Genomic DNA, 72,089 nt, shown 5'->3' on the forward strand with positions numbered 1-72,089 from the left:
GAGGTCGCATGCTGCCTCGTTGATTTGTGTTCCCTGAAAGAATGTTGAATTTGTTGATGCGACACAATGCGCATAATGTTTAAATGCTAAAGAGTCAAAGCCTGGAATTTGCAAGATCTGCACAAGCTTTCTCATGTTGGTGGTAAAGTTATACACTCACTGTGATTTTCAGTGCCTCAGTACTGTTCCCCAGTTTGTCATCGCTGGAGTAGAACGTAAATGTCTGCATGACATTAGATCCTGCCCTCAGGAACTCCCTGTGCAGCTGTCGCACTGAAGAAAACACACTTTTCCGTATTAAAGGTAAAACCTTGTTTAGGTTGGTGCATCCTACGTATTGACTTTGTGAGGGTTCATTTTCAAAATATGTGAGTGCTGTCTGTCTCACCGGCCTCAGGATGTGTGACAGAGGCCTCAGGAGTCCATGGCCCAGCTTTCACGTATCCCCTTTTCTCCAGCGCAATCACAAAGCCCCCATCGCCAATCACCACCTCCCTGGCATTGAGACGTTCAAGGATACCCTGTGGGAGCAGAGGAATCCATGGACACACTTAACCTTTGCACTACACTGAATGGGTTATAGGCTTATGGATATTTTGTTGCTCATTTCATATTCTTAAAAATAATACGTGTGAAGGGAGGGCCACAAATGATAAGCACGAAAGTAAGGTATAATTTGAGAGCACAGGAAGGTGATGAAATTCATGTTGTGGCTGAAAAATGGACAAATATCTGCTGTATACTATGCAATCACAATTTGAAGATTCAATGTGTGTTTACGTGAGAGAAGCTGCGGTTCAGGTTCAAAGGTGCAAAGATAAAAAGTAGTTTTTAGTTGGAGATTCTCCGGCAACGGCTGCTTTAGGCTGGCTGTTTCACAAACCACACTCACGCGCACACATAGAACCTGCACTGACAATGTTTTATTACAACATCACAGTCCATCGACTAACAGGACCACGGTGCCCCACAGTTACATTGCAAAATCTCTGTTCTCTTCAGATGTTCATACAAATAATAACATGTGGTAATATGTGCAGAAAGTTAATTTTACCTTCTTAATAGTTGCCATTTCTTCATCAACCCCTTTTTGTGGTGGAAGAGTGCCGAGTTCTGTTCATCAGCAGTTTATATTGTTGCATGACTATGGGAGGATTTGATGTTGATGCCAAGTTCATGTCTAATTACCCCGTTTCTGTTTTGACTGTTTTGACATTATGCAACACAGTTTGGCTCACTGGTCGGGGAAGATGACCTTGGAACGGTCAGCTGAGGTGAGATTGAGTCAGGAAGAGATCCATCTGTGTAATGATTATATTTCCAATCCGGCCAACATTTTGTTTAACCTTGACGTACTCCCAAGCAATTTGTGCTTTGTCATGAACTACTTTTTGGAAAACTGTGGATCAAAGTGAAATGTGACCCAAAAAGGGAACGCACCGGAGTTTATTAAACAGACCACAGCATCTTTAAAATGTAATCAGAGTACACAACTATGGTTCTGGTTTTGATTCTCCTCACAATTTAACTTGTCCATTTGTGAAGACTCCTGTTAGTATTAACACACAAATCAAAAGATGGTGCCTGCAACTGAAGCTACAGAGCAATATGTATCAATCGGAGCAAATATTCTTATAATCCGTAATTTTTCAAGCAAAAATGTACAAAATGTAATTATTATAGCTTCTCCATTGTTTTTACTTGTCTTCTATTATGGCATTTGTTTCTTTAGGACCTACAACATAGCCATGAAATTTCAGATTGTCCAACCTTCCCATTCTAGTGCATGTAAAATGTCAGGGAACGCCTGGAGGGAATTTCTTCAGATTTAGCACTTATTCACTTGGTCCCAAAGATGAACTGATTCGATTTCGGTGATCCAGGGTCAGTGGTGAAGAGTACTGTGATCCCACGTCTGTCCATCCAATTCTCATGAATGCAATATCTAAGAAACTGATCATAATGTTCTAGCCAAAGGTCACAAAACACGTTAACTCAAGAATCCATATGCTAATTATGACAAAATTCCTGATAGAATAAATTAGTGAAATGATGACATTTTATATCCAAAGGGTCAAAGGCCAGCTTCACTGTGACATCAAAATACAAAAACACTTTTCTGGTCATTATTCAACACCATAACTCAGAACAGAAGGGGAGATGGGTCTATGTTTCACATCTGGTCAGACACTGAATTGATGACACTAATCTTTGGTGTCCACCTTGAAACCGTGCTGATTATTTAGATGTGAAGTATCTACGCCCGACCACGTTGTCTTGTATCAGAAAGCTCTATTACACCGGACTTTAAACCACTGGTGCTTGTAGATTATTGCATGTATGTAAGTCAACTATTAACACCTTCTTTTCTTCCCACAGACTTCTTTGCTGTCCTTATTTTTTTTACATGTGCTGCCACACATTAAAGTACACACACACACACACACACACACACACACACACACACACACACACACACACACACACACACACACACACACACACACACACACACACACACACACACACACACACACACACACACACACACACACACACACACACACACACACACACACACACAGTGGGGATATTGACCTCCAGCAGTGTGGTGGTGTGTAGTTCTGTCGGCGCTGGGTCGATCCAGTTTCAGGGGGAACGTTACAGATAGGCCTTTCTACTCTGTTTATCAACAGAGTCAAAGTTCAGAAAACCGCCTCTATTCTATAGTTCACCATTTCATCAGCTTGCATTGAAGCAGTGCTGCATTACATAAAAGTTTTAACCGAAAATGAATTCTGACACTCGTCTGCAAACATGCTCAGAATTAATTTGGACAAATGTTGCAGTGTAATTACATTTCATGAACTATAATACAGCCATAATATGACTTCTTGGGTTTTGATATGTCACTCAGTGTAAACATCAAGATGCTTTACTCTAAACTTGAAGCTGCTAAAATAAAATAAAAGTTAAAAAGTTAAATATACACACAGTAGGTATATATCCAAAAGTACTGTATTTCAATAGTAGATTGACATTTCAGAATTTCATGATTTATGTAACATAATCAATGAACCAAAGAAGCTTGGCGTGATAAGAGGTCTCTTTTGTTCATTGATCACCTACTTTTGGACACAAGATTTACACCTTTGTCTAATTTTTCTTTCCACCTTTTCTTTATTAATGAACTCACTTTGTGCCTCCTCCTCTTTTCACTTTCTCCTTTTCTTGTCTTTTCCAAGAAGTTACATTAAGCTCTACATGTGAAGTCTTGTCAGGTTACGCCATATATTCTGTTCTATGAAATCTATTTACATCGTGTATATCTACCATATCCAATTTCTTCTGAGTTATTCCAACTATTCCAGTTGGAGAATCAGACACTGACCAACAGCTGTACTCAGTGACATTTTCCTCCAGTAGCCACAACTAGTTTTCGCAGGCTGATGCTGGAACTGCGGCCATTTGTGCAGCTCCCATGACCAAAAGCTGAAGCAGGGGGTGAAAGGAAAAGGACTAATGGGGGATTGGAGGGGGGGAAGGAACTCTTCACAGTGGGCCGGAGCTGGAGTGGTTTGAGGGGTGAGGAGTGGGAGTGGGGCAGGCTGGGAAAAAGGCCAGGTTTGAGGCATGAAGGTGGAGAAAGAGCACAGAAAATGACATGTTTGCAAGCTTGCTGTGGGGAACACATTTGTAAGCTGAATGACCTGGGCTGACACTGATAAGTTGTGGTTAACTATTGACTTCTAACACAGATAAAAGATTGGACTTGTCTAATGGTCTTTTGGCCAGGTGGCCACAGAAATATAACAAAAATGTTGGTGTAACACTGGAAATTGTTACTTTAAAACAACAGGTTTCATTATAAACTGCACTGCAATTAACCATAATGCTGTTTTTATATGTTAATCATTGCTGATCTTTTCAGTCTGCATCTAGATGCCATTGCACGTTCATGTTTCTGGCCGTTTGGGTAACTACTAAAGCATTAAAATTTCCCTTTGTGATAAATGTCATGAACACTAAGCCAGTGAATGAGAATGCTGTGCACCGGAGCCTGCAGAGCCGCCACTAATCTTGATGTCTTTTCTCCCTACAATCTTCACACATGTTCTGTTTTCTGTGTTGCTTCACTCCCAGTGCCACTGCTGCAGCCCCCTGTTTACCTCCACCCCTTCCTCTGGTCCAATCAGGACTCACGCTGAGAGAGACATTCTGCTGAAATCGTCCATTCTTTGTGGATTTGCAGGCCACAGAGACACAGTTAGGAAGAGAGAGACACGGAGTGAGTGAGACAGAGCAGACCAGCACTTTGTGACCTGATAAACTCGCTGCAGTCTTTGTAGGCTTGTTTCTTATCTTGCTTATGTTGCACAGATATAAGAAATAGCAGCTGGTCAGCTATTCCTATAGGTTTAAAACGTAAAAATGTACAGAACAAAAATAAGGTGATCATAATAATACAATGTAATACTTCTTTGAGACACAAGGGGGCAAGATAGTACACTTTCTTTAGTGTCAGCAGTGGCCCTTACGTCCTACATGCAGAAAAGAACCCTGACACCTGAGTAACAAACCAATAAAAAGAGATCACTCAATATTTTAAAAATGTGAATGATATTTTGAAATTCCTATGGGACATTTTGGACTGAGGTGTCAGTGCTCTCCACCTCTATCATCAATTAGCCTAAAGGAGGAAGATCTAATCGGCCTTCCAGAATGCTTCAGTGATATCAGGTTTGGGGTGTTAGTGCAGTGGCTCAATGCAGAGAATGAAACTTTAATATGTTGAGTTTTATGCAAAGGTTCAGGCACTAAAAGACAAAAGGAGAGCATAAAGGCCTGGACAGGCAGCTTCTTGGATTTGCAGTTACTCGTAATCTTGGCACTCTCCCTTAGATGCCAAACTCGTGCGTTGGTGCACAAAGTAAATTAAAAATTTGTTAACAGCTTGTCTATTTAGTGTCCTTTAATTTTTCCCCCTCCTAAATGTATTTATGTAAACTTAAATTTGAGAACTTTTCAGTGCCTCGGCTTTGTGCTGAGCAGACAGACTGATTCTGTGTTGTTTCACAACAGGTGACCATAAATTCTGCGACACTAAAACTAAAGAGAGGGCTGGTTTGAACCAACCTATTTGTAGTTCACTGTAATAAAGCAGCTGCACAGCTTCTCATTACCTTCTTCTTTTTTATCACTACTCAGTGAGAAGACACTGTAAATGTGAAGTCTATAGAGAATTTACAGTAACTTATTTTTTAACTGCTCCTTCTAATCTCACCGTGAAGTCTCATAGAATGACTTGGCAGAAAACCGAACAGCTACGGCCTGTCAGTACTTGAATGTACATGAAATTTAAGTACAGAAGAATAAAGTATGTCATCAAATATTATCCTGGTTTTGTATATATTTTATGAATATTAAGAAACAGTGAACAACAGATCCTGTATCATAAAACAATGTCATTATTCCTTTCCTTATATCACATTAAAACAAACAGTTGCAGGATTATGAAAAACCTCTTCAAATATAAAACTGCATTAGTTGATGTCTGTTGTTTCTCCTTTGTTTGCTAGCAACCATGATGTGCTGTCCAAGTACAATTCATGAAGTCACCTGCATCCAAGACCTTATATTTATTTTGGCAAAGCAAACAGCAGTGAACCACTGTTGATGCTAGTTAGGTTTGGATACTTAATGTGGTTTCATGGGAATGTGTCAGGAGATTTTTAGTTCATTCCTCGTGTCTGCGGGTTGATTAATTTGTTGAGATTGGCAGCAGAGAAGAAGGTTTGTATGGTTAAGGTTAGCAAAGAGTAAAAAAATATTTTAAAAGTCCTCTTCAAAATTACCAAATAAAGATGATCTAGTTTATGTATGTGTCTGCTCACTTATGAGTCAGACACAGATTGAATATTTTTTTTTTTTTTTTTTTTAGATTAAATGAAAGACAACTTAATTATCCTTCATGGTGAAAATGTGCAGGCAACAGCAGAGACATGACAGCATTTTCTCTCTTACAAGCTTAACTCATCTGTCGTGTACTTTTCTGTGTTTTAGTGGTCCAAAGTCGTGTGTCACCTCGATGTCATAGTTTATTTCTGACCTCATCTCCAACATTAAACAGTGTACAGCTGGAAAATCCCCCAAAACAAAATTGGACGTGATGTATTCTCCTTTTTTCCTAGATGCCAGGTCGGTCTGTGACCACATTGTTGCCAGCTGCATGTTTATATTGACCAACCTCCACTGACGTATTGTTAACCCCTAATCAACTGAAGTCTTTCTTCAAGGTCTGGCTGAATGACAAACTGGAAGAAAATGTATCTGTTTTGTTTCTTAATATTCAAGATCTCATTGTTGTTATCAGGGTAAAGCTTTGCCTGGTGAAGAAACAATGACAGAAACAACCTTAACATGGTGTTCCCTCTTAACTTCTTCATGTATCTGTGGGTCTGAAATACGATGAAAAAAAATATTTCTCATCATCTCTTGAAACCACACAGTTCAGTACAGAGATAAAATGTTTGAAGAGGGAGATACACCATGTTACCACATCTCCTCTGAAGTGCAATGACAAGAGTAACTGGCCAAACATATCAGGTCGTTAATATATAGTCTAATGCATTGATTGTTATTATTCCTGTTGTTACCAGTCCAAGAAACACCTGTGAAATAATCCTGCTGTTTGATCACCATCTTGATGTGCCACATCTGTCAGGCGGATGGATAATCTTGCCAAAGGTGAAATGCTCACTGACAGAAGTTTTAACAAATTTGTAAACAAATTTAGAGAGAAATAAATATTTTGTGTGCACAGAAGAAGTCTTAAATCTTTTACTTCAATTCATTAAAAAAAGGGTGCAAAATAAATATGTTTGCTGACTGTAGCCGGTATCGACACAAAGGCACATTCTTATTGGAAATTTAAACACCACACTTAAATCTTAGTTTTAATATTCTGGCATGATTTATTTACTGATAGATTTAGAAACAATGTAACTATGTATTAAAAAGCCCTAACGCAGTTAAGACAAATACCAGCCCTTATTTTCACACACACACACACACACACACACACACACACACACACACACACACACACACACACACACACACACACACACACACACACACACACACACACACACACACATGCCAATGCGTTAACACAAGCAACGAGAATGGCATCATCATAGCTTCCTCCCCACAGCCACTAACCATGAAACCCAACTATCTCTCCCAGAGTCTCTCAAGCCCTGTCTGCATTTCCCATAGAGTTACCCTGCAGCTAAGAACATCTTCTTGCCTCTGAGACCAGAGCCCTGTCTCGACCACACTTCTCTATTTACAGACCTCTCTGCCTCCCACAGAGTTCTCACCAGGATGACACACAGAGACAACGCTGGTGTGGAAAGAGGAAGTCCTGCAGGCAGAGCCAACCAAATGACAGTGGCTGGGCTGCAGCGCAGAACTAAGGCACCGTGTGAGCGAGGAGACAAACTGCATAGTCGGTTTGAGGCTATGAAGAATGTCAGGAGTGAAGCGTGAAGGGATGGATTTATAAAACTCCCACAGCAGCATCCCAGAGAGGAAATTAATGCTGGTGTTAACTGGCTGGGAAGAGGAGTTGCTGGGCGTTTGTTGTTTAGGATTTTGTGTATGGCTTGTACAAAACACTAGAAGCAGTATGCAGCAGGAATGTAGTAAATACCCGTGTGGGGGAGTCACAAACACTACAAAATATAGAAAGTCAGACCCAAAAAAATGATCTTAATCACACATGTGAAACACACAAAAAGCTGCCACACCAACACTTTAAAAACGAAAAACTGCACTAAATGAGCTTCAACAACAGTTAATTAGCCTGCTGCAGGAAAAGTATTTATGTTTTTTTTTTTTTTACATCCACATATCATGTCAGAGGAAGGAACATGTCCAAATAATCATAAAACAACTTGCCTGAACTGATGGCATTTTCATTATTGCTGAAAATTCATCATAGACATTCTAAGAGTCAAGAAATATATGCGTCTGGCGCCAAGAAGCACACAAGCTGCTTTAACTCACTGTACAGCATGTTTCTCAACATCACAGCTTGCTTGTGCTGAGTGATATTTATTGGATTTGGATGTATTATCACTGTTAAAAGATCTAAACAGAGACAGAAGACAAGAAGCTGAACACGAGAAAGTCCTGGTAAAGACAAGACTTGTGATGCCTCTACTAAAGTATCCCATAGAAGACTAAAACAAAGAACCGAGCAAGTAAAACGATAATGAGTCTTCATAGATCATTCCGGGTGTCGCAAGCTTATCAGCCACGCTTTAACTTAAATCAAGGCCCGGCTAAATAGGAATACACAAAGTGAACAGGGATTTTCAGAAGGCGTTATAGACATTAAATCATCAATACGACAGCAAATACAACATACAGTATGGGCCAATTTAAGTGCTGTTCCTCCTTGTTTTTCTAAACCTGTCTGGAAATGATCCCTCTCATATTTGCCAGGTTGAGGCTCGAGTGACACTAAAAAAAATAGTGCAAAGCCTGCATGAATCCATATGGACTTCCTGAAGCTGTTTATCACTGTCACCATTTAACATTGCTTACAAGCCACACAGTCCTTTAAAACATGCTGTGGGGGGCCACCGTGTCATTCCCTGTCCCCCCACCACCGCCGTGTATTTGCCCTCCCTAAAAATGTTCATATGGTCCCAGTGTGACCGTCTTCCCTGAGTTGTCACAGTTCCACAAACCACAAGATAAAAAGTGCGGTTTATGTCTCGAGCTCAAACTGCAGGAGTAGACACAGCATGCAGAGGGACGCTTCTCATTTCAAATCTTTTCTGGAGCCCTCTTAGACAAAAACAAGGAAGGTGGTTCTGTTTCTCTCTAGTTTCCTAAAGCAGTCAAATCTCCGATACTTTATCGTTCAACATTTTGGTTGCATTTTTTCCATGACTGTTTCTTTAAGGATAAAGTCACAAATCCTCACAAGCTAATTTGTAAATCTGTCGCAAATCTGTGAGCTATCTGAATGCTGGCCATTAAAATGTCACAGCAGTGTCAACTGTTTTCTTTTCAGCATAGCTCAGACCAAATCAACCAATCTATCTATCTATCTATCTATCTATCTATCTATCTATCTATCTATCTATCTATCTATCTATCTATCTATCTATCTATCTATCTATCTATCTATCTATCTATCTATCTATCAGACAGACAGATGTATATATATATATATATATATATATATATATATATATATATATATATATATATATATGTATATATATATATATATATATATATCTGTCTGTCTATCTGTCTGTCTAAGATTTCCAAAGTGTCAAATACAGTTTTACCAAATATAAAAGCCTGTTGTGAACCAGCTAATGGAACAAGATAGCATAGTATAAAATAATAAAATAATTAGGTACAATGATTAACAGGCTATTTTTTTTGTTAAACCCAGTAGTTTGATGGATAAATAAAAAACCTTTTGGGGATGATAATCCAAATTCCACTGACGTAATTGTAGATTAAATTACCTTTTTATCCTAATTTATATTTCCATGTCTGTATGACTACTTATAGCCAAGAGGTATGAGAACATTTGTTGAACTGGTTACCCATTAATGCTGCACAAAAGAAAGCGCGATAAAGTCTGAACTGCATTACACAAGAAAAGTCTGAAAAGAAAGCGTGACTAAATCGCGCGTTCATTACAGGAGTTTACGGGAAGAGAATCCAGGAAGTGCAGTCATCATCTTCCTCATCTTCTCTGCAACTTTTCTTTCTTTTCTCTGACAAACGAGGTGGGGGATGGGAGAAGGGGGAGGGAGGAGGGAGGAGAGAGAGAGAGAGAGAGAGAGAGAAAGAGAGGGGAGCCTTTGAGGAGAAAGGACGACGTCAGATGGTGGTGGGATGGCTTTGTGGAAAGGAGAAAGGAAAAGAATAACGTCCTGAAGAAAGGAGGACTCAGTGAATGAAGCGGTTTGGAAAGCTGGGGTGCCCCCGGGAAAGACAGCAGCGTTTCAAAACTTCTGTTGCGCCTGCAAAGTCTCCACACTTTGGCGACACGTAAGTACAAGACAATCCCATAAGGAAACGTATTTTTCTTGCTGCCGAGTGTCATTAATGAAACAGTTGTTCTTGGATTGATTTACAGCTGCACACACACACAATGCAAGAAATCCTGCTGAGCCTCATGCTCCGCTCACTGTCAAACCCTTCAAACTTTTAATTGCCCAGCAGTGTTTATTGGCAGCTGTTACGTTTGCATGCTTCATTGAGTCTTCATTCATAGAGATAATGCCAGCGGAATATTTTGGCTGTTGGTAGTTTTTTTTTTTTTTTGTAGGAGCAGTGTTTATTGAAATCTCAAGGGAGCTATCTGCAGTTGCAGCTGCTCTGCACCGCTCTGTGTTCAGATACAACATTTGGTAGCAGTTGGTCATCACTGCAGAAATCACCTCCACCAATTACCACATTTTTTTTTTTTTTTTTTTTTAATGTTTTTTACTTCTTCATCCGTCCTTCACACATGTCCACCCAGCAGCCCCACACGCTCCCCTTCTCCCTCCACCACAAACCCCCCAATGTCCTTGAAGTGCATGGGAGGAGGTCCATCTCTGCTAGAGCCACCCATGGAGCTCTGCTTGATGCACACTGTGCCGAGAGGGGAAGTGGTACTACATTATAAACTAAACAAAACCAGGGACATCTGCAGTGTTTATTCAAGCTGAGTTCGAGGACAAACTTCAGGAAAAATTATGAGAGGAGTGAATCACCGCTCACTACCAGAAAGTACTTCTAATCTTCCCTTAAAACCATCTCTAATGCCCATTTATACGTGTGTCTGAAATTCCAGGGATTGTTTTATGAGATAGTTATGCTGGGGTTTACTTTATCGTGATGGCCCTAACCTGCCTCCTTCTCCCAGGATGAGTTTTGACAAGCGCAAATATGCTACCTGTCATTGGATGGAGCAGTGTGATGGCGAAAGTGAGGGGAGTTTTATTTCCTTAGTGTAAAAACATGCTTCTTGGTGAATACACAAACTATCTGGTGGCCATATGTTAAGTTGATCTGTTGAGATTTATACCAGACAGCAGCGACACTGGCTGCTCCTGACAACAGCCTCTTATGTGATTGATTTCATCCTGTGAGTTTGAGAGTGGTGAGTCTGGGAAGAGAGTCGAAGTTTTATCCTGTGAAGTCAGCTAGTAAACTGATCTAATGCTAAATCGGTGACTTGCCCCTTGAAGACAATAGTGTAAGTGTTTTTTTTGTGTGATTTAGTGCCAGTGTACCTTGTTAATTAGGTGATCATTGGCAACCGACTGTCACATCAGATTGGGGACAGCAGTGAGATGATTTCGTTCCTGTTCACATTTTACAGTTTACAAGCAAGTTTCTGCAGGAGGTCAACATTTAAATCCATCTAAACCCAATATATGAAGTCATGTAGAGCCTAAACAACTCCTTATGAAGTTAACATGCAAAACCACTCATAAGCTATTTCCCTGTAAACGGGACAGTGTAGAAAAACGTTTTTGTGTGAATCCATCATCTTTTCAGCAACAAACTGAAGAGCAGCAGTGAAGAAGGAGGAGAGTGAGGCTGTGTCATGCCTGTCTTTGTGCAAGTGAAATGTGAGGGTCACTGAGGGGCTTTGTGCGTCAGAAAACTGTGGGGCCAAAGCAGAGTCAGCACGGGGAGCGAGGGGCCGGGGTGTTGCACAGATTGAATAGGTTAGGGGCCACAGCGACCTGTCTGTGAGAATGAAGGAGTGCATTCCAGGCCAACGGTGGCATGTCTTTGAGAGCTAAAGAGTGAGTGAGGGGGTGAGTGAGTGTTGGCGTGTCTTTGTGCAGCCTTTGTTGAGTTGAATCTCACCAGATGAGGAGGACTGATTTTATTCAGTTTATTTATTTAATTTTCTTGGTACCCACACACCGACACAGAAACACATAAACACATAAACACATAAACACATAGAAGCAAGCCTAGCTGATACTCGTCTGTGGGGAAGTCATGCGTTTTGATGCGGTTACACTCTGGTTGAGTGAGCACAGGCGGGCACCTTTCACAGTTTGTGCGTGTATCTGTTTTTGTGTTTGTGCGTCACTCAAGTGGGCTCTATTGTTTTGGCGAGCTGCTGGATGGCATCTCACTGTTGACTCGTTGTTTAGATTTTTTTGGCCCTCTCAATGTCATTGAAACCTCGGGCCCTCTGGTTGTATATGAAAGTTAGAAGTGCTAGCATTTCTTCACTCTACGTGTGCAGCCTGGGAGAACCGTGTTGAACGGCTTCTCACAGCTCAGGTTGTTTTAGAGCGTTTTAATCGGGGTCTGTAAAATAAATCTAACTAGCTCTTGGAGTACTAAACATGCATTTGATGGCGGCCATCACTCACTGGCTGAAGTTTATGACACACAAGTTGTGGTGAATGCCGATCCATGGGAAACATTTTCTCCCCTTGCAGCTCTTTCAATCGCTGTTTATGGAGGGCAACAAAAACAGCGGCTCACATGGTTATGGTTAGCAAGACAGAGTTCTTGAAGAGAGCAGCTCTTGTTTCCTAAGATCTGGGACAATTGAGAAAGTTTCATGTAAACCAAAGAAACCTAATTCATCTTTGTGCTTACTCTCTTTGGTGTTTCATATGACTGACTATCTCTCCTTTGTCCTTGTATTTGATATGAAGCACTATGTGGAAGCAGGTGGATGTTTGCCACCCTGAAGCTATAGGTTTAGGTGTGGCAATCACAGGGAGCAATAATGTAGAAATCATTAGTGCTGTGTGCAAGTTCTTTCATCTCTTTTTTTCTTTGTTTGAAGGGCTTTATTGTTGCTCCACACCTGATGGTAGACTCGCTTTGGGTTTCACGTGTTCCTAAATCTACTTTTCAGACTGCTGGAGGCAAAGACAGCGTGCTGTTGTCGTGTTGAGTTGATAAGAAAAAAAGAGAACTGATGAGAGTTTACCAGTCAGCATGAGTGTGTCTGCTCTGGCTGATGTGGGTGTGTACAGAGTCTTGTTGAAATGCAGAGAAGGAAGCCTTTCTATAAGAAATGACGGGAAATTGATCAGGACATTTAGATTTGAGGGTGCAGTACTATACCAATGTTTGGGTGGTGTCTTTTCATTATTCAAGCTGAACTGCTTCACTCTCCCTCACCTCACCTCACCTCACCTCACGCTCAGCTGCTTGCATTCTTTTATGAATGAGGGATGCGTTTGGTCCTGCCCCACTCTGACTGGTGACATACTAGTTTCATATCCCTTGGATTTAAAAAAATAAAATTTCCTGAAGGAAATTTGACCCTCATTGGTGGCTCATGATTCACCCACTGTCCACATCTTGTTTGAGTAGCTGTGTAGCCCTGAAGAAACAGCCTTTTATGTGGTTTTGGTCTGAGGGCCTTCCTCCTGGCTGGTCCAGATGCATGACCAGACCGGAGCAGTAGCTTAGGGAACACGTTGCCCTGGTTTGAGGTTTCTAGTTCAGGATTTATTAGTTAACGATTAAGAAATTAGCTAATGGGATCCTCTCAGACCAGATCAACAGGAGGAGGGTGGTCTGATCTGCGTGGGTTGGAATATTCTTTCCCAAACAGGCTCATTACAAGATAAACAAAAACATGTTTGATTGATGTACATGAAAGTAATTATCTCTTGCAAACTTTAACTTTGTTTGTTACTCTGTTCAATCTCCTCTTTATAGAGCAATCTGGGTCAGCTGCGCTTTAGATCTCTCCACCACCCACCTTCAGTCCTCATTCACTTTCACCCTTCAGATTAGACTGCAGTGACCAGCACTCATTACCTCAGCACCATGGCATGCTACCAGCACTGTTGCTGATATCTCAGACCAATTACTCCAGACTTACTCCTCAGCGGCCGCCCCTAACTAACGGCCTGACTGACTGACCCACATATGCCTCGTAACTGCTGCGTTGTCTGGGGCTTTGACTCAAGCTGATGTTTCGGTTCATTAGCAGAAATTTTTATTGGGCATACAAGCTGCTCCCCAATGGGTTTCATGCCAAAGCTGCAGTCCACATGGCTAGCTGTCGGAGCGCAGACAGTATTTTTTGTAAATTCCACGAGAGAAAGTTTGTCTCGTAGCAGCTAGGAGACTGTTCATGTTGGCCTGCTGAATGAAGGATTGGAAAACTGTGTGTAAATTGGCTTTTGGCCCTCAGTGCATGCATATAATCCTGTGTGGCAGGCTTGGTTTGTGTCAGGACAGGCCAGCAGTGTGGGATAAAGCGGCTCCAGATCAGATGTAGAGCCACATTACTGTTGACCAGCTTTCATCTTGCAACGTATCTACGGTAACATCAGTCAAACTCAGCACTGTTGAGGATGCATGAAAGAAGCCCGAGACTCCATGATCTATCAGTGTTGGTGATGATAAATATCTAAGACAGTGACTCCACAGGCACACTGAGAGCTGCAGTAACAAAGATCTGACAGTTCGACGATACATATCTATCCAAAGCAACTGGGAGGCAGAGACCTCTCACCTTCAGCGCCTTGATCGCTGGGTTATGAATAAGTCATAATTCAGAGTCTCATGTGCCATGAAGTGTAAAATACTCCTCCCTCAGCACTCGCATAAAAACACAGAAAAACTTGACCTTGCTGAGGAAGTGCTGTTCAAGCACTTTTCCCAGAAGTCTGTTCAACAAGCGGCAAACAAGCGGAAAGTATTCATCAGCTTCAGGATGTAGTGACCTTTCTGCCCATTGAAAGACACGGCAGCACGCACGCACACACCCAAACACACAGTGTTTAGTATGGATATGCTTGCAACCACAAACACATGGAAATGCAGATTGATTTACCAGGTGTTGATGTGATGTGGATTATTGTAGCTCCTGGAATCTGCAATATTTTCTGTTAGCAGCTGTAAATTCTCACCTTAAATATCAATATCATTTACAAAAAAGCGGATAAAAGCCGACTCCATATTTCCTCAAATTACTCTGCTCTTAAACCCAGCAGAAAAAGTCACATGACCTTTTTATTTCCCTCTGATCGCAGTTTTTAGTGACACTATGATGGATTCCTGTAAGAGCTGAGGGCAATCACACAAGGTGCCTGGTCGCCGCATCGACAAAGTATGCTTAGGCTCCATCTCTGCTGTTTAAAGAGGCAGAGCTGCTAATTTGTGGCCATTGTAGTCTTAACAGTCTGCTCCGTAAGCCTGGGTGGTTGAAAGCAAAAACATGCATACAATATGTACTACATGCTGTATATTCATTATATATTCATTAAGGATAGACACCCATTTAAAAAGCTACATTTCTGTACTGTAATAGTTGCTATAAATAGAGTTAAAACGCTGCCTGTGTGGTCAGTTGGGCTAAGTGAGTGCTGTTGTGTGAAACCATTGTAAATGCTGCAGAATGGAAACTGTGATAACAATAAGGAGAGACGTGGCGTGTGAGGAGGCCAGGAATAAACTCAAGGACTGTAATAGAACAGGGCACTCCCCAAACTGTCCTCGACCACATAAACACACTTCAAATACCTGGTTATATTGTACTGTGTCTTTTTCTTACAGCCGCAAGTCAGTAGAAGTCGAATCACAAATGCTTCTTCAGGCATTCCTTTAATTCCTTTCTGCAGAAACTCGTGTGAGGGGCAACAGTTAAGATTAAAGGAAGATTATCCTCACAATGCATTGACAGGGTCTCAGAGGCCTCCACTCAGACACGGATGCTTCCTGTTTGCTTCCTGTTTATTTCTGCCATTTCCTTTTTGGCTGATAATAAATGGTGACATCGTTGCGGCTCCTTTATCCTGTTGCTATAACTCGACTCAGCTCGGTTGTAATTGAAATGCACCCTCCCTCCCTGTTTATCTTTCTGGGTAATTATATGTGGACAGTGTATTTTGGCGGAGGTTTCGTGTAATCTCTAATTAGGAGACAAAATTGTAGAATGAAAATAAATAAAGGAAATTTTAAGTGGAGACGTGCCCCTGAAATTCTACTCAAGCTGAGCAGAAAGAATAAAATGAACTTCACAGGGAACGTTGCAGATAGACATCAAACCTGCACACAAACAACCCTGCACACCGAAAAAAAAAAATCATTATCTCAAAACACTGCTGTACACACGACTGAATCCTCAATCACACCCGCATCTTAAGTGTTTTAAATCTCCTACCTGCTCCTCAGATGTCGCCATGCCTGTGCCTTCGTTGCTGTGACCTAGTTCTGGTGGTTTCCAGTTGACCCCAACTTCAGATGAATCAGTCAGCATTTATAGCTGCGAGAGATAATTCACTTTATTTTGTGGTCTGGGAAATATCTGAAGTGTTTTGCCTTGAAATGACTCAGATCATATCAGACAATATACAGCGTCAGTTCATTCCCTGCAGATGTGGTGGAATGATTTACCATCTTAACTCAAGGCTGGTGGGGTGTTATGTAGAAGGCACAATTATTCCCCTCGGGCCATCGGAGTGACTTGTAGCTCTTAATGAATGTTTTTGTGCTCAACTTCTCATCACCAACAAAGTCGCACTTTCAGAAAGAATTAGAGCGAGAGCATGACAGAACAGTCCACTTGTATCAGTTAGACAAGTCGCCCCCTCCCTTTTATGTGAACGTTATGACTCTACTAAAGGCTGATTTATTGATTTATAGTTCATAACTGGTACAGAGTGAAGAAGCCTACTTTTTCACTTCCAGTGGTGTCAAGCCATGCAAAAACATTTTGGTTTTATTTTCCCAGATTTTCTTTGAGATTTTTGCCTCAGTATAAAGGAGGTGAAAGAAATTTTGTTGAAAGAAATGGAGAATTACATTTAAAAGCTATAAATGCTGTGGTGTGAGGCATTGGTTTATGCTACATACTTGTTTTTATAGGCTACACGTAAACATTAAATAAATAAATGAATTTAACCTGGATGATAAACATCTGCTCACATCTTTGATTTGTTTAGCCTTTCAAGTCTCCGTAGGTTTGATCTTGAGTTCATGAATGTCAAAGTTGGAGAAACAATCATTCAACCTGAGCTTTTACAGATTTTAACTGATCAAAAGCTATGGAAACATCAGTGTTGACTAAAAATGATGTCATTGTGATGAATGTGTCACTTTCTGTTGATTTGTTGGAGCAAAGAAAAACAAAATAATCTCCTAACCTTCTCCTGACTCCACCAGTGAGACCCACCAGCACAGAAAAGACAGGCAGGCAGTGCTTAAACCAGAGCCCACATATTTGTGAGTGTGTATCATAATGCTGGATCATGACATCAGAGGACTTCTAAGAAACCTCCTTGCTCCCGTGAGACCACGGCTGCGTCGAGGCCAGTGTGGTCACAGCAACTAAATCATAACATAGCAACAGTATCACAATCACTTTGATTGGGACCTATATACACTTGAACACTGACTGACTCTCTCTCGCTCTCTCTTTCTCTCTCTCTCACACACACACAATTGAAATTCATCTGTTATAGCTTACGAGTTATTTGTACAAAGAAATTAGCTTTAAAAAATGCTTTAAAAACCCAATAACCACTCTCTTTTGTTTTTATTGCGTTTATTAAAATAGGAATTTCAATAGTGAACTGCCCTGATTATGCAGATGCGTTGTGTATGCTTGCCACAGCAGTGAGGAGGATCAGGCATGTTATTCTGTGTTACTGTCAAATGTGGCATGCCGCAACAGAGCTCTACACTGACCTGCATTAACAGCTGCCTGCTGGCAAAACACACACACGAGGCTTGTGTCATTTTGCAGATAAAATCAAGCACACAAAGTTCTATTAATCCTGAGTGAAATTACGACAGTAAAAACTCCAGTGTGAGTCATTGTGACTGTTCCAACAGACATCTGGAAGTGTTGCTCATAGTACACTAACAGCTGGCAAATAGTGAATCTGAAGTAGCTCTCCGTGGGAAGGTCTTTGGTGAGGACGGGTCTGTGTGATGACAAAAGTACAAATTGGACATCCTGTGGGCCAAAAAGGGAGCTTGATGATTCATTCTGAATTGGAAACTATTTACTGATCTTTTTTTTTACAAATGTATACAAATGTGTGTGTCTCTGTTCCAGTAGGTTTGCTGTTCGGGCAGCACCATGGCTAAAGGAAGCTGCTTCAGAGTGCTGTAACTGCTTGGGATGACCTCAGCCAGACCTTGCTATAAAGAGGAAGAGGGGAAAGCAAAGATGAAATAGAGGTGAGAGGAGGGACAACATCTGCTCTGAAAGGATAAGATCAGCAGCCCATCTGGATCTGAACAGGGGACCGACACAAACTTTCTCTTTGTAAGAAAAGTAATTCAAACTCCACAGCAGCTCTCTCATCTAGAACTTTAAAGTGCTATTTAATTTATTATTTTTTTATCATTGGTTGTGACCTTCTCACAGCTTCTGCCATGTGTCATGTTATTGTAACATGCCGCTCCATGCTCTGGACCCTACTCAGTATTGTAGTTGCCTTTGCCGAGCTCATCGCCTTCATGAGCCCTGATTGGCTGCTGGGATTCCCTCGATCGGACTCCAACGTGAGCGGGGCAGGAGTGGACTCCGGGGAGTACCGGCCGTCTCTCGGCCTCTACAGCCGCTGCCTTCGTGTCGGGAGCCGGGGGGTCGGGGTGAGCTGCGGGCCCTATGCCGGGACGTTCGGAGAAGTGGCCAGTGGCTTCTGGCAGGCTGCCATGTTGTTTCTGGCAGCGGGGACATTAGTGCTCGGCTGTGTGGCCTGTATATCCATCTTCAGCCTGTGTTTTCAGAGCATTCTGAAGAAGAGCATATTCAACATCTGTGGGCTACTGCAGGCGATCGCAGGTGAGACATCTGCATGACTGTTTCATACATGTTTGACACAGGAAAACGAGTCCTGTGGAGGTCAGTGTACCTCCAATTTGCAATATTTATTTTAGAATTCTTTGCAGCATTTTCCTTTATTTAGTCATGTACATTTAATACAGGAAACAAAAAAAGAGAGTCAGATGATGTGTAGCAAAGGTCCCCAAACATAGTACTGTATACAATTTACTCGTATAACTTTATTTCAAAAAGTGCACTATTACGTTTTTTTTTTTTTAGCTCTTTAAGTCTTATTTTCTAATATGTATGATGATTGAAATAAGTCCAAGATTTTATTGTTTTATTTTTGACAAAATCTGACCAAACTAAACAATTTTTTTTTTACGTGAACAGAACACAGACAAACACGATGAAGATCGACGTTGACTCCTCAAATGAGTCGATCTACTTCAGAAAACACTGAACTTTGAGCCAAAAAAAAAAAAATAGTGATCATGAAATATGTAAATACAGTATATTTTACACACATTACATATGATGATTTTGCCTTTTTTTAAAAACACTCCAAACACAGTAAGTACATGCCCATGCCCTGCTTCTTCTTCACTCGTTCCCAGCAGCGAAGAGAGGAAGGAAAGAAAGCTCACGTGCTCTAAACCAGGGGTCTTCAATGTTTTCAGGCCAAGGACCCCCAAACTGATAGAGAGATGGAGCAGGGACCCCCTACTATATATATTGTATAAAATTGTGTTTTATATTAAACTGGAGGAGTGCAGGAGGCTTGGAGGGACATGTCCAGGCTAGTCTCACTCTGTGAGTGAACCGGTGTCCAGCTTGAGAGAGCTCTTGTGTGTCGCTGAATGTGCGCATTTCTGACTGAAAGATAACATCTGCTGCCTCCATTTATCTATTCACTACAATATGTTGGATGCATGTTAATGTGTATTTAAAGAGATTTAAATTTGTGTAAAAAAAAAAATGTGGAAAACAAAATAAATAAATTGTCTAATCAACCAAAAATTTCACGGACCCCCTGCAGTACCTCTGCGGACCCCCTAGGGGTCGCGGACCCCCCGTTGAAGACCTCTGCTCTCTGAACTGTTTGTTCCCGTGACTGAGCTCAGCAATAGCAGGAGAGAACCTAGAAGATAAGAAGCTAATGATGCTCTATAAAAATGGACGAAATAAAAAATGCCAACAATATGGCATCTGTGACACTCTGCTTTGCGAACAAGACTATGTAAGCATGTTACTGCACGATTTATAATCCTGCCATGGCCCCGGGGGTATTTGATTGTTGCTGTTGAGTTTACACGTTGCAACATCTTGACTTTACCAGTTGGCAACATGAGGTAGTGTAGCTGCATCGCACTTCACTGTGTGAATATCCCAACAATGGGTTCCCACAGGTGTGTTTGGCTGGACAGGTCTGTTCAATAGGTTGTTGATCACTAGACGACATCACAGTGTGTGTGTGTGTGTGGTGGGAGGTGGGACAGGGGCACGGGGGGGGGGTTGAATGAGGTCCTTTTAGCCATTACAAATCAAATACGTGTCGGCTGAAAAGTAGTTGTTATCTTTAGCCGAGCTGAGTCATGTTCCCACTTGCGCTGTGATTTATTCGTGCTTTCAGCCCTGATATTTACGTGACTTGAACCCTTCTTCTCGTCGTCTGCTCTCCCTCCAGGCCTGTTGCTGATGGTGGGCCTCATGCTGTACCCCGCCGGTTGGGGTTCAGAAAAGGTGATGGGCTACTGCGGCCCTGAGGCCTCGCCCTTCAGGCCGTCTCTGTGCTCGCTCGGCTGGGCGTTCTACGCGGCGATAGGAGGAACGCTGGCAACCTTCCTGTGCGCCGTTTTGTCTGCGCAGGCTGAGATCGCTACGTCCAGCGACAAGGTTCAGGAGGAGATCGAGGAGGGGAAAAGTCTGATCTGCCTGCTTTGAGCCTTCAGGAAAACTGCAAGAAATCCCCCTCTGATGTAGACACCTGTGCATCTCAGCAGAGGGAGGGTAGACATTTCTCTTCCTCATGATGGCCGGGATAAAATCAGCTGATTGTAGAGATGATAGAAGCCTTGGTAACGGCTAGCTTAAATCGTTAGGCATGATGTTAACTCATGAATCCTGCACAAGCCTATCTGATGATACCAAGACCAAAAAAAAAAAAAATGCTTCTTCTTCTACAAATTCAGTTCAAACTGCCAAAAAAAAAACCTCTGGTGCAGCAGACAAAGGAACTTTAACCGTACATGTATGTACGTATGTTTTAAAAAAAAAAAAAAAAAATTTTTTATAACAAGATACTCTATTTTTGTACTAATTTTTGCTTTAAACAAACCACTGTACTAGAGTAGCAGGAGATTAGTTACAGAGACTGGTAGTGGATAGTGTTAGTGTTAATCATGTACAGGTTAAACACTGCCAGTTAGAGTGTGCAGGTCTGAAACGTCATTATGTTCATTCACACGTTTCGCCTGCCAACCTCAACAAAACTACGGACCACCAGCAGATTTGTCCACTAAAACACACAACAGCTTACATATGTTGGGTGTGTGTGAGCGTGTGTGAGAGAAAGACAAGATTAAGTGTTAAGGTTTGTAAATGCTCTGAATGTGTGGCACAGCAGGACCGTAAGACTCTTTCGCTTACTTCAGATGTGCCACTTAAGGGACTGCTCACTTCAAAGGGAGTTCCTCCTGTGAAGCAGATTGTTTGTGGGTCCATCGCAGCTTTAGTAAGTGACGCCGTGTGTGCAGAAAAAAACACAGAGACTCACCAGATGTTTCACCGTGTGGACTTTCATGAGGGGATGTTTGCTCACAGTGAGATAACGCAGGCTGCACCACAGTTTATCATGAAACTCCCAAAGACAAGCAGAGAACAAGATCTGGCTTTACAACAAAGTCCAGGACTTAAAAACAAAATGTGGGTAGAAAGTCAAGCAATTTTCTATTGAGCCTTTGTGAGATGAATGCAGAAACTTCCAGTGGATCATTACTGTTGCCACCTCGGTGTGTTTTGCCTCCTTCTTGGTTTGTTACTTTTGTAGTATTCCCATTCCTACAAACACCGGATATGTGTTTTGCACTTGGTCCTTTTATTCATTTCCCATCTCTGCATATTTTATACATTTATGTTTTCCTTCTACCTTTCATCCGTGCTCCGTACGTCACTGTAAATGTTACGATTCATGTGATGCTGTGCTTTTACTCATTGTAGATGAGACGTGCAATAATTCCGCTATAGTGTTGTTTGCTGTGAGTGAGTAGACTAAGAGATTGAAGGTGAAATCATGTCATGGATTTGCATCAAAAAGCATTTCTAGTCTGCCTATGCTTAAATTAATATCCTGACTGTCTGCTATTTTTGTTACATTAACAAAAGAGTGCCAGCATCTGTGGTGCATTGTATGATGCTATATGTATGAGAGGTTGATATGTGTGAAGACGGATAGTTGTACTGAAATAAACCAGGCCTTCTTTCGTAGAAGTGTGTGTGTGTGTGAGAGAGAGAGAAATGTGTTAAATCTTCCAAACTTCCTGTGGAAACACTGACACCTAGAGGAAGAAGGTGGAACACAGAACACTAGTTTAGGCTGTTAAAACTGTGTTTTAACATACATTTTAGATGATTAACAAGATTAGAAAGAAAAACATATTTTTTTTCTGCAAATGTTAAAAAGTGTTTTTTACTTTCAAATGTTTTCTTTAAAAAAAAAATTAAATACAGGTACGTTTACTTCTCAGAACCTCTTAAGTAAAAAAAAATAAATGAGAGCGTTTGAGCATGACCCCTTGCAAACTGTGACAAGGTGTCATGAGTTGACATTTTAAACAAACCAAAAAGACTACAAGCTCTGGCTTACAAAGCCTCTGCAAATTTCTGGTGTGATTTAAAAGGGCTTGATTCGTTGCCTCATTTCTATAATTAATTTGAGAATAATTTACACAAAAAGAGAGATAAAACTAGAGTAATTGTAAAATTATTGTCTGTCAGTAAATCCACAAAATATTTCTTTCAAATTTTATTTCATGTTAATACCATAAATATACAAAACTCAAACTATTTCACATGCGACAAAGGCCAGACAAGAGTGCATTATTTTTTTTTCTTTTTACATGTGATTGATAATGGGGATCAAATTTTCAACTTTACAAAATATACAAGTGTCCCTTTTTTTTGGATGAGTTTCTTCTCTGATTCAGTGAAAGAACAGGGTCACAGGTCAAAAACACAGCTGTGTGTCGGCAAACTTCAAAACACATTTGTTCTGTACTGCAGACCAGCTGGCCAAATACATCAAGAAATGACCCACTGTGGCATGGCTTCATATAGCAACTTTTTAAAAACTATAGATACATGGGAATCATGTATGCAGCAAAGACAGGTTGTGTAATACCTTCAAAATAAAACATGGAAAGGGAACACATCACAAACCAAGATTTGAAAACAAATCTATATGGACATTTGGTAGATTTCTCACAGCTTTTCAGGACATAGAATAACACTTCAGGGAGATTTTTTTTTTTTCCTTTCATACCGTTCATACACATCCACAGACAACAAGCGAGCTTCTTGCAGGCTCAAGTTGCAAAGTCACTGAACACTCTTTCTTTCAAATCTAGCTGACGCCATGATCGTGTTAAAACAAAACCACACAAACAAAACAAATGTAAAATCAAACAAGAAATACAAATTTAAATTATAACATAAATAAAAACATTTCTGTCTTTTGCACTAACGTAAAAACGAGAAATGTGCAATGAAGAAAAGATCTCCGAACAAAAAGAATACTGCCGAGATGCAGGCTTGTTATGTCGCGACAAATCATCGACCCTCAGCTCCGTAACGCTCGCAGGAGGATTTCATCGACTCGACTGTTCAGTCTAGACATTTGTAATAACAGCAGTACCCATCATCAGTCATTTATTATGCACATCTTCGGACAATCACCACCACTATGAGAGGTGCTAAAGCACAACGAGAAAATGTAACCCACATCCATACTTCACTTTTAGTGATAGTAGTCTGTACAACTTGGTGCTGAATATCACTGGTATAACTGTATATAAATTAATGTATCATAGTGATATAACTGAATGTGCATCAAGTCCAAATTCTCATGATCCTTTTAACTATAAAAAGTTTGATGCCAGAAATCCACAACTGACGGAGAACGATGAATGCAAACGGACTGTTAGTCTATGTGATGAACATATACACAGTATCAGTGTTTTTACTATCTTATGTATCCAGGTTAATCTCGCGAGAAATCGCCGCTTTATCACTGTTCAGATCATCTTCTGTGTGAAAAGGTAGGTCAGTTCTTCTCACTTCTCCCGACGCATCTCTTTACGATAGGAAACACGATGGCAGGATTCCACGAGGCGAGGCGCTCTCACATTCATAGCAGCGTTAGGTGTTAACCGAGTATGGAAGAGCTACAGAAGCAACTGAGGGAGAGCCACATACTGTAGTAGTGTGTTATGTCATACATACAGAAAGGAAAATGATAGTTCTTACCCCCCCCCCCCCCACCTCCTCTTCTTTAGTGCACCAGGCCATGAAAGTTGAGTTTAACCTTCATCATTGGTCAAACAGCCACTGGGACATGAGAGGGAAAATCAGTCGACAGCAGACTTTCCCTCAAAACCAGCTGCCCCTTGCAGCCTGAAAAAAAAAAGGCAGTTGACTGAATGACTTTGCCAAAGAAACTGCGACCTTCAGTGTGCTAAACATGCATGTTCGCTATCACGCTGTCGAATCTAGAGATGGTGAACCAGCCCAATCAGAAGTAGCACACCGAGCAGGAAGAACTTACAGGTTGTCGCCGGGGGCCGGTCCTTAAATAAGAATGTATTCCTATTCATATGAGAACGGTCTTTGTCTCAATAAAAGCTGAGATATAGGACGAGGTACAATTTACCTTTCAGAGCTCAATGACCAAGCACAGGACTATCAAAAAAATTAATTAAATCAGAGCCTTAATTTTCTTCAAGTGAAGCACATGTTCGCAGTGGCCCAGCCATTCCAACATCCACTGTACCTGCAGTATGTGGCCAAGAAAACCACCACGATCAGATTATCACTTATCACGACTCGACACCGGATCGATCACGCAGGAAGCTATTTGGAGGCCGTCACCATGACAAAAATAAGGTATGCTAGAACTGCGACCTCTGCCTGACCTGGGATCACCTCGCGGGGACAGAGGAACGAGGAAAGCGAAGGAGCGTGGGAGTGCGCGAGATGAAATCCCACACTCGCACCTTGAGTCACTCAGTGGATGTTTTGAGGGACGTGAGCAGACAGTCACCTGACTGAAAAGCAGAGAGGGAGCATGTAGGAGACTTTAAATATTATTTGAAGTAAAGATGCATAACTCTGGCCACGTGTCTTTGATCGGAGAGGGCCAGAGTTGTGTATCTCCGTCTTGTCAGTGTGTGTGTATGCTTTTATGTGTGAGCATGTGTACCACGTATGTGTCTCAGTTTATGGTTGAGCTTTGAAGGCCCCGCGAGCAGCGTTGGTTGCAGCATTAGCTGCAGCGTTGGCAGCCGCTGTCTGAACCGTCTTGTTGGACATGACGCCGGTGGCAAACTCTTGCTGAGCCTTCTCAAAACTGGCACCGGTGGTACGGTACAGTGCGTGCACCTGGAAAGAGTGGAGAAGAGAAGTTAGTCATGACCTTGACATTTTTGGGACGTCTTGGCTTGAATTAGGATTTTATGTGGGTTGTTAAAACAGAGTAACGATGTTTAAAGTTCTGTTTAAGTTGTTAAATATAAAAAGCACAGTGTTTAGGAGAAAAGCAGTTTTCTCCTTTGCACAAGAGAGATAACAGGAAAACTTTCAGGTGCACATATGAACAATGCAGACCAAAACTGTATTTGTTTTGAACCTGCAAGATGTGAGTCAGCACCAGAGCTCAAATTTGGCAAATCAGCTGCATGCAAAACCCTTTGGATTTCCTTTGATGTGTCATCCTGTTCACTTCCCAGTGTCTTAGAGAGGCTGCTGGTGTTACACTGATTCTAACCCATGTGTTAGACTACTGCTGTTAAATGAATGGCTACATGTTTGAAGGAATCACAGATCTAAATAAGCAGACTGCAGCGTTTTGGAGAACTTTCTTTTTTTAATCATCGGTGAATCGCCTTTGCGTCATCTTTTGAGCTCAGCCTCTTTCTCTCTCATCTTTTCTCCATAATTTAGTTCCTCTCTGTAGAATTGCTTCCCTCTTTACCTGTCAGTCGTCACACACATCAAGCGTCTCTGACCCCAAATCAAAGAGAAAACCGAATTGCTTTGAGTAGCAGACTGAGTCAGTTTCAGTGAAGTCACAGGCAGCATTCATGTGCAGCAGTGTAGCTCATCCTGAACGTCAAAGTCATTTAATTTTGTTTTGAAAAACGTCATGACACAGCATGAAAGTCACCTTGTTAACTTGCAGTCATTGTCGTCCATTTCACTGTTTGTCATTTTTGTGTTAAGTGGCTGCATATTACAATTAAAACTGTGTGTAGGATAATGAAGTTTATTTATTTCTCAAACATATTGTATGTAATAGTCAATGTTTATCAATTTTCTTTATTTTTAAAAATGACAAAGGGCAGGACCTGACTTCCTAATTTACTACCAAACATGATATTAAAGTGTTAACACCATCCTTCTCTTGTACAATCTTACAGTGAAAACATGCATAATTATGCATTATAGTGTATTGCATGTTGTTGTATCACATGGGATTTGGTTCCTTCTGGCTGGACTGACTTTAAATGTATTACTGTCACAGCAGACTTTAAACTGGCTGCACACACAATCTGGATTTTAGTAGGTACAAATCTGCATCTTATTTGATTTCTCTCCTCCCTGCTGTCTTTCGGTCTGTCAATTTGTTCAAACCTACCTCAAGGCCTTTAGCAACGCATTGCGTCGTTCACTGATCCATCTCACGTGTTGCCCTGCTTATTCCTAACACCTTGCCCTTAATACATCTGTCCACTCTCCAATATTCAACCAATTACAGCGTGTCATTGAGTATATCAAACTTAGAAAACAAGCGCTGACTTTCTTACCTTTTTAAACATGATGAGCGAGCCCACGGACAGTGCGGTGAACAGAGCTGCGATCAGCAACATGATGATGCCCACTGGGATGCTGGTGTTCAGACCAGTAAGAGCTGCGATCCAACCGCTGGTCAAAACACAAAACAACAACAACAACAACAACGTGATTGAGCCTCAGTGCCACACACTCACAGAGGGACAGAATAAGTAAAAAGCACAAAAAATACTCACCATATTCCCCAGTCAGTGATGCCAATGGTTTGAAGAACGTGAACTCCGAACTGACAGATGTAGACGAAGAAGAAGACGAAGAAGCGGAATGAGCTGTCGCTCCTGTAGTGAGGAAAAATAACTGTCATTCATTTTTCCAGAGAGGAAAATATTCTTTAGAATTAATAATAAGTGCAGGTTCAGAACATGACATGATAACGAATGAGCTTCAAAACCCTGAGAAAAAACAGCACATTGAAAGTTACGAGTTTCTGCTTCTTTCTACTGCTAGACAAAAGGCGTTTTCATTTCCCACGTTTCTGCTTACCTGAAAGCCCCGTAAAGCGGTCTGTACCAGCAGACGAAAGAACAGGGGGTAAACAGCAGAAACCAGAGCATGGCCAGGCCAAAATCTACACCGCGAGACGTGTCCACACAGAACCAGGCCAGGCAGCCGAACATGTTCACAAAGAGTGTGCCTGCATGGACTGACAGACAAAAACAACAAACCCCAATGTTACTCAAGGACAAGAACACAGTCAACCTAAATTAATGCTCAGCAAAATAAATCAAATCTCTGATGTCCTTTTGATAAATGAAAGGACAAGTATGTTGGATAACAAATATAGGTAATTCTGAAGTGAGATATGTTTTCATGCTTCACTTGAGATACAATAAGCTGTATGAGTTCATATCGTAAGCCCATATTACTGGGGAGCGTGACCGTGATAATATTCACTGGTACAGGAGGCAGTGCTGCCTTTGTTTGGTGCCACGTGATCCACTTACACATCCAAAGGTTGTACATAATTTTGACGGTCTTCTGAAACTCTACAGGAATGTCCACTGCGATATCGTGGTAGAAACATGGACCAACAGGGAACTTCTCCGGCAGCGGAGGCCAGTTGTTCTTACGGCCTGAATGGACAGAGGAAACAGGGTTCGGATGATTAGTATCAGAGTTTTCACCCATTTCACATCTAATGTATTATACCAATATCAAGCAAGTGAATAAAGTGCATTACGCTTCCTATCAAAAAAAGGTTAATATCCTGTGGTTTAGCTTTTTGGGCTCAATCCCAAACAATGCGATTACTATATATACCCTAAAATCACAAATTTGTGAATAAGGCACAAGTGCATTTTAATTTTTTTTTTTTTTTTTAGTGCAAACGGTCTTTACAGCTTTGAAAATGGCATCAATATTGTGATGACTAATTAAGAACTGACTCTACTTTTGTTTTAAAACTGATGCTTGCATACCTCTTCCATTCAGTTTCTGGATACCGTCCGATAATCTAAATCCCAGCACAGAGCAGCAGCTTTAAACCTTGACTGAAGTCTTCACTGTTCACACAAGTCATCTACCAAAGAATCCACTTTTGGTCATCTGATCCGTACTTGGCTAAATGACAATTTTAAACTGGAACAGCTTTTGTTTCACAGAGGTTTAAAATGTTCTTCACAAGTAAAATGTTAAGCCACATTATGCTGTCACCACAGTAACACGTCAACTTTCCTGTCAAGAATTGGGCTTTGATTGCAAACGGCCATTCAGACTCTGAGGTTAATGAAGTATGTGAGCGGCGAAAGTGGCTAAGCGCTGGACCACTGACCTCCGGCGGCTCCGTGGGACTGTAACTCTCTCTCCCGACGATCGAGCTCTGCTGCTTTCTTCTCCAGCTCCTCCTGCCTTCTCAACAGCTCAGCCTGAGCACGCGCTTGGTCCTGAGGCAGACAAAGAAAGTGCTCTTAAAATTCACCTGACAGGTGTTATTATATACAATAAGGTGAGTAATGGTGGTATTTTTCCACTCGGATAAGCATGGGTGTGTTAGTTTGAGGAGGGGGGAAAAAAAAAAAAAGGGGGTTACAATTGGAGCAGCCATCACTTGTCTTTATCAGTTATTACTGAACTATCTCTACAGTGGTGCATACTGTAGGTTGACAGCTACAGGTGGGAAAAGAGCTTTAAATGGATCCACACTATTCAAGACGGTGACATGAAGGGGTTGAAGAAACATCAGATTAAAGACAGTACCTCATTACGCCGCTGTTGGGCCATCAGAGAACAGGTGAATATATGAAGGACAAGAGGAAACGTAAACCAGAAGCAAACAAAGAGTCTCTATTGTGTGATGATGTTGTGAATCTACAGTCTAGACCACAAGTATTTGGACAGTTAACACGGTTTTTTTTTGCACTTCAGCACATTTAATTTGTATCCATTTTAACACAAAGTTTAGGGTTCCAACAGTAATAAGACGGATTTTAAGTGAAACAAATCCATCATATTTATTATTTAAATCACTTCCTGAAGTGATGTCAAACCATCAGCAGATACTTTATATCTGTGTCTCGCCTGGTGATGCTCTGGAGTTCAACTCATGGACTACGTCTCACTCTGATTAAGATCAGGCGACAGTCCACCTCTTCACCCGAAAACGCTTTTGGGTTGCTTTGGCTGTACGCTGTGGCTTTGGGGATCGTCATCCCGCTGAATGATGAGAGGAGTTTTGTCTGAGTCTGAGCAGAGAGAACGCTCTTGTGTAACATTTATTGTTTTTTCTGTCATCAATAAAATCATTGATGAATGTCAGTGTGTCCGTCACACTTTCCTCTTTCCATCATTTTGATGAACTTTGTTTCATCAATCCACCAAACTGATGAAACTTTCAAGACCCAACTTCTTTTTCTGTTTTTGCCAACTGCATTCCGGCCTTTCGGTTTTTGAGTCTTGGCAGACGTTCACATCTTGAACGCCTACACCCCCGGAAAGCATTCTCAACTTGCTGTTCAAACACAGAGGGGTTTTTCTTCACCATGCAAATGATTTTCTGCTCATTTACAAGGTTTGCGCTCCTTGGTCCATCAGGCTTTCCATTTCTATTTTTCTTCCAGAAAAGACCAGACCCAAACCAGCTGCTGGTTTTGGCAAAACCAACTACGTTTGATATCTTTCTCATAGATTCTGCTTGTTTTTGAGCCTCACTCCGATGTTTGTCATGGTCTCCTCTTCACTCCACATATCGATGGACAACCTCACATAAACATTGAAATGACAAGCAGCTGCCCAAGAAAGCAGCCAAGTGTCCCATTTCTTGCTCTGGCAACGCTGGCAACTTGGGCACTGTGTTACGAGGTCTACATCTATATTGAATTAAACCTTCTCGAATGAAAGCTGTGACTTGTAAGTTGTATCTATTATTTGATTTAAAACTGAATATGCTGATGCACAAAGGCCGAACAGACTGTCCAAATACTTACAGTCTGAACTTCAAATCTTAAGAACATATGTAGTGAACCTAAACTAGACAAATACAAGTAGAAGGACCAGTAGATGTGATTCAGTGTACGTGAGCATGTTTCTGTGTGTTACCTGAGTCTGCTGCTGTGAGTAAGCTGGCGGCTCTTCTGTGGGCTTCATGATGGCCGGCTGCGTGTTCTGGGAAGGTGCAGGAGCAGATTTGGGGGCATTCCCAGGAGCCGCCTGTAAACCAGCACAGATTTTTCTATGTTCATATTTGTGCAACGGAGAGGACAGACTCTGAATCAAAACTGTAATTAGGCCACATTCATATTTTGTCAGTGAAATCCTCTGTGACTGAGAGTGGATAAAATGAGGTCACTGACCCCAAAGCACACAAACACATGCATGCACAATAGCCATCGATAAGAGATGCTAGTTCAGCTGACCGTTCTGGCGTCTGTGAAGGGGTTATACTCCTCCAGACCACCAGGAGGGGCAGACTGTGTCACCTGGGTCACCGAAGGATCCTACAGGGCAGAGAGGTCCATACAAGAATTCAGGGGAGAGGGGTGAAAACTACAACCGCATAATAAAAACCTTATATTTTACTGTTGACCTACAGTTAACACACACATTCAGTGGGTCTATTGATTCCCATGTGCTGACAGGTATAATCAATGTGCTCACACCTGCACCGGGTGGGGGCAAAGAACAAGATTTACATGCGACTTTTTTGACATGACGACTTTATATGTGAAGTCTACGAACTGGGACTAGGAGCAGAGAGAATTGGGGGAAAGGGCCACAAATAACAGGCTTTGCATGACTGGACAGTCTACGGGAGCCCAAGCACGTGCCATAAGGAGCCAACGGTGTGCAGGGTGCCACTCCAAAATAAGCCCCACCCACAATGAGCACACCTGCAGGTAAAGGGGCGGGGCCTCAGCTTTTAAATCACCTTTCAAGCGGTCTGCAGGGTTTTGAATAGCTTGTTGTCATTATTTGACCTATAATAATAAAATAAAAAAAAACCCCACACAAACACAATTTCATCTACCTGAAACGCTCTGCGTCGGTAAGTTTCGGAAATGTTTGCCACGTTTAATCGTGTTGTGTATTAAATGAACGCTACACGTGTGCCACTCGGACAAGACCCTTTAAATCTTCCGAACCTGCAGACCAGCGACATTAGTTGGTGACTAATGAAGGCCCACGGTGGACCAAACCGATGAAGCAGCCGGGAGGCTTGTTGGACCGAAACGAGCAGCTGATGTTTACTGACGGTGAGCGCGGCTAGCGCTAACCCAGCCAGCTCACGTCGACATCACGTGTCTTTGTGGCTCGCTCGTCGCCATAAACCTCGCGATGCGCCCCTGAGCTTCCTTCACCAAAAGTGAGAGGCGCATTAAATGTGATCGACGACGTGAATAATGTGATCGACGCCATCAGCCGTATTCCAAAAGCTGCCGAGCTATGAGCTAACACAGCTAGCAGGGATGCTACCGTAACGAGTGGCCTCGCCGGCTCGTCGGGCTTGACGAGCCAAGTGGGCTACCTGGAAGGGGTTGCTGAAATCCGGGTCTGCGAACGGGTTGCTGTCGAAATCGGACATCGCGCAAATAACAGTTTCCTGTGTGTAGGAGCTCTCCCCCCCGGGAAGGTTCAGTCCTCTGCTTCTCTCGGCTGCCAGCAGTCTTCTCCGCCTCCTGCTGATGGAGACCTCCCGCTCGGCAGGTTGGCCAGTAGCACACAAAAGATGGCAGGAGGAGGAGAGGATGCGTGATGACACGGCGCCCTCTACTGGCGACTGGTGTTTCGGCACCCGGGACGGCGTGACGTCTGGACAGGTATGACGTCAGGTATATGACGTCTGGACAGGTACGGTACATCTGAACATGCTGCTGCAGGGCACTAGGATGAGAGACCTCTGCTCTCTTTGAACACTGATCTTTACGTTTGGACACACATGGACACGCTGCTTTCGCTCATTCACTCATCGTTTTCATTACAGACGTGAACATATGTCCGGGCGGGGAGTGGAAACGTTGATGTACCCTTAATCTCCTGCTTTGTGTTCATTATTTTTCACCAATAATAAACCGGTACTCTTATCTTGAAATACTTCTACCTGCACCTCACATTATTTTCACGTTAGTATGTTTGTGTAGGTTGTAGTTAAATATATCATAAAAATAAACAGGCCCTTATTGCAGAATATACAGTACAGCAGTTATTGTGAGGTACAGTTACTAAAGTACATGACTACATGTTTCAGGTATTTGTGCTTGCTATGCTGCTTGCGCTCGCCTCCGTTTCACAGTGAAATATTGTGCTTTTCACTCCATTATATTGAAAGAGTTTAGATAGAAAATATACAATGAACTTTCTATGATGCGATGCTTTAGATATCTACTCTGTGCCTTTGGTGTTTTTAAGTAATTAAAACTCTTGACAAGCTGAAAGATTATTGCTTACATAATTATATTTGTGATTGGATAACCATTATCAATAATCCAAAATATAAGGCCAACTGTTATCTTTTTATATTTAAAGAGCATTTTGCTCCAAATGTGTCTTTTGTTCTTTTTAAGTAACATTGTGAATGCATATTTTTTTCTTTTATTGGTTTAATATCACACATTGCATACCTGTACGTATACAGTAAGGCAGTGAATTAAATCATTTTCCTTTTTATTTTATTTCCATAAACTAAACAAAGACTTCAACCTGAAATTGTAGTTGCTTACTTACTTTCAGAATTTTTTTCTCAGACAACCCTTAAAGAAAATTGAAATTTTAATTAAATTTACTGAAAATTTGCAAATTAAAACTTTACCAACCTAAAGCACAACTGGAACTAAAAGGCAGACAAACTTCGCACACCTCGGCTCCAAGGTTGACTAAAATCAAAAGAAAGAAGGAAACATTTTTCCAGGTATAATTTTGATGTCATTTAGTAAACTGTGCACACTCTGTAATATTTGAGCTCCCATAGGTCAAATACCACAGCAATCTCCTCTACTTGATGATTATGATGATTATGTTAATGATGATAATGATGATGAGGATGATGATGTATGGAAGTGTCTGCTGCTCATTTGGTCGGTTTTGCCTGTGAAAGAAGTGGAGAGGCAAACCCAGACTGCCTATTTCATGATATGTAACAGTGACCTCTTTCTCTGGAGCAATCACAGACAATTTACTGGAAATCATTTTGTCTCACTTGTCCATATAAGAAGTGTCAGACCCCCTGAGAGCTCCTGTGGCGTGTGGTTTTATTTACCAAAAATGCCCGCTTGGGGGCGCTATGATCCAATAGGTCTCCTCCAGCCGGTTTTGCAGAATCTTTTCTCATTTGCCGTCAATTTATTTTCATTCAAACGAAGGGTGACCATGTGAAGAACATCAGATCAGTTGACAGCCTGTAAATGTGATTTAAACATTTAAGCACCATTTACCCAGATTAAGTTTCAATTGAAGAACAAATGCTATTAGGTTGAAATCTTACAGTATGTGGTAAATGATGGAGGTTAAAATATTCCCTTTCATCGTTTGAATTCTGTTGCTCATTTTGAAACTAAGGCACCACAATGCTTTGGTTTTATAGGAGCTAAAAATAATACCTTAAAAATCTAATAAATGCACTTTGGTAATAAGTAAACAAACACCTCCTCTGCCTTATATACTGTACCTATATAATGTTTTGCATTGATAGATTCTAGATAAACACAGGCTGAGAATTAATTACAATTCAACTCCAAACCACACACACACACACACACACACACACACACACACACACACACACACAGACAAACAAACAAACAAACAAACACACACACACACACACAAAATGAGCATCGGTTCCTTCCCTAATCTTGTATTAATGGACCCAATCACAGACTATATGAATAATCAATGGCCAGTGGTCTGCAACCACAGTGCTGAGACCTTGAGTGAAACTGAATTTTCCTAATAAGACACACACACCTACACTCACACACCTTGAGGCCCTTATAAGCTCTAATGCACTGTGGGTTGAAAATACGTCACATGGTTTGTTTGCTGCGGAATGTGAAAGATAAACATGCCGTGCAGTGTGTGCACGCCTATATGTATGTAATGTATATGTGTGTATGGAGAGGAATAGTGTGGTGAAGCCGGGGATCTGTCTGTCCTTGTGCACTCTCTCTTGCCCCTCTAATGCCACTTTCCACAGATGACTGTGTGGAAACAACCGCTTTGGCTAATAGCTGCTACATTAGTCTCTTAACCAGCTGGTCATGGCCATTTAGAAATGTTCATTAGGTCGCGGACCGGAGTGGATAGGTGTGATAGTTCACTCCCTGCTGTTGACTGTAGAGAGACAGGAAAAAGAGACGGGTAGCAGAGAGAGACAAGCAGACAGGCAGACAGACAGACAGACAGACAGACAGACAGACAGAGGGAGAAGCCATTTATTGGCCAATATGACGACCAAGTGTAAAAAGCCACAGATGCAATTATCATCATATTGCCCTGAATAAGAACCTCGTGCATAATTAGATCTCATTAAGGTCTATGAGTGTTATTTTAGGGCTCTGAAAGGTTGGGTAAGCAGGACTTGATATTATGGGTTATTAATGGTGCAACATCTGGTGCTATGCTGGCAACAGTCTACAGTGTCTGAATGGGCTGGAGGATTCACTGCTGAAGTGATGTTTTGACCAAATAGTAGAATACAATGCAGAATGTATTATTCTTATTTAAATATATGGATGTGGATATAGTGTATATAGATATGGGGCAGGATATAGCTTTATATACGGTGTTTGTATGCATGTGAGTTTGTTTGTGCTGATCACCAGTCAGAACACATTACACACCGCAGAGGGAAACAGTCCTCTGTTGCCGGAAAAAGCGATTGATTCTCCATTTCCATATTAATGAGCAGATTTGTTAAGAGCCTGCAGGAGAGGGAGAAAATAACAGGGTCTTCATAGGGCACGACATTTATAAATAAAGCTGATGCAGAGAAAAATGGAAATTAAACCTTTTAGTTTAATAAATTTGAGGCGTCCGCAGCAAAGCGAGCGATTTGCATTTCCATTTGTGGCCAAATAATGAGAGTGCGGGTCCATGATGAGCCTGCTAGTGCTGCTTTTGGGTCTCAGACAGTCAGACAATCACTCCAGCGTGCAGCCCTCCACATCAATGTCATTAGCTCAGGCCTGTTAACTCTGCTGCTTGGCTTTCTAAGATGATCTGGTGAACTAGAGACTCCTATTGTCACTTTGAATGAGGAATAGGATCACGCTGAGAGTAAAATGTATTCACTTCTATATTTCCTGCATTTCCCAACTTGGATCTGTCTATATATTTTTTCTTGAATGTTCAAGTTCTTCTATACATGCAGGTGTCACTTTTGAAATGATTGTTTTGTAGTTGAAACAACCCTGTCAGAAACGGTCGCTGTCTTTCTGTCTGCCTCTCTCATAAACACTTAGATACACACACACACACACACACACACACACACACACACACACACACACACACACACACACACACACACACACACACACACACACACACACACACACACACACACACACACACACACACACACACACACACACACAAAGCATCACTGATTGAATTTATTGGGGAATGGATGTTGACTAGACCACTCCAAGTAGGCTAGATTGTTGTTGTTCCCAGATTGACAGACAGACCCAGAGTGGCTGATTGAAAGTGCCTTTTAGCTTGCTCTCACTGTATATTTGATTTGGCAAAATGGAAGGGGAGTCCAGTCTTTTCCCAGGATGCAAACACAAGTCCTTGTGTTTGTGTGGGAGTATGTTTGTGTATTTGTGTGTGTGTGCGCCGCGTACGTATGTTGACGACGCTTCAGTAAATGCTGCATAAAATGTACCCTTTCAGGTATTAATTGAATAATGCAAGCACTCCTCCTGTCAGCCATCAAGTGGGCCACTTTCTCAGTGGCCCGCGCTGCTCTCCTCGCCTGTGAATTGACTAGATTTATCTGTGTTGTTCCAGCCAATGGATGCCATTTGTTCCAAATATTTGGCATAAACATGCAAAGAGCAGAGGCGTGCACTCATAAAATACGCTTCGGGACTGTTGTTTTACAGCCCAAAGGGACCAATGGGGCGGCTCTCAGCCTATCAAATCTTGTGGTGCTCTTGCTGAGCCAACAGCGTGTTAAAGTTCTCTTTCAAGCAATGATGTGATGAAAAGGAACAATTGGCTGCCATAAAGAAAGAAGAGTAGAACAAGGGAGACCATGAGAGACAGAGTTTGAAGAGAGATGTGCAGTGTCCTGCTAAATATGCCTGGTTATTTCCCATGCCTTTAATGGGATACATCTCATTGGGTGCCTTATGTCTGCTTCCAAACTGTAAAAGATATTTAGCTTCACACCTGCAGGAAATTCCCCATAATAAAGACAATATTGGCATGTGGAGTCTTTGCTGAATCTGTACTCTGCTTTCTAATGTGGTTTTAATGCAGCTGAAAGTTAAAGTAGCATTTAACTTGTATATCTGAATGCAAATGATGTGACATGAGTTGAAATTAATCAGGATATCCTTTAATTTAGGAGAAGAGAGTTTTTGCAGATCTAGACATTTCTCGTGTATCTATATTGTGTTTATGGATCAGACTCGTGTGTGTGTGTGTGTGTGTGTGTGTGTGTGTGTGTGTGTGTGTGTGTGTGTGTGTGTGTGTGTGTGTGTGTGTGTGTGTGTGTGTGTGTGTGTGTGTAGTGTGTGTCGCATGTTCGATTTGCTGATTTAGCACCCCTCTAATTTTCCACACGGTAATATTTGCCTTACCTACCTGCCATCTGTTTTTATTATCCGGGTGACTATGTTTGTCTAAGGATATCAATAATCATAAACAAAGCCATGACTCTTTCACCTCTCCCTTAGTGTACCGCTGGCAATACCTCTGCCTGTCTCTCACACAAGGGTGCTCCCAGTTCACACTCTTCACCGCATGCACTCTACATATTTCAACGCGTAATTGGTGAAAATCAAACATTTTCAATCCTAGTTTCAGTCAAACAATGCGAACACGTAACAGTACGTGGCCGCACATTCATAAATTCACACACTGTGCTTGTGGCTCATGCCTTGACTGAGTGTGTGCTCGCCTATTACAGACAGTAATTACCGTCAGTCACCCTGTGTGTCCATAACAAGCCAGCATAATGCCCTAATCAGGCCTGGATTAATCTAACCCTCTCTCTAATCACTCTAAAAGTGATTTATATTGTTTTTCCTGTTCGGAACAAATGAAATCTGTAGCCTAAATTAATACTGGCTTTTCATCACTGGGAAGCTAAAAAGCCAGTAACCATCACATTCGTGTCATTAAGGTTGCATCTGTGGAGACATGCGCGCGCACACACACACACACACACACACACACACACACACACACACACACACACACACACACACACACACACACACACACACACACACACACACACACACACACACACTCATATAAGAGTTGAAGAAAAAAAATATATAATGTAATATTCCATTAAATTAACAAACTAACAGCATAAGTCTTTTGTTGAAAGGCTTTCAGACCAAGCAAATGGGGGCATCAGAGGAATAACAAAAGTTTTATTGCTACCATTTCATATAACATATCCTGCTTTGATTGAATAATTACAATCAGAAAATGGTGACTGAATAATTACTTTTATGTTGTTGCTACAATTGTATCAGCTTTTTTCCCCAAGAACTTTTTGAACTATAAATTAAGTGCACTGAGAGTTTATTGTCAGCCTCTAGTATGTCAGCACCAGAATAATTTTGCACTGTAATGGACATAAAATCAGTTTGTTTTTTTAGCCATCTACCAATTACCAATTGAAAAATGCTCTATATCGTTCTGTACAAGTCATTTGTCAAATTGTATCAGCCACAATCTTGCAATTTCTTGGTCTCGAGCTTTCATTTAAGATAGCATGCCTCCTGTTTTGGTCCATGCCTCCTACTTTGTTTCATTTCCATTGTTAAACAAATCAATTCCAACCCTGACTCACTTCCCACTGTTTTTCATTATGAAGAACGAAGGCCGGACACGAATCGCAACAGAACCCTGAAATTTCCTGCTCACTATTCAGTTTGTGCTCAGAATACAAACCAACTCACAAGACGTACATTTAACAAATGCAAATTGTGAGCCAATCTGGTCGAGCTATCTGGGCTCCCGGTTCCATATTCATTTCCTCCACCCCACTGTTCACGAACTCCAGAAACAATCCTGAGGTTAATCTGAAAGTGATAGGAAATAAAGATCTGACGGTGTCCACTATCTCGCTTTTTTTTTTTTTTTTTTTAACCCTCTTCTTTATCTCTTTCTCTTCCACACTGTCTCTCACCTTTGCTCCTCTCTCCTTCCTCTCCTCTCCCCCTCTTCTCCCCTCAGTCCCCTCTCCCCTGTTCTCTTCATGCTGTGTAATTTTCATCTTACACACTCTGTTGCTCTGGACTATGAATAATGCATGGTGTGTGAGAAATCCTCAATCTCATGCTTGGCTCCCAGCGAGCATTACGGAGCTTGCATCTCTATTACGGAGATGAATAGGGAGAGAGGGGAATATCACATAGGATACGCTCTAACTTCATTGTTTGTTTGCAGCACTAAAACCTCAATCTGGGACTTTTTTTTTAAGTCCATATGAATTATGTATATACATTTACAAGGGGAGACTTGCTGATAAAAAATAATACTGTCAAAACTTTCATAATTTACCGTATTGTCACCATAGTTACATTTTTCTCTAGTGTCTCAATACAAATAAATATGAACAAGAACGGATTTAAAATTCATCTGCCTGTATGCTGTTAGCCCTTGAAAAAAGCTTTGTTTTGTGTAATGATTTTCTTTATTTTACAGAGAGCTACTTCAAATTCAATCCAATAATGCTATAAAAAACAGCGCCACAGCATTTTTGTCGTGGTGTGTTTCAGTTCTGTGAGGTTTTCATTTTTCCTTTGTCTGTGATTTGATTTTATGGAAATGATAAGATGGCAACTTGTGGGCACAATGCATTCATAAACACAGGAGTCTGGCTGGATGCATGTTCACATGAATCTATCTCCCCGTTGCAATTTGTTTTCGGCTGAAAGTGCAGATAACAAATTGGGATCAGGTTTCTGCACACAGGAAAAATAGACACACTTTAGGAACAAGACAGGTCAAAACTTCACTCTGTTTGGCACACAGCTTCATCATGAGGAAGAAATAACTGCTTGAATCTTTCTGCAGCCATCGTGGGAAGTATGATCCCATTGAAGTGACTGAGCATGTCACCTGTGACAGTTTTAAATGCTTTAGTCATACCCAGTCGGTTGTTTTCTAATGGATTTCCTTCTGTACTGATGAGGCTGCATCAAGGAACACTTTTACTCAACACTAAACTGTTAGAAAAGTAAAATGGGAGCAGTTTTGTTTGAGTCTGACAACCTTTCTACTTCTGAGCTGGTGTTATGTATACATTATGTGCTTGTGTGTGTGTTAGTGTGAACCACGCTACCACATAGAGCCATGTTTTATGGTGTGTGTACACGCGATAAAAGCACTCAAGAGTTAAAGTGCTTTTCTACCATGCTCAAAGCCATGTGTCAGCACTAGACCACTAAATCCACACCATTCCCTTGAACAGTTTCCCTTCCTCTGATAGTCTATCATTTCTCTGTTTCAGGTGGCTGGCCACTGTGGCTGACGGGGCCAAGTCCTTGAGGAGATCATGTGTCTGTGGAAAGTACAGGACAAGCACTGATGTTTGAGCTTTCAAATCAGTGTCCCTGTTGTTGCCTGTTTCCCTCTGCCTCCGCTGTGTTTCATTCCCAGTGTCTCTATGACAGACATCCAGGGCTCGGCACATCCAGTGATTCATGATTTAGCATTGTTGGAGTGCTCTGAAGTGTTGTGTACAGTATAGGGGCTGATGTAACATCTATATGAATCATTTTGAGTGATCATGAAGTGTAATTCTTTGCCGTATTTCTGATGTGCTGGAATATGCTGCTTATATTTGACCTATCTTTTTTATCATCGATCTTTATGTTCTGCTTCACTCAGTATTGTACATCATTTGTAATATAAAGCAGGAATAGATAGTGTTATAGACAAAAACCTCCCCATTATTTCGTGGTGCTGAAATCTTACAGAAATATGCCTCCCATTTTGGTAGACACGGCTTACTCTTTTGTCTTTTCCATGCCCGTTTAGGATGAACCCCAGATGAATCACACTAACGACCTGGGCCCTGTGCTGCAGCACTGCTCTGAAATTAATATCTAAGGAATGGAGATATAGGGCAAATAGATGAGAATAGGAACCCAATATTCACTCTTGGGTCCTACGTGCTCAGGCACAGACACACACATACATGCACTATGCTGCACGCAGCGGCTGACAGGCAGGCTATTATCCCCCAGCCTGCACTGCTGTAATTGGCTATCGCTTTTTACAAATGTGGCTCCGTCTGACTCGCATATCAGCTCCCGTCTTCTCAACTGTGTAGGGGTCACCATGGCTGTGTGTGTGTGTGTGTGTGTGTGTGTGTGTGTGTGTGTGTGTGCGTGTGCGTGCGCGTGCGCGTGTGTGTGTGTGTGTGTGTGTGTGTGCGTGTGCGCGCGCGCGCGCGTGTGTGAGTCTGTATGTGTATATATGTAGGGGTCACTGGTGTGCCCATCCCTCTCATGTCTTCATTTCACACGCTCATTTATGTCCATGCTAAACGAGCCAACGGATGCTAAGTGTGTCTGTGGCTGGTTCCTCTTTAGCAGTGTCTGAGTATTTAGCCATTAGTCTGCTAATAGCATCAAGATCATTCACACACTGGCGAGGTGATGATGAAATATTAGCTCAGCTCAGGCCGTCATTAGTTAGTCTGGGCTTGCCTTGGAGGTCAGGTTCATCTTATTTCTCACACAGAGATCAAATCCAGTTATTAACCGAATGTGCTGATTAATTTGTAATACTTTGGCAGTTTGTAAAAAAAACATCACATTATAAGATTACAGCAGCAAAGTCTGCTGCTTTAGATGCAAAAGCTTTGCTTTACTTTGCTGTGCAAAAGGAGCATATTTTTCTGTGACAGTACTGATGTACTTTTTATGGACATTTTTATCCTTTTATTTAAAAAACGTGGTTAGTTAGAGGTGGGCAAAAAAAAAGTCCTGAGCTGAATAGAGGACACAAAATGATATGCCTCCAAACATTAGTGTTTCATCCTGAGGTAAAAATGTTCCGCTTTTTATTTTAAAAAAATTCTGCAATTTAGCTACACCAGTTTATTTGGTGTTGTTTATCTTTACCAGGCTCTTTTTTATGGATGCAGACCAAGACATTGTGCCATTTTAATGATTTGTCATTGTTTGCAGTATCTTGTTTTGTAAATTACATTTGTCTTTAATCAAGGCATTTGACAGAGGATTGATAGAATATATCACACATTGTATACACCTAAAACGAAACTGACACCCGCTGGTAAAGCACCTGAGGGAAGATATTGGATTTGCTTTGGAGCTTTTACGCACCAAATTATATAAATGATTTAAAATGTGAAATAAACACATTTCAATTTTCTTAATCCAAATACTATGAGAGTATGGATGGTTTCTTCATATAAAATATACAGTATGCAATTGTTTTAACTTTTGGTCTCCTTTGTCAAAATAAATCTCATAAATATGTCACTTAAAGTCAACTGTCAGATCACAGTTATAAGCTGAGCATCTTCATTTCCAATCTACAGTAAGATCACTAGTATAATGTAGACAATTGTCTAAAAATAAATTCACTATCAATAACCTGTTACAGTCACATTACCCACATATTACATTCAGTTAACAACACATCAACATTTATAACTCAACATTTAATGCTCTTCATTTAAAAAAAAAAAAAAAATTAAAGCTGAAGAAACACCACCGTTTAAAACTGATTATATAGTGAAGTCATTACTGAAATAAAACTTGTATTTTACCTGCACAGCAGCCCAGTGTTTGACACCCTGCTGTGCCCTGTCAGGTTGGTACACATGTTGGAGAGTGACAGATAGAGTAAAAACCAACAAATAAACATTATGTTCACCCCTTGTATATGGCACACATATTGAGGATTTAATATTATAAATTATTGCACACCTGTACAGTTTAGGGATTAATTGTACAATGTGGGATGTTGTGTGCTGGATGGAGAAATTAAGGAAGGAGATGGTGAAAATGACTGACTTGAGTGTGTTGTCTCAGCCCAAGCGCACCACCAGTTTGGAGTTGTACTTTAAGAAGACTCCCTGAAGTCACAGCATAATTACTTTACCACTAGGCGGGGTGCTGGATCTGAAATTACATCACGCGTAATGGGGTTGATTTAAACCTATATTTGAGAAGCCAACTGCTTGCCTATCATATTCTTGCACCTTGTTAATCCCTAACCAATGAATTAACCCTCATTACCAGTGTTGGAATATAGATGAGCGCTCTCTCTCTCTCTCTCTCTCTCTCTCTCTCTCTCTCTCTCTCTCTCTCTCTCTCTCTCCCCCCCCCCCACCTGCTCTGAATCTTCTCCTCTCTATCCCGTTCTTACCCTCCATCTAGCTCTCTATGATGGGGGATGTCTGGGGTCAGTGATTCTGTCCCGTGTCGCCCCTGATAGTTCCTCCAGCATTCAGATTATTCTGGCCTTAGATCAGTCCTATCGGCTGACCGTTAAAGCACTTTAAACCCCAACCTATCCAAAAGCCAGCTGCTCCCCTGAGAGTAAAGATTGCCTCATATCTCTTGGCTTGTTTCTCTATCTGTCTCTGTCTCGTATGAACAGAGTGAACAGTGGGACTAAAAGAAGAAGACCATGAGCAAATGCTCTTGGCAATGCTTCAATTTCAAATGACAAAGTAGAGACGGAGAGCTGAGCACTGGTGTGAGATGAGCTTTATGCTCAGGTGTCATTTAAACCTGGCCTCCTGTAGTCTGTAAATAACATGCTTCAGATCCACTTTGCACACAATGTCAAGTGCTCTCTGCCAAGATTTGAGTAGAGGGGTGTATGTATGTGATTGTGTAGGTTTTACCCAATGAGACATCAGTCTCATAAGCACCTAAATCAACCCAGCTCCAATAATTTGATACTGAATTTATGAATGGTAGAGTTTCATGTTTTTTTCATATTCCGGTATGCTTTTAGATAAGAATCTATTGGATCAAAGATTTGCTGCCTCCAGATTGTGTTTGATTGATATCTGGCACTCGGTTATTGTTTACTGCAAACATTTTACAAGAAAGCAAAAACTTAGGTGGAGATCATTTCTTTAACACATTCACGGAAAAGATACAAAAATCGAAACAAAAAATGTATGATACATTTTCTGCCCACTGTTGTATTAAAACATTTTTCAGTTTTTTTCCCCCCCATGCGTCCTGTGAGAGGTGGTTTGCCAGTGCTTGTGCATTCAGATGAACGTCCGGTCTTATTGTGTGTGACCTCCATCTCTCTGGCTGTTTGCTGTCTCGGATAACATTTTGACATTCCAGTCTCCTCTTTCAGACACTGCGATACCTCGGGCCGAGGGTGGATGGGGGGCCCAATGATAAGGCTTCACTCACAATTAGCAGGCAGGAGCAGGGAGGCGAGAGGGGGGAAATTGAACTGTCAGGAGAGAGAAGAGAAGAGAGGAGGAGTGGAAGAGAGAAGAGGGTGGGGATTGAGGGGAGAGGAGGGGGTGGGTGACCCCATCCTGCAAAATGGAGCCCGTCATAATTTGTTCATTTGGTGCCCATCAGGCTCTACCTTCCCTCTCTAACACTGCTCTGCTGACCTCCCTCCCTCTGTTTCACCCTCTCCTCTCTTCAGCCTCTCATCTTCCGTTTCACCTCCCGCTTTACCTTCACTTATCACAGCAATCCCTCCTTATTGATATTATTGTGCCACACTCACACTGTAGCTATTAGCAACATTTTTCTTATTAAATACATCAATTGGCGATTTAAGAAAAAATTCTTCAGAGGCCTCAAGAGCTGCGAGTCAGGAGAAAAAGAGTTAATAAGACCGAGGCCCATGTCTGCCCTGCCTCTCCGGAGGATGTGCTGGATGTTAATGCTAATGTTAAATAAGCAGGGAGGCTTTTAGCAGCCCTGTATTTAAATGTCAAATGCTGATGGGCCCTAATGAGATAATACTGCTGAGAGCAATTAGCCTGTTAAATGCACAAGACTATTCACATCAACACACATAGACACACATGTACAGTAGTCTATGCATACACTTGTATACTCAGGTACATGCTGAGTATTGCTAAGTAGAGAAAACAACTGTCACAAAATACTTTATTTGTGATAAATTTCTCCATTCAAGAGCTGCCCGTTACATTTTGTTGTTACTGCCTCTATCGGTTTATGATGATAAACAACCAAAAACACCACGTACCAGTATTTTATCAGGTGAAACCACATTCTTCTGATGTTTAATCACACCTGTTGCATGCGGTCTCAGACTATAGTGATTTCTCTCTTCACCACAGGAAGTGGTAAGAACTGGCTTGTTGTGGTTTCTTTTTAATAACACAGTTTTTGTCTGTAATGAAAAACTCCCCTTTAAAATGAAAAATAGAAACTTTGTCCTCACATTGGCCAGTTTCTATCTAAATGCTCGAGTTAATGCCCTAAATCACATCTAATAAGGCCAAAAGACAGGATGGACTATTTAAACATTCAGGTTTTATATTTATTCATTAAAATCACTGATGTAATTTATTCTCTGGGTGTAAGTGGTTTAGTTTATCTAATCTATTAAATTGGCAGTTTTGCAGTGATAAATTCCTTAAAGGTATACCTTATACAAAAATGTTGTATACAACACATTAACAGGACATCAATCTGGACAAAGCTACTTCTTCAACAACTATAATTCAGCTGTACATATCACCGGTAGCTATCTATAGTATGTGGTTTGTCCTCACTGGATAAGTTGATTAAAGTACATTATCTGTCAGTATTTCAGCTGACCTTGCTGACATGTGTTATGTGTGTATTTGTGTCACACACCTAACTGACTCTACATGTCAATCATGTCAAATGTCTATCGATTAATTTATTTGAAATACTGCATCACCAAAGTGCAAAATCCCAGTACACTTTACAATTCCAAAGAATACATAAACCAGAACATACATGCAGCAAGTGGATAAAATAATAAATCTTAAACAAACACGTTAGAATACCATTGATAACATACAGAACAAACATAAATTATTATAATGATAATATTACAATAAATAATTATTACAAAATTTAAATAAAACAACATCCGCTTTGAAGAAATGATAAAACAACTTCCAATAGTTGGATCCAAATTCATGAGGATCTAAAGAGGAGAGGTACTGAAATGAAAACATTAGCAGCCTAATCTTTGTGAAGAGCCTGTTTCTCAACAATGTAATATTTTGTATCTCAGACTTTATATGTCATACTCAGGGTTTTAACAGTTAATCTGGATGTTTTTTATGATTCAAATATGAAAATGCTTACTTATTAGATCTTCCTTGAAACTTTATCAATCTTAAATATTATTTTTGTTTCTTTGCTTGTGTTATAAAACTTCAAAATGGGTAAATATTTTTCTGACGGTTATTTTAGAAATGGAAATCAGGCTTTGATTACATAGATTTTTGTACAAAGTAGTGTCTTTATTTTACAAGTGTAGTTTCACCAGTTGTTGGTTTTATCAAAAGGGTGAACTTAACACTCACTGCTGATAAGTCAATAAAGATTTTGTCTTTTTAAAATTGTTCTGTGTCAGCAAAATAGTAATTTGTGTGTGTGTGTGTGTGTGTGTGTGTGTGTGTGTGTGTGTGTGTGTGTGTGTGTGTGTGTGTGTGTGTGTGTGTGTGTGTGTGTGTGTGTGTGTGTGACAGAGAGGATACAGGTGTTGTTAGCAAGCTCTGAAGGTGACTGCTGGTCTCATCCATCAAACAGGCTTTCCTCAGGCTGATCCCTAATGGATCCCCTCAATCAGAGCCGCTCACTGTCAGTCGCAGTGCAACAAAATGAGAAATCAGGCAACTGGTCGCGCAGCCAAGGTTGGGAGTCATATAAAGGGGACAAAGTGATAAAGACCAGCTCGTGTCCAGCCTGTTGATTAGTATTGAGTGATCTCAGCCTTCCAGCCGGTCATGACGGAAGCAGGACATCAATCTGGACAAAGCTACTTCTTCATCAACTATAATTCAGCTGTACATTCACTGTATCCAAACCTGCAAACTTCACTTCATTGTGAGGTGATGTGCATTAGTGGCTACTTTATATCAGCCTGTACCTTTTAATTCCACTTAGCCCTTCAAATTAATAAATCATTATGATTTGATAACGGACTACCGACTGAGTATGTCAGAGGTTTTGATTTCATTTTGTGTAATTTACAGCAGTAATGAAAAGGGAAATGGGCTTAACCCTCTGTACTTTAAAAAATAGTCTCAGGCTAATGTAGTTTTTTCAAGTGTTAACACACTTCCCTTTACCATATAGACCATTAAAAATCTGAAGGAAGGACTGATTCAGACAGAGCATTCACTTTGCTCTTCTGTGTCTGTGTCTTTTTGCTATGTTAAATGCTGGTTCTGTCTTCCCTTCATGGTGATTTGATTTGAGGAGCTAATATACTGAAAGCCTCCACCTCGCTGTTTGTCTCCAGCTACGCATTCTCTCAGCTTTAAAAGCACAAAGCCTTTATTATGGGAAAGGTCTGTATTTGGTTTTAGGGTCTAACAAAATTGTGTGCCACATTTTCCTCTGTGAGCACGGAATGAAAAGGGTTTGAGTGCCGTCAGTGCCTAAAATAGATTAATTATACAGTATGTCTGTGTTTGGACACTAAATAGACGGACAGAAGGTGATTTATAGAGATATGGAGGTACAGTAAAGTAGTCGCACTAAAAGCTCTCCGTCTTGCAAAAGGTTCTGCTCCACTGTCAAACCCACTCACTTCCTGTCTCAGTTGTCTTACAGTCTGTGCAAGCTGTAGTTTTGTCTGCACACTGTTTCAGTTGCTCTTGGAGGGTTTAACAGTCAGACAAAGCTGCAAAATGACCCAGGTTTACTGCATGTCATTTGGTTTGTAGTACTTTAATAAATATCCCATTTGTATATCTGCAGCAGCACTGCATCAACTGAGATGTTTGTAGCCTCAAGATGAGTCTTGCATCATTACTTTACATTGAGGCTCTGATAGGAACCTCTTTACCGGGAAGCAATCTTAAAATGAGTAAACGGACATATAAGTTATACTGCTTATACATTGCATTTTTAGGTGAAATTATAATGATGTCTTGTGTAGTCGGCTGTATGCAGTAAATGGGTATTTGGATCTGACTGATCCAATACAAAGAAAGCAGGAGGAACAGGGGATCAGTAGAGGCCCAAAAGCAATTTTTTTTCCCACAAGGGCCACATAGTGGGTTAACCTCGCCCTGCAATAGCTGCTTTTATTCAATACTGTCCATATCGTCATACCTAAATACCATACTAATGTGTTGTTTGTCATTTCTTTTCCATTTTGTAAGGAGAAACCAGAATCTCAAGTGTCAAACACTTGTATGATTTTAGAAAGCCTAAACTCATGAATCCCACAAAGTACTTGAATCAAAGTACCAATGTCTTGACTATAAATCAAAAATTAAGTCAAACATTATTAATTCGATTTTTGTCTTCTGTTCAATTTCTCTGTTACTATGTACATTTTACAACACCAAGCTGTAACTAATTCTACAACAACAACTCCACACTGCCACAATTAAAGGTTTATGGTGAAAATGATCAATCCTTCAATTGATTAATTATTTCCTTTGCCTAAGTGTATTATTTAAACAAATCTGGGCTCTCTAAATCAGCTTATTTAAAATGCAGATCATACTATACCTACAATTTCATCTTCACATTTTTAATTATAGGATATAGATTCACTCTAAGTTACTTAAAAAAAAAAAAAGCAAAAAAAAAAAAGCATTTTATTCTTGAGGAGGAGGGAACCATCATTTTTGGCACAAACTATTTCCAACATGTCAAAAAACACAAACAAAATTCATTTTAAGTGTTTTAACAAACGACCACCGTCAGTTTCTGATGAAACCACAGGAACGAGAGAGAAAATGGCCACATATCATATTTTTATTTTGTTTTTTGTTGTGAATTAACCAACTGATAGTGTTAATAAGTCATATCCATTCATTCTTATTGCGGGCAGATATTTGCCTGTTGACGTATAGGCTGATATTAATATTGGTGGCAGTATTGATCCGGAGGCCTGTACACAGTCATACATACAGCTGTCCGGTGGTGGGCTTACCAATCACCATAACTCAGTGTCTGGCTGGGAACACCAGGGGTGGTGTGAGCACCCGTCAGAAATTAATGAGAGAGATTTAATGCAGCCGGCGGCTCTACTATCCAGAGTTCTTGCGGTTTTCACACACTCTTCATGCAGCAGCATTTTCATGATGGTAGTTTTCACGAAAAACCTGATAAATAAGAGTGTTATGGTAATCAGATGAGGTCTGAAGCATTTAATGGTTTCATATATGTCACACAACCCATGCAGCATTAATTCTAGAGATCAGATCATCATCTGACTTTTGACAATACAACCATGTTCAGGCTCTCTGCACCAAATGACAGATTTATTAAGAGGACACCTGTCTTCTACATCCGTTTGAAGTTTTCCTGCTCGCTAGCCGTCTTTGTTTTACCCTCCATGTTCCCTCTCTGAAGCTTAGCAAGGCTCCTTGGCTACAGTCCATGATTATCATACAGATAGGATCATATCCCATTGATTTTATGCAGATGATCACCTTTCTGTGTATGCAGGGCTGATGGTGATAGTAATTTACAGAAGAAAATCAATTACCCTTCTCGTCTGCAGGAGTAATTGTTTATTATTTTCCTATTAGACAAACTGTGTTGATCAATGTTATGGAAAGATTGCCCATGAATACTATCAACATAAATAGATTTGCCTTCGACATTAGTACCAGTTTTCCTTTAATGACCTGTACAATGTCAAACCAATGCCACAGGCTGAGATTTAAGTACTAACTATATGTGTGTGTGTGTGTGTGTGTGTGTGTGTGTGTGTGTGTGTGTGTGTGTGTGTGTGTGTGTGTGTGTGTGTGTGTGTGTGTGTGTGTGTGTGTGTGTGTGTGTGTGTGTGTGTGTGTCGTGCAAAAAAAAAATCTCCATCCTTATCTTTTTTTTAATGTAGCAATCCACTTTGGCCCTGAATTTACCTGCAAGTATATAGTGTAAGTTTAATAGTATGATGACACCGTTAAGATACAAAGCACATGACGAGGTATCGACACTGTTGTTGTTCCACAAATGTGCTGTTGATGTGAATCGTCAGGGGTTCCCCTGGCTCCTCTGCAGCCTCTGCCTGTATCAGTGTGGATTGATCTAGACACAAACTAATCACTATTACTCACTGAAGTAATTGGCCCGGCCGAGATCACAGAGTAGCAACCGATCGACTGGTCCAGGGATCAATTCTCTGATCAGAAGAGGTGGGAGCAGAAAGTAGGGCTGCAGGAGGAAGGAGGAGGGATGTTTTGTAATGTAGCAGATCAATCTGGTTGAAGAGCACAGTTTCTGGGTGTGGTCTAGTCCACCTATCACATCCACTGTGCTGCCCATTTTAACTCTGCTACCAAGATACTTTTTTCAGGTGCTGTGCTCCTCTGTCCACCATATATCTGGATTCAGAGGAGGCTTATGATCATTGCAAATTGTGACACATTTCCGTCTCCTCTTCAGTGTGACAAGAGACAAACACCCATCCCAGAAGGCACTTTGACACCTTCCACAAGTTGACAACCTAGCTGAGGTTAAACTGCTGGTAATTGTAAATAGCAAATATGCCAAAGAGCTGCTGGTGTTGAGGTATTTATTCAACAATTTAAAAGTAAATTGCTGAAATTTGAGTGGCTGAAAGAAAACAAATGTTAGTCATTTTAACTTCATAAATGACTAATCTTAATACTTTTACAATAAAGGTAAGGTTAGATTAAAGTCAGTTAATTTTATTTGCAGGATATTGATTTTAAACAAGCCATTTGAGAATTGGTTCTGAAACATAATGACGGGCATATTTCACAGTTTTTTGTCCTTTTTATACAGACACAACAGTTACCCCGAGAAAATAATCTGGATTTTAATCAAGAAAAATCATTAACATTAAAACGATCACAAGATCTTTGGCCATGAAACCATTTTAAAAACCTCTCACTCTAAAAATCATGTGGGTCATGTGATTTTTGATTAAGGACAACAACATCAACACACTGTTAATGAAGCAGGACCAAGATTATTAGCTTTGCTTAGAGTTGTTTAAATTCCAAAATGAAAGATGAGCTGATTAATATATGAATTACAAGTGGAGAGCCTGTTTTTAATCAGCAATTGTCCAATTCTTCTGTGAATTATGAATAATTGTCAAATGAAAAAAGCACCCAGAAGCAACAAACAAATAAATAAATATGTAAACATGCACATTAAACACATAAGTAGCTCGGATAAAATGTGTTTTCTTTATTCGTATAAAGTGACAGTGCTTACGACTGAGCAGCTGCGAGTACACAAAACAGCGGGATCACTCCAAGCATTTGGCCTCAGCCACTGCATTCTCCTGCTCAACCTATTTCATGGAAAGAGCAGGTGGTCCTAATATTTCATGCATTCAATGTGTTTGCAACCCTTGACCCCCCCCCACTCTTGCTCCTTGTTCATTCCTCATCCCACTAGAGCCCATTTCTCTTTCATCCTCGCTGGTCGTCGTCCTGCTTTTAGGAGGTTCCTGCTCGGCCAGACAGAACACTGAGCACAGTTCCGGAGCGCTGGCCTCCTCCCAACATTCTCATCTCAGCATCTCCCCTGACGCTGCTCCTGTCTCGCTCTCCCCTGCTCTCCTTCCATCTCCCTCCAATGCCCTTCTCCCCCCTTTTGCTTTTTCTCTTTCTTCTCCTTCTCCTCTTCCTTCTGCCTTCCCTCTCTCTTCCCCTCTCACTGTGGTTGTTGATTGGGTGTCTGAGTGCTTGTGGCAGCTGTGTGTTGTGTGTAATAGAGCAGAGAGGCTAGTCTGAATACAGCGATGGGAGAATTTGTTTATGTGAGAGATGCATAGATGGAGACAGGTCTCCAGACGCTGCGGGCTCTCTCTCGCTGTCATCCTACATTCAGGCCCTGACAGGAGATCTGAGATGGCCAAATATGCCAGACGCTCTCCCCAAATCCCCAAGCTGCACCCCGCAATCCGACCGTTGTGTGTTTGTGTTTATTCAGATTTGACAGAATGATTCTGTGTGAGTGTGTACGTGAAGTGTGTGCATGTGTCTCCAGGATGGCATGCTTGATCAGATGCCTCTGCCACAGGCTCGGACCAGAGTCCATTACCACTGAGCGACAGAGGGGAGAAAGTCTACCAGCTATTCTCTTTTTATCCCATCCCAGTGATCTCTTTCTCTCCCTCTGATATGTTAAGTCTGTTCAGTGGGGCAAAGATTCGGCATCCATTGCTTCTCGGAGATGTGTGTCCAGCTCAAACAGCTCATTTAGCGTTTTCATTCCCCTCTCCTTGGTGCCCTTGTAGTTGCATTTGTATCTGAATGTTTGCGGCAGTTTGTCCAAGTTAGACTTGTCACTTCAACCTCGCATCTTCAGGGACTCTTTGTCTTTGTGTCACCGTGATATGCCGCAATGTGTTATTTAGATCAAGTGTTTCAATTGAATAAGCTCTGTTTTTTGGTTCATACAGGGGTTCCTTGACTTTCCCAAACACTATAGCAGTGCACTGTCTTGTTTGGTGCAGCGCTGACTGTGTTCCTAAATGAAGACAAACTAATGTATTGGAATAATATGCTTAGAGGAGAAACTCTAAACCACAATTAATGAAGACTGAATCTGAAGTGGCTGCCTGGCTGTAAGGCTGTTGTTCCCATTAGAAACCATGCTTCCATCAATGCAGCTTGACTTAAAAACGCGAAGGCTGCATTCTGAGAGCAACCCCAGTCTGCATGTTGTGGCCTTTTAACTGCCTTCAGCAATCACATTTGATGCGCCTTAATTATCCAACACTTTGGCCCTCCTGCCTTGCTGCCTTCTTTCCGCTCAGCTGCAGAGCCGGTGCGTCGGCTTACCGCTCTGCCTTGCCTAAGTGTTCGCCTGCATGTAAATTAATCTTGATTCACTTTACCCTGCCCTGCTGAGTGCTACAAATTACCCTATAGCAACGAAACAGCACAAGTGAAAAAAGCCAAATCGCTGCACTTGATAGGCTGTTGCTCCCGTGCTTTATGCCATTACATTAGGGGCTCCATAATAAATGCTCTCTTGTGAAAAGTAGTGTTGTAGGTTTTTAATTCATCATGAATAGGGAATGTTTGTGCATCTTTCTCTGTGTCTTTCTACATGTGTTTCTCTGCAAGAAGCTTTAATAAGGGGGGGGGGGGGAGAGAGGGGGTGGGGGCTTTCTGGGTAACCACGAAGCGTACATTCACTCACATCGCCCTTCCCCACGTCAGCATCCATCATTCCATTTACAGGAGCTTGACGAAATTAGTTGCCTTTTGTGCCGTAGTCCCACTAATTGGCCGAGGAAGAAAAACAGGCTTTTGACACAAACACAGGCAACACATTCACTTACCGCAGCACTTGTCTCTCTGTGGATGTTAATGTGAAGGAGGTTTAGGTTTTAATTCACCAGAACAGAATTGGCTCCAGCTTGAGTGCTTTGTTTGCTGCCCCGACTGCTCTTCACAAATTTCCCTGCTGTATTTTTTTTTTTTTATTGCTTTTAAACCACAGTTTTATGTTCTTTTTTCCCTGATGGATGCTCTCTCTACACGCACTTGCTCGTGTGGTGAGAATGTGTCCCTTAAGAAGTCAGTCTTTGTTCTGTCATCAAAACCAAAAGTAATTTTTATTTGCCGTGTTTGATCTCGGCGTATTAGTCAAATATTCTAGTGCATATGATATAACCTTGACTATTGACAAAGCAAGGACACTCACTGTGGGTATGTTGTGGTGTGTGTGTTTGTGTGTAAATCAATGACAGTGAATGGGAGGAACCCCTCTACAAACCCTCATCTTTCATCTTGAATAACCGATATCATAAACAGACGCTACTCATCAATCTCACCTGTGTTCCCAATACAAAGATGGGAGGCAGGCCTATTTCCCTCTCTTTCTGCAGACCTGATGACATTTACTAAATTGCTCTGTGTGTGTGTGAGAGTGTATAAGTATATATGTGTGTTTATACAGAAAGCAATGTGTTTGTGAGTGTGTTTGTCCTTGACAACATTTGTGCAAACTTGATGCTGTCTCTTTGTGTTTCAGTAATATTGTAGATCAATTTGAGTCAAGCGGATTGTTTTGGTGAGTGATCTTTGCCTTTTTATTGTGTGTGTGTGTGTGTGTGTGTGTGTGTGTGTGTGTGTGTGTGTGTGTGTGTGTGTGTGTGTGTTTTGGCCACCCTGCAGCGCCACGACCATCCACAGAGGGGCAGTGCAGCAGTTTGCAGCTGCAGTGGACCGGGAGAGGAAAATGAAATAAAAGTGGGAATAAATCAGCAAAACCAGCACACATGAAGAAGAGGTAAAGATTGAATTATGTTTAATGATGTCATTTGGAGAGGAGTGTGCTATATTATAACAAATGATAAAAGTGTGTTTTAATGAGTAGTCATAAAGACTCAGTAGACAGTCTTATTCAATAGACCTCGTGGCTTAAAAGGTTCCTCAGGGTTGAAAAAGAACAAAGTGACTTTGGGACAATTATTGCACGAGTGTTTATTATCACTCACCAATTCTATGTCGAATTGAGTGTGCGGTAACTGTGTGTGTGTGTGTGTGTGTGTGTGTGTGTGTGTGTGTGTGTGTGTGTGTGTGTGTGTGTGTGTGTGTGTGTGTGTGTGTGTGTGTGTGTGTGTGTGTGTGTGTGTGTGTGTGTGTGTGTGTGGCCCAAGGTCATGGTAAACATTGTACATCACTAGCTTGAGGCAATAGTGATAATGCTTGGATAAATAATAGATGGTGTATATAAATCTATTAACCAGAACAAGGCTGATAAAGACATTTATCCTTCTAAACAAATACAATGTGCGTGTGTGTGTATACGTGTGTGCGCAAATGAATGAGTGTCTCTTTTGCTATAAAGGTGACAGCGCAGATAAACCACAGACACTGATTTCAAGAAAATCACAGCATGTTTATTAACACATCTCCCTCACCCACAGCACGCCTTCCAGCTTTAATATCACTCATCCTGACTGAAACATAACACGCTAATTTTTCACCCCCAAAAAAGAAGAAAATGTGATTGTGATTAAAAGGCTCTTTTACTGAAACGTTTCAAGTTTAAATGGTGCTTAATGAAGTGTTCTCTGCAGCCAACTGTTCCTTTCTCAACTAAAACTAAACAAAGTTCCCAACAACTGCAAAGCAAAGAGTGCCACAACAATTAGTTGGTATCAATTAAACATCATTATGTTATAATTAATCCGCACACAATTCATTAAATACTAATTCCATATGAAAATTGGGGAGAGACGAATGCCATCAATATGCTGCTTTAATCAGCATGTGATTGACAGCATGCAGGAAGAGAAAGTTTTTGAAAAGGATGACACCCCTCTGTGGGTGTATGCGTTTGTCAGTGAGTGCAAAGTGGATCATCTTAAGTGTGCAAAGATAAACTCCCCTCTGTCTGTTGATGGTAATTAAGTTTGCTCCCTGTGGAGTTGCTGGTATGGCCAGGTTGGAGGAGGCGGGGGGAGGCCTGATCTGTGCTAATTGTCGTACATGAGAGCCTGTTTTGACTCCTGATAAGCGCTGCGGGGCCCCTGCATGTGTGTGCATGTGTGTGCATGTGTGTGCATGTGTGTGCATGTGTGTGCATGTGTGTGTATGTGTGTGTATGTTCAAGAAGTGGGAAGCTGAATGGAGCCATATGACTACAGGTCACACCCTGAGTGCCGTTGCTAAGATACAGCATCTGAAGCATCATGGAGGGGTGGTGCTGGGGTACTCCATCTTCAGCCCCCCCACCACCCCGGCCATGCTTCCTCCGCCCTGTCCTCCCTCTGCCGCTTCCCCCTGGGGTTTGGCTGAATGGGCTGGGCTGACATGGGCTGAATGGTTTGGGGTGACAGGGGGGTGGTGTCCTATTTGTCCCTAAATGCTTCTCTATAGACCCCTGATAATAGACTGGCTGCCTGTTCCCCCTTCCCCACCCGCCCCACCAAACCTCTGCCGCCTCATCCGCCACCTTCACCCACTCTGTCTCTGTCTCCTTGTCTCATTGTCTCCCCCTCATCCCCTCCGTCTCGTTTTCCTCCCTATCATGTCTCCTTCTCTTCCCATCTCTTCCTCTGTCTCTCTCTTTCTTTTCTCTTTCTGCTGCTGCACTTCTTCAGGTGTAGCCATGTTGGACTCAGTTCTCTAATGTATAAGTATTCTCTGCTGCTTGTTATACTGCCTGTGTGCTGTGTTCAAGTGTTGGTGGTGTACATGCAAAAAGAGAAGGTCAGTGCTCATTACTCACCTCTCCAGCTCCTCAGCATTGTCCAGCAGCTTTGGATCTGTCAGTGTTAATAGGAGCTGCTTTTGAAGTTTGAAGTCTTTCATGGTTTGTCTGGGGATGTAGCTGAAGATACCTTTTGAAGACTGCAGGCCTGTCAGTTAAGCTGCGTGATATATGAGAGCAAACAGGGAAGAGTCTTTTTAATGATGCATCTGTGATCAAATAAAAAATGATAAAGCAATGAAACCGGTGCTAGTAAAAAGAAATAACACAAAGCTCAACTGTCTTTGTGCATTCACCGCACACTCAAAAGAAAGACATGCTAAGAGGTCGCCAACCTGCATCTGGATTACCATCTGCTTAGTGGAGTCACTGCGTCACATGTTTATGGTGCTTTCACAGTAGAAAAAGGATCTGTTTACTAACTTGAATGTGCATGAGGGCATTCTTGATTTTGTCTGTGTGTGTGTGTGTGTGTGTGTGTGTGTGTGTGTGTGTGTGTGTGTGTGTGTGTGTGTGTGTGTGTGTGTGTGTGTATGCGTGCGTGCGCGCGTGCGTGCGCGCATGCTTGTGCGTGCGCAGCCTGTGTTAGGGGTCAGGAGTGAAGATGTTACCCTCTGGTCATTCATCACAAGCATGACACACTCTCCCCTGCGCTCTGGTACGCAGAGGCAATGTTTTATAAAAGAATAACACGTCAGCGGGCACCCACTGGCCATCCATTACCCCCCTGTGCAACCTGCAAACACGTACAGTGGACTCAGAGATTTCAGCCACAGTGCGTGCCATACTTGTTGGCTGCATATGCAACAGCACTCATTTTCCTGTCCGTTATTTTGTCTTGAAAGAGTTTTGATTGACCTTTAAAATCCTGCTTTCTCTTGCACTGTGTATGGGGTTGTTGTCTACCAAAGATTTAATGGAGGGTATGGATAGATATGAGACTCGTCAGGCCAAAGATCCAGAAGCAATGTTGGCATAAGGTGTTGAGCAGACCTCAAAATTGTAGATTGCTGGAGTGAACATGCGCGCGTGCACACACACACACACACACACACACACACACACACACACACACACACACACACACACACACACACACACACACACACACACACACACACACACACACACACACACACACACACACACACACACAGGGTTAGGGCTGCCCTTACATACCTTACTGTTACTACTGCTATACATACACATTCACATAATTTCTTTTAAATTGTCATCTAATTGAATGATGAACATACATATGCAATACATGCAAGCATCCACATTATAGTAAAATAAATTTGTATAGTATATTATTGGTGAAATATAATAATCCAACAGAGCAGTTAGGGATGGCTACATGTACTTCAACCTACCGCATAAAATACTACCGAATTAAAGGCCTAATCTGTAATTTCCAGGCTACACAAATTCAGTATACATTCACAGCCTGGACATCATTTAAAAAAAGAGGTCTGACATTTTGGGAAATATAATTTGTGGCAGAAAGTTAGAAGAAAAGATTAATGCCAGTCTCACATCTGTCTGTTTAAATGTAAAGTGTCAGTTATTAGCCATACGTTGGCCTCTGCTTGTGTCAGATATTATGTGCTAGAGGGTGTATTACAGAGTCAAGCTAGCTGTTTCCAGCCTCCAGCATGACATGAAAGTGGAATCATCCGTCTCATATGGCAGCCAGAAAGTGAGCATGGTATTCAAAAAAATGGCTAACTATTCCTTTTAAAGATTTGATACATAAACATACATAAAATAAAGTATTTTCCCGTTTCTCAAACTGACAGTTATGCAAATTGTCTTTTTTGTTTGTTGGTGATGTAAACAATTATGAACACCACAACTGTTAAAGACTTAAAGTTAGTTGTCCAGTTTTGATGAGTATTTAAAGACCAGTCATTAGATTTGAGAGTGGTAGCAGGGTTTAATGTTGTGTTTTTTATTTTTTTCATTTGGTGTGTTTTCCCCTTTGTTTGCATTTGTATTGCAGTTTGTGCCTGCGAGCCATCAGTATTTTGTATGTGACAGCTTGTGCTGTGTAAGACAGAACAAGTTGAGGACGTTGTGAGTTATAGAGCTCTTAGACCAGTTTATGAGGACTATTATCTCTCAGTTAGTCTCAGTTTTATGTGCATTTTCTCTGGGCTGGCCTGGAAGCATCAATTTAATGCTTTCATAAAGCAAGGTTAGATAGCACTGAATCAAACAGAACGCTCGCTGACACTCTCCTCTGCTTTAGAGCGAAAGTCACAAAGAGAAGACGGAAGAAGTAGACGAGGAGAGGCGATGAAAGATGGAGAGACAGTTTTATGATGTCTTTTTAAAGCCAATTTAGAATAAAAGTTTTGTTTCTACCAGCAATAACAATTGGAAATGAAGTCACACACTGAAAGCCAAACAAATCTATTTCCCCCTGTCCATTTGAGTGTCTGTTGCCTGGAAACCTTACTGTCTGACGTGACTCTGCACTCATGTATCAAACAGACTTGTGTGGTTTGTGAGGCAGCTGTTTTTGTGGTGCTTATTGCCTGTTTTTATAGCAGGACGTTCCTTTCACGATGTTGGTCTATCACCTGCTGTTTCCTGCCAGCAGTCTGAGACAAAGACTTTCTCGTTAGTCCAAACATGTACGTACTATTCACTTCAAAAGAAATAACAAGCAGGGATCGATATGGGTTGAAACCGACTATAGTGCTTATGGACACCACACAGTTTTTCAAGCAGGCATTCAATAAGAGTCTGATTCCATTTCACCTCATTTATGAGTTGTGTGTGTGACTCTGTGTATGTGTGTGTAATCCATCTGCTCTAGTGTGACAACTTAATTTTCAATGCTGGTGGAGACACAGCAGGCCGAGAGAACGAATGGATGAGGGAATGAGGTAGAAGGAAAAAGAGAAATGAGTAAAGAGTAAAGAAAGAAATGCTAAAGAGACCCGAGAAGAGAGTTTTGTTGGCGTTGTTTGTGCGAGTTGTGTGTTTGAGGATGCAGTGGCAGCGCTATTCTGACAAGGAAGAGGAGATTTATCACTTTTCAGTGGTACCTTACACCCGAACAGAACAGCACTGTGAGAATCCCCCTGACACACGCACACACACGCACACGCACACGCGCGCGCGCACACACACACACACACACACACACACACACACACACACACACACACACACACACACACACACACACACACACACACACACACACACACACACAGATAATAACACAGATGTACCCTGATGTGTTGACTGTGTGTGTGTGTGTGGTGACAGGCATGGTGGAGCAGGCTGCAGGTTCTTTTGTCTGGCTTTGACGAGCATGTCATTAGCAGAGACGAGGAGAGACACAGGGCCTCATCAGTATTTAAATAGTCTGACATCTCCGCCGCTACATTTCTACAGGGGCTTGCTGCTCTCCACTGCACTCCCATTTTTCCAGCTTGTTTCCTTCTCTGCCCTTTTCTCCCTCTGTCCTTTTTCTTACCTCCTGTCCATCCTTCTTCTTCTTACACGCTCTGTAAATTCCTTTTTCTTATCTTTGTCTGAGAATTTCTTTGCTTTCTTTTCTTTGTTTTGTCTCAGTGTGTGTTGGGATTTGTCACACATTGTTACCTGCTGTGCCTGACTACCAGGTGTAAAGTATTAGATTCTCTTTACTTTGGTTGCACTGAGTGGGTTTTGGCTTGTCAAATTCAGTATGTCACCAAGACAAATAGGAATTTGAAATTATCCAGAATTTTTCGAGCGATATTCCATAGAAATGTTAACAGCTATGTCTTTATATGCTCATACATTTTTGCCCAGAAGCAGCTCTCATTGTGGCATCTGAATTTCTTGCTCATGGATAAACTAGTTATTACAGCAGTGAGTCACAAGAAATACTCAAATCTACAGGGGAGAAGGAAAAAAAAATACACAAGTCAGCACGGGCTTAATTGTGATTCTGATTTGAATGAGAAAGCACCTTAATAAAAGGGCCATTGCAGGCAGAGAGATAAAAGGTTTTACCTTTAACAAGAGCTGCACTAAAACAACTCTGAACCTGAAGTGGTGCGCGCTGAAATACATGTATAAAGGCCTTTGTGCATGTCTGCTTATGAGTGTGTGTGTTAGCTGTTTTTTGAATGTGCGCATGCCACACACACACACACACACACACACACACACACACACACACACACACACACACACACACACACACACACACACACACACACACACACACACACACACACACACACACACACACACACACACACAGGGGTGATTTATTCCAAGCACAGGGCAGGTAAATTGAAGCAGGCCTTTCAGGTTGGTTTTCAGCTCCAGGTCTAATGAGAGCAACGTTTCCCGTCTCTCCAAACAATGCGCTCCTGTCTCTTAAGAGCCCTTCCACCCGCCTGCAGCCTGGCCACTCTACATTAGATCTGTGGCCTGCAGCAGCCACTACAGTGAAAGGCCTCAGGCTCTGAAATGGCTGTTTGATTCTCTCCCTGCTTTGCTTCTAAATGAATGATTTATTGGCTGTCAATGAGGAGGCCAAGCGTAATGGACAAAAGCAGCACTGCAGAGCCCCAGTCAAGAGGATGTTGTTGTGGATGTTCTCTTTGAGGATCTCCCTGCCTCTGTTTGAAACTGTAATGAAGAGTAAACAACCTTGCTAGTGCCACACCAAAGATAGTTGGGCTGCATTAGGAATCTTATGACTTCAAGTTGAATGTTGACATCTTGCACCTTTACCCCCTAATAGAAGCATTTTTAAAATCTAATTCCATTTTTGAGAAAAGGGTTCAAAATATTTTTCTTATTGTCACAATTTTGGGTTAGTGTTTCAATTTAAGTCAACATTTCAGCTTTTACTTCTTAAATTTCCCTTTCAAAATACACAGGATTTCCTGAGCCCCAGATGCAGGACAGTGTAGGCTATCAGCCACATCAGTTCCTTCTGCTAGCACAGGACTTCAATCAATTAACACCGCTGAGTAACCCACCATACACACACCGTGACTGGAGTGGCCGCAGGCGGCAATGGAGACATGTTATTTAAAATCCCCACTGCTTTTGTCCCTGTAAAAGGGGACATTAACACCCGCTCGTCCTTTGGCCTCTGCTTGTCATCCAAACGGCTAATTTCTGCAGATCCCTCTAATCCCCCAGGAGAGGCAGCAGGGCCTGGGGCCAGCAGGGACGAGGGCCTCAGAGGCTGGCTGCTAGAATAGAGAGTCGATGGGTGCTTTTAGAATTGACGCTCTAAAACGTGCCTTTGTTTGCATCACGCTCCCCGGCGTCCCGCCTTTCAGCAGTTCTAATGATAAGTGACAGGCCATTAATTGAAGCTCTTTAGGAAGCCATCATCAGACACACGTCTGATCCTGCTCCGCTGAGACCAGCAGAACAGTATTGTAGGATGCTAGATGAGGAACTTGTTGGGTTAGGTTAGTTTAATGGGTTTGATTTTATTGGTGCTTGTAAATCAATGTAGGTCAGTTGGTTTAAAAGACAAAAAAGAGTATGAACATTATTAGGTGGAAAATTCGTATTTCTCGTCTGACTAATAACAACTATTTGTGTATTAAATGTATTAAATTAGAATATAATTTCTGTAATGGAAAAATGTGATGCTCAATGCAAGCTGCAACTAGAATGGTTTATCTTGACAGTTAAAACATATTTCAGAGGGGTTCTTGTAATGCTGTAGCACTTTTCTTCTTTTTTTCCCCTAATTTTTGTTATGGCTACTTTTTTCTTAATCTTGATCAATGAAGACATAAGGCCAATAAAGTAAACACATTTAATTCGTGTCTTATTGCAATATCATTTGTTGTGTAAAATGATCTTTACAAACTGTAAAAGAAAGAAAAGGAAAGAGAAACAGTAAAGATGTAAATGCTCCTTTATTCTGTGTAGTGCAGATCATCGACATAAAAACTATCTCTTGTTTCATAGTCTTTGCTCCCAGACATTATATATTTCCTTTATAAAGCCCAGTGTGGTGCCATCACCTGTCTTTATTTATGTTTTGAATGTGCTCTGCCACTATGGACTTTAGTGTTTAACTTCTCAACACGACATTCTCTAGATAAACACCAGGAGTGTTTCCCGCTGCAGCGGTGGCCCATAATAATTTGAAAAATGCTTCCACTGCTGATGTAGATATGATAAAAAAAAAAAAAAATTCTTAACCTGGACTTCCCGAGCTGTCGATAAGAAAATAAGTAAAGGAACATTGCAATGCAATTCTCCATGTATCATGATAAAAACATAAATTTAAAGGCACAACATGCGCAAGCACGTATTAAGACACACGTGAATATGAAAAAGATGATTTGGTGTCATTCTGCTTGTTTTTGCCTGTTAGACGTGTCGGTGAGCAAACTCGGCTATGTATATTGAATATTGTCAATTTGTGCCAGGACATGGATAATGGAACATGTTAAGTTAAAGACACTGAAATTACACACTAATGATGTCATCACAATAACATCTTTCACATAATTTGGATTATGTATTAAATTCTGTAGGTTATTTGTTGTACTGTTAAAAAAAAAAAAAAAGGAAGAAGAATAGAGATATGGCCATTATATGGATTTATTTAATGGACTCAAAATAAACTACAGACATCATAAAATTAAGACGTAATTGAATCAGCTGATATTTTTCAGTCACCTTATTTATAAACACAGTTGCCTTAGAATGAATGTTGACCTTATAAACAAGAAAAAAAAGCTTCATTGAGGACACTCTCACCTCCCCAGTGATCATATCATAATCGACAAGGTCAAAACCGTCATAGGCTGCAATAAGAATTGAAATCTGCATTGAATTTATTCTGCATCCCCAAGTCCAGTCAGCTCGCTACAGTTCATTCCCCTCCAACCAATTTACCATCTGTGCATCTCTCCATCTTCTCCCTAAAACAGGGAAGGAAACAGTTGTCGCTGTTTGGGTTTTAGAGGCTAAATGATGTCGCTAATCACCGGCTTTTAGTGGGGCTGATTTATGGAAGGGAGATGAATAGTTATAGGCTGACTTATATATATTTGTGTGTGTGTGTGTGTGTGTGTGTGTGTGTGTGTGTGTGTGTGTGTGTGTGTGTGTGTGTGTGTGTGTGTGTGTGTGTGTGTGTGTGTGTGTGTGTGTGTGTGTGTGTGTGTGTGTGTGTGTCTGTCTGTTTGGGTAGGTGTCAGACAGGCAGCCTGTGGGATAGGCTAAATAGTCCTATTATTTATTGTCTCAGAGCGGCCTCTCTGAACGGAAGAGCGGCTCTCCAAATTGAAATATAGCTGAGTTTACCCTTCTGATTACTGCAGTAGTTTACTCCCAGAGCCCAAGGAGATCATTAAACAATGGCCGCCACTAGCAACTCAGCACCCCATTATGGCCCAGGATAAATGCTCAGACTGAGACATAGCTAACCCTGCTGACGGACTATAAGTGTGCCTCACAGGCATTTCCCCCCTCCTCCCCCTCCCCAAACACCCCTCCAAAACCACACCAGTTGTTTCCTCAACCCAGGCTGGCATCAAAACAGCAATTGTGCCTTGACGGATATGGATTTCTAGAAGAGAGATTCATCGTTTTCCAGATGAGAAAAGGCTCTCAAAATCCCAGCTACTGCGTGAAGCCGATCTGAGAGTAAACTGGCCAGCTAATGTTGTGACAAGCACTGTAATTGGTTCAAAATTCTAACAAGATGATTAGAATATGGTAATGAATTATGAACAAACACTGAGCACACATGAGCGCTTTACTGTCATTATTATTGTCCAACTGAATTGGCTTAATTGCTGGTATTGAACTGAGCCACCAAGACAAGATACTTCACACTGAGTCGCCTGATAAAGCTTAAAAAAATTAAAGCAGTTTATTGTATTTAGTTATTGTAAAGTTTTGTGAGCGTCTAATATGAGCTGTAATATGAGCATCTAAAGAGTTAAGAAATCCGCTGATGGCGACAGTATCGATGTGAGAAAAATGGGTTATCTCAGTGGAACCATGTCTCATTCCATCCAAGCCATCACCATCATCCAGCATTTCCACAATGACCTTTGCCGGCATAATGATGGCCGGGGTTGCAGGCTGAGTCCTTCACACGCTGCTGCTCTGATTACTGCAACATCTGTAACATAAACAGTGGAGCAGGACATCAGCAGAGCAGACCTAACAGCCATGACAATGAAGTGACAGTGTCAGCTCAAGACACGATGACAATGATGTTTCTGTCTCAGTGTGTTGATTATGCACCGTTCAGTGTGTCTCACAGAGCTCGAGGCTGTTCTGGGTAAATGGGGACTGAAGCTCCAGAGTACATCATGGCAGCTTTTTATGTCACAGAATTAAACCTTGACCTCTGATTACTTTTGTGATTAATAGGAACTGTACAAAAACATTTCTGATAGCACCGTAGCGTGGGCTGGTTTGTGCTGCAACATGTTACCCCCAGAGATGTCCGAGGCTTTATTAGAAATTAGTATGTATGTCGGTACACAAGTCAGCCAGGACCGGCTGGAGAATCATCACCAGTAATAATCAAGCTTATTCGATAATAGCAGGATAAGAGAGAAATAGGCTTGCATACTGCTGAAGCTGGAGCTAATATGATGAGTTGGCTGTGGAGAGGCATTTTATTGAACTGCTGGGTGGAAGGCAGAAGCTTTGTAAAACTGCCAAAGCTGCCTTTAAGGTAGTGAAAGACACTGTTCATTAGGTTTATAGTCATCAACTGCTTATGAAACTCTTCACAAAAATGATTTGTAATAAAAATCCTGTTGTTGTTTAACATGCAGAGACGCCTTTAAAGAAAAGGAGCAGGTTTCTGCTGTTGAGTCGGTCCACATCTCTCCCATGTAGCAGGCTGTTTTTGTGGCTGTTGTTGCTGTCTGTCCTAACACATTTACCTTAAGCCATCAGCACTCATTAAATGCCTGCTGGTGCAGGGAAACAAAAGGCTGCCCGGCGAGCCAATATGCGCCTCTGACACGTCAGCCAATCCCCAGACGGTCCGCAGAGCCTGGCTGCGCCGCGGAATTCTCAAACATATTTTTCTAATTTATGGACGGATAATAAATCAACATTAAGGCTTGGACAACGAGTTATACATCAGAGGGAGATGGCTGCAAACTGGGCCACAATGCAGCAGAGGAGACCAGGCGCACATCTGCACTAAAGTCATACTGTGTGTGTGTGTGTGTGTGTGTGTGTGTGTGTGTGTGTGTGTGTGTGTGTGTGTGTGTGTGTGTGTGTGTGTGTGTGTGTGTGTGTGTGTGTGTGTGTGTGTGTGTGTGTGTGTGTGTGTGAATATGTTTGTGTCTTGTCTGCCAAACTCACTTTAATTTCAACCTTTAAGTTGGTGGAGATGCAAACATTTTTAATGTCACTGCGTAGAGGTGGCGAGTATGAATATTACGAATCGGAAATAAGACCATTAGGATTTACTACTGGAGGGATGGTGCTTTAAATGCTTCATAAAATTTAACACTATGAAATATGCACGCGTTTGCATTTTAATGTCCATGAATTGGCCTTTCACTGATGTGGTAGGTCACTGGTTCTATGCTGGGCCTATGTGCAATTGCCCTACATTTAGTGGCCAAGATTTAGGAAGAAAACCCATATCAATGCTTGTAAGTGCCATCAAATAGTTGCTAACCATTTGTACCTTTAATACCGTGGCTTTATTATAGAGATGGTCTCAGTATGTTTTGATGTAACATCTATTGTTTTCATAGACCGATCAAAGTCAATCACGTTCCCAGTGACAGTATGATGCCTGCAGTAAGGCAAAACAGATATACTGTGGGTAATTTGGGAGAAACAGGTTTTATCTATTTTCTTGATATTAAGTTTAATTAATTTAGTTTATTGTCAAGCAATTTTATTTTACATTTTAGTCAGATTGATTTTCTGAATTTAACTTGTTAAAATGTTGTTGGGAGACTGAATAATCAATGGCAACGATTTCAAAGAAAATAATCACTGTAAATAATATATTAGTTCTTTGAACAGAGGACTGACAGTGTCGGCAGAAAAAAAAGTTATAGATTTTGCCATCTAAATTGTTTTTATGAACAATATTTTCACTGCAGCAGAAACTTGGACCACTAGCATTTCAGCACCACACTGAAGTAGTAATTAAAGCTAAAGTAAACATTTAAAAAATATAAAATCCATGTTAATGTTTTGCTTGTATTTTTAAGTGTTTTCGTCACAGCACTGATGGTGAGTTTGTTTCTTGCTGGTGACACTGTTGTTGCTCTCGCTCTGTTAAGTGTTTGATGCATCATGTGGATAAGCTAAAGCTCCACTCTGAAATTATTAGACCTAATCATTCATTAACCTCCATTACACTGATAGGAGGGTAAACCTAACGCCTGATTACATTCTCAGCGTGTGTGTGTGTGTGTGTGTGTGTGTACACACACACACTGCGTGCATGGGGAATGTGGTGGGAATTTATGTGAGCGTGAAAGATGCACCCTATACATTTCTCCACATGTCTTCATTGTATTGATACACAAACAGTTTCCGTGTTTGTGTGTGTGTGCATGCGTGTGCAGCCGAGAAGGTTTGTCATTCATTAAAGTGGAGCACAATCAGAGCTAAACTAGCCATGGCGGCCTGACTCATTATAAGCTGAAGGTTTATTTAAAATCTCACACTGCCTCATTCCCAATCCACTCACCGCCATATGCATACAGTAATTACACAAGTGAGGAGGAGGAGAAGGTTAGTGAGCTGCTGTGTGTGTGTGTGTGTGTGTGTGTGTGTGTGTGTGTGTGTGTGTGTGTGTGTGTGTGTGTGTGTGTGTGTGTGTGTGTGTGTGTGTGTGTGTGTGTGTGTGTAGCTGTGTGAGAGAAAAAGAGAGTGAGTGCACAAGCCTGTGGGTATGATTATTTTTCATTCCATGTTTCGCCTGAGTTCTGCCCCTATAACTGAGGATCTAATCAATCTGCCGGCTATTAAGTTTGTTAATTGATAATGCATACTAATTAGGCCTGGCTCTGTTACCACAGCGACGATGAGAAGGTGATTGTAGGCAGGAGTCCAAATGGACTTTTAAAGCAGAGAGCGTGAGGTGGAGGCCATCATGCCAGCACATGTACACGCACATGCTTGTTGGTGGACTGACCTCAGCGAGCAGCGGTGGCATGTGAAGCCTTGTTATAAAATAAATATTTAATTTACACCCCGTATTTAGCATGTGTTGTACATTTTGAACATTTTATAAATGCTTTAGGACACACTGCGGTGGCTGCGTGCAGATATAATTACATTTTTAGGTGATTTTTTTTTTATACAGTGTACAACAATATTGTCAACAATTATGTCTCTTATGTAAACGATTTTTATATTAATAAAACATTTTTCTTCATGCTGCCTTTCATTATCTTACACACCAGTCTCTACTTGTGGGTGTTAGAGGAGGTCGTACAGTTGTTGACATAAACAAACACCCAGCTAAGTTTTAGTGAGTTATAAACCATTGATTCAGTGTTTACACATTGTGTTACTGAAAAGGGGGCTTTCAAGGAGGGCACCGTGCAGAGTGTTTAAAAGTCGTAGCTAATAACCTAAGAATGTACTTGAATATTTTGTAGTTTTATTGTAAGACAACACAAGAAGAACTTTAGGATTGTTAAAATATCCCTTTGTTGAAATTTATACGTTTCCAGCTTCTTCTTATTTTAGCTCGTTAATTCATCAGAGATGGATATTTAATTGTTTTTTGTGTACATTTACAGTATACTCTCATATGAATTTGAGGTATTTGAGTATTTCCATACACTGATGCCTTCTATCACAGTTCAGAGGGAGACATTGTACTTTTTAGTCCACTGTATTTGACATTTTTAAAATTGCTTTAAAGATTCCGAATTTGCATAAAAAAAACAGATAATAAACTATTTAGTCTGATGATCTGTTAACTAACCAACTGAATACAAAATAGCAAAATCAGCTCTACCTTTACTTTAGGAGCCTTTTTAAAATAATATTTAAAGTAGTTACTTTACTCATTTTAAATGCAGGCCGTTTACGTCATACATAGTGTAAAAGTAGCAATACTGCAATAAAAAAAATTAAAATCGGAAAACTTCACCATTACTGTTAATCATTTGTTAACATTTGAAACTACGACAACATGCAAAACATATTTTTTTTAACACATTTTAATGATTTACCAATAATAAGGTCATTATGAAGTAGAAAGTGTAAACACCAGCCAAACGTGTTTATATATATATAAATAATCTGGCAACACAAAATCACTTTTATTGAAGGATTTTGGCTGCTCAGTTGAGTAAATGATTGATTTGATATCAATATAGACAAGTTTCTATTTAAAACCTTCAAATAAAGAATACTTTTAGAGAGATACCAAAAGAAAGGCAATAAAAACCACCATGTTTAACTGAAGCTGCACTGACAGTTTAATCAACAGAAATTGAAAAGCAAAAGCAACATAATGTAAATGTTGTCTTCAGTATTCATCCCAAAAAATCTACAGATGCAAGCGTACAGTATACAATACAGATTTAAGTAGCCCGAGTGTCTTTAATGTTCATGTGTGCTTTGCCACTGTTTGTGTAGCTCACTGCCTCTCCATTTGTTTGGTTATCATCGATGTGAATAAGGTGTGTGCACACGCAACAGACACATGCACACAAACCATTCATCACCTGCCCAAAACCCTGAATTAGTATCTGTGCTTCAAGGTCAAGGAGATGCAGCAGGCAAATTGAAGTCAGAGAGGTCAGTGGAGTTTGATCTCTCTGTTCCGTCATCGTCGCTCTGAGATATAAAAGCCAGAAAAAGACTTTACTTTTGAATTTTATGTCAGTGACTATATAGACATTTCCTTGATTCTTTTTTTTTAAGGGTTTATCGCTTCTCAACTCATTCTAACCTCATTCTGACAGTCTGTCTCTTCCTGCTGTCCAGCAGGAAGTAGTCCTCTCACCTCTGCACATGTTTTTACACAGAATACACCCGTTACTGCTCTTCCTCGCTGTAACAGTGTGGGTTATGTCTGAGTGAGTGTTTTCAGTGTGTGCATAAGTTCAGCCGAGGCAGTGACATTGGTCTGGACACGTCTGATTGTCTGTTTGTGATCTGCTTGGATGTTATTGCGCAGAGGAGGATATCACCCTCATTACCTCATGATGAAGAGCTCAGTAGATGGTCATATCACTGATTTATCCTGCGTGCTTTGTCTGTGTGACTGATGGCGTTGCACACACAGGCCAATCCCTCATCAAACTGTTCAGTCTCTGACAGCTTGGAGTTTATAAATGAACCAAACATTTTCAGGAAGATTGAATTACCTTCACACAACACTGTAATTGAGTCATTTGGGCGGTTTGAGTTCCTCGGTTTTGGATTTTCTTTCGTTGCATTTCCTCTGGATGTAAACTTACAGCTAAACATCTCCTGGGTTAAATATGAAAACACTGCTCTGCTCTCTTCACACTTCCTCTGAACTCGTATCAATTTCCCTTTGCCTCTTTTCCTTGCTGACTCTCATCGCCTTCCTTTGCTCCGTGTACCCCCAAATGTGCATGTGTTGCATGCTTTGTGTGTAGTCACTGAGCACATGGCTGCATGCACGTGCTTATTTGTTTCTCTGGGAGCACTGCATACATGCATGTGTGTGCGTGCTCGCGGACGTGTGCGTGTGTCTGTGTGCATGTGTGTGTGTGTGTGTGTGTGTGTGTGTGTGTGTGTGTGTGTGTGTGTGTGTGTGTGTGTGTGTGTGTGTGTGTGTGTGTGTGTGTGTGTGTGTGTGTGTGCGCGTGCATGCATGCGTGCGCGTGTGTGTGCGTGCGTGGCGTGCGTGCATGGGGCAGAGCAGCCAGCTGGGTTGGAGGGGTAATAAAGAAGGAGAATCAATAGGCCATGCAGTAGAGCCAAGGTGCTGCCATTTATCACACCGCCTCCCTGACTTCCATCATTCATCATGCCCAATGAGGCAGCAAATAGGAAAATGACTATTTGTATCAAACACATCTGCACTCATCCACTGAGGTATTTTATTCCCATTAACTCAAAGAGTAGAATACGCCAGTTTCAGCTGCTGCTGCTGTTGTTGCTGCTGTGTTTGTGTGTGTGTGATTCTATTTGTTCAGGCTTGTAGTTGTAGATTCATTGGGAACACATTCATGGCTGCTGTTGTTTTTTCCCAGGGAAAAAAAAAAAAAAAAAAATCCAGAATGTGTGCTGTGAGCCCTCCAATCCCCAAGTTGATGTGTTTAGTCTCTATCTCCCCATCTTTCTTTCACTTGACCATCTCCCTCCTTTAATCCACATTCTTCCTTGTTTCAAAATCTTCCTCTTTCTGAACCCATGGAGTGATGGGGCGAATAATATCATGGCTCTAAGAACCCATTACATTAAGCTTGCCTTTCATTTTCACCTATAAATTAGCCCCGACACTGGTCTGCCCAGGGGTTGAGGTGTATATCTGTATGTGTGTATAGCCTGTAGGGCTGTGGGGTGTAGAGGGGTGGACTGTGGTCATTATGGTCTAATATCCCATGAAATGGTGAAATTATTATGCAGCCGATTTTATGAGCTGCTGTGAATATTAAAGAAGGATATTTTGTGTGATATCCCTGACATAAATCATTGTAATTTTGTTTGTTTTTGGCTTGCTGTCTTCCCTCTTAATATAACAACAGTTGCAGTAATTCAGGGTTTTTGCTGATGGACTCAATACATTTTCTTATTTGCTTTTTCTGAATAATATTGGGATGTAGTTAATATCTCTGTTTCAGGAGCACAAAGGAGCAACACAAGCAAACATTGTTTCATGAAAATTTCTGATATTTTCCTGTGATGAAGATAAAAAATAAACTACTCTTTTAAAATCACAGAAAATGTGAGACATTTAGACAGAAAAAACAAATGTACTATTATAATAAGCAGTTAATTTTCTCAGTCATTCATGAAGCAAAAATACCAAACAATTCTCAGTTTTGGTTTCTCAAAATATACCATTGCATAGATCAAGTTCATTTGGTGTTTGGATCATTGGTTGAACAAAACTAAATGTTTAAGACACCACTGTGGGCGCTGAGAGATGCCGATGAGTCTTTGTTTGCTATTTTTTGACAGACCAAACCATTCAATTAGAAAAAATTAGCAGGGTAATCATTAATAAATAATCTCTACTTGTGAAATATAAACACATCTACAAACATTTGCTTAAAAGGAAACAGGAGATTGGTGAGAAGCACAAGACCTGTAGAAACATTCACATTAAAGCTGTCATTTGTAAGAAAGTCTGGAGAAGTGAGTAGATTATAAACACACACATCCACACACAAGCACACTTGACACACCAAGATGAGGCACAATCTTCTTTGCTGCGGCTTTGAAGGGGAGTGTAATGTACCAAGGTCACTTAACACATCTATCTCTCAGACATTCATCAGTGCTCTTAGCGTCCCTCTTTACTGCTTTCTGATATACGGCTCTCAGTGGGCTAAAGCTCTTCCATGAGGAGGACACACACACTCCAGCACCACTATTACCAGCCAGGTGGATCCTCCATGTAATACTGTGTCTAAGACTCACCACAAAGCTTGAAGTGTCTTAGCATACCTTAAATTGGCCTCTTGAACTCATTTTTTTTTTTTAATTATTATTTGTATTAACTGAAGAAACCAGAAATATTCATAATAATGTTAATATGTGTGGAAAGGCTATGTCCTATTTTTGTAGTGCTTAATATATTTAATATTTGATATGCTAGAGGTGGACTGTGTAAGAGGCAACTAGGGTTAACGTCATTACCTGCTCACAGCCTCATAATCATTACTGATTGGACAAATTTCTAAAATTACCTTCTTTATTACCAATTACATAGAACACTTAGCTTTCTCAATATCAATCAGCACACTGTGATAATGCATAATTAAGTCCCACAGACCAATCTGGATGAATTATCTAATATAAACCTAATGACAAAATCAAAGGCTTCTTAATAAAACCCATACAGCCATATTGTTTGTTAACTGATGGAAAATGAAAAAGATAACCATGGCCCTGCTGCTAATGCTTAATAAATCAGTGAGCACATGCATAAAGTAAATTCCATTACATAGTTTCATCGCAATGTATATTCTTAAAGCTACATCCCA

At 41.2% G+C, this 72,089-nt stretch overlaps 3 protein-coding genes across 7 annotated transcripts in view; 1 reads left to right on the forward strand and 2 right to left on the reverse strand.

The window, feature by feature from the left end:
- LOC138626246 (betaine--homocysteine S-methyltransferase 1-like) overlaps positions 1-1,139 on the reverse strand; it is a 2,665-nt gene extending 1,526 nt beyond the window's left edge. The window contains exons 1-4 of the mRNA XM_069707753.1: positions 1,055-1,139; positions 389-521; positions 161-273; positions 1-33 (exon numbers count right to left, since the gene is read on the reverse strand). The exon at positions 1-33 is cut by the window's left edge and continues 159 nt beyond it. Coding sequence (XP_069563854.1) covers positions 1-33; positions 161-273; positions 389-521; positions 1,055-1,072 — 297 coding nt within the window. The 5' untranslated portion in view covers positions 1,073-1,139. The remainder of the gene's footprint in view (positions 34-160; positions 274-388; positions 522-1,054) is intronic.
- An 8,756-nt stretch (positions 1,140-9,895) lies between these two features.
- LOC138626247 (LHFPL tetraspan subfamily member 2a protein-like) lies at positions 9,896-22,292 on the forward strand. Of its 4 annotated transcripts, none has more exons than XM_069707756.1 (4): positions 9,896-10,092; positions 18,098-18,310; positions 18,413-18,832; positions 20,502-22,292. In XM_069707756.1, exons 3-4 carry the CDS (start codon positions 18,421-18,423, stop codon positions 20,756-20,758), a joined length of 669 nt encoding a protein of 222 aa, XP_069563857.1. In that variant the 5' UTR covers positions 9,896-10,092; positions 18,098-18,310; positions 18,413-18,420; the 3' UTR covers positions 20,759-22,292. The 4 variants fall into 4 exon arrangements, with proteins under 4 accessions (XP_069563857.1, XP_069563858.1, XP_069563855.1 ...); XM_069707757.1 differs by having other exon boundaries at positions 18,471-18,832; XM_069707754.1 differs by having other exon boundaries at positions 18,098-18,832.
- A 2,597-nt stretch (positions 22,293-24,889) lies between these two features.
- Positions 24,890-32,116, reverse strand: LOC138626248 (secretory carrier-associated membrane protein 1-like). Of its 2 annotated transcripts, XM_069707759.1 has the most exons (9): positions 31,899-32,115; positions 30,790-30,870; positions 30,473-30,583; positions 28,710-28,821; positions 27,883-28,011; positions 27,422-27,581; positions 27,115-27,216; positions 26,893-27,010; positions 24,890-25,468 (listed from the first exon to the last, which is right to left on the reverse strand). In XM_069707759.1, the coding sequence occupies exons 1-9, from the start codon at positions 31,953-31,955 to the stop codon at positions 25,307-25,309; spliced, it is 1,032 nt and encodes a 343-aa protein (XP_069563860.1). In that variant the 5' UTR covers positions 31,956-32,115; the 3' UTR covers positions 24,890-25,306. The 2 variants fall into 2 exon arrangements, with proteins under 2 accessions (XP_069563860.1, XP_069563861.1); XM_069707760.1 differs by lacking the exon at positions 30,790-30,870 and having other exon boundaries at positions 31,899-32,116.
- Between the last annotated feature and the right edge of the window lie 39,973 nt (positions 32,117-72,089).

The sequence above is a fragment of the Brachyistius frenatus genome, unplaced genomic scaffold, assembly GCF_029030835.1.
Source record: "Brachyistius frenatus isolate BFR_SWC_R1_liver_20210118 unplaced genomic scaffold, ASM2903083v1 Contig_72, whole genome shotgun sequence".
In the NCBI taxonomy this organism is placed as follows: Eukaryota; Metazoa; Chordata; class Actinopteri; family Embiotocidae; genus Brachyistius; species Brachyistius frenatus.

What these genes read in the sequence shown, in the direction of transcription:
- LOC138626247 (XM_069707754.1), top strand. Translation starts at nt 18,421, where the DNA reads ATGTGTCATGTTATTGTAACATGCCGCTCCATGCTCTGGACCCTACTC. An exon ending in GCTACTGCAGGCGATCGCAG is followed by an intron (nt 18,833 to 20,501) that starts GTGAGACATCTG and finishes CTCTCCCTCCAG; the next exon opens with GCCTGTTGCTGATGGTGGGC.
- LOC138626248 (XM_069707759.1), bottom strand. Translation starts at nt 31,955, where the DNA reads ATGTCCGATTTCGACAGCAACCCGTTCGCAGACCCGGATTTCAGCAAC. An exon ending in ATCACTGACTGGGGAATATG is followed by an intron (nt 27,011 to 27,114) that starts GTGAGTATTTTT and finishes TGTTTTGACCAG; the next exon opens with CGGTTGGATCGCAGCTCTTA. An exon ending in CGCTCATCATGTTTAAAAAG is followed by an intron (nt 25,469 to 26,892) that starts GTAAGAAAGTCA and finishes CACTCTTTCCAG; the next exon opens with GTGCACGCACTGTACCGTAC.